This window comes from Lathyrus oleraceus, chromosome 3 (assembly GCF_024323335.1).
Source record: "Lathyrus oleraceus cultivar Zhongwan6 chromosome 3, CAAS_Psat_ZW6_1.0, whole genome shotgun sequence".
NCBI lineage: Eukaryota > Viridiplantae > Streptophyta > Magnoliopsida > Fabales > Fabaceae > Lathyrus > Lathyrus oleraceus.
The window spans coordinates 208,866,732-208,938,820 of NC_066581.1; the positions used below are offsets into that span (position 1 = coordinate 208,866,732).

Sequence of the window (72,089 nt, forward strand, 5' to 3'; positions counted from 1 at the left end):
TAAGGTACATGGTTACCTCCGGCTAGAATTTTAGAATGCATTAGGAACTTTACTCTTTTTGGTAAATTGAATATTGTCTTTTTGCAACATAATTGAATGAATGTTTCATCTAGAACTTAAAACCACAAATTGTGAGGAAACCTCCATTGTACACTTAAATGCTGGATTCTAATAAGTTTTGTTGATTCATGTGATTCATGCTTTGTCTTTTATTATTGTGAAATTGTGGAAGCAATTAGAAATGATCAAGGCACTTGTTTTCTTTTGAGCACAACTACATCCAAAAACAACTTACCTGTGAGCAGAGAGAGTATTTGTTAACCCCTTTGAGCTTAAACAGTTGAATCTCGGCTTGAAATAAAGCGAGATCTCAAAAATATTTTTTTTCTACAACCCGGAAAATCTTGATTATTGTTCTTTGGCCGTAAAAAGTTAAGAGCATTCACTTAGGGTGAGGAAGAAATAAGTTGGGGAGAACGAAAAAGAATCGGTAAGTACCACAACTCTTGAAAAAGAAAAGAAAAACCGAGCAAGCATAAAAAAAATATATGTATAGAAAATATAGAAAAGAAACATCTGTTTTGTATATTTGATGTGAAAGAAAAGAACAAAATAGAAAGAATGAAAATGAATGCTTGCTTGGAAGAAAAATAGTGAAAAATAAAAATTGAGTTGTGGAATATGTGTTGTGAAGGTTTCAAATAAGAAACAAATGAAACAAAGTCGAGATGTGTGAATAATACTGTGAATGTCTCTTTTGCATCGGCACTTTTGTTTCAATGGCCTTAGAAATGACCCTTGTTTGTTAACCTAACCAAGCTTCAACCGAAAAGCCCTTAGTGATCTTTATGCTTCCACAGTACCATTTATAATTGTTAGACATTGTATGAATCTATTTGATTTCTTCATTGTTTGTTAGAGAGTGAGATTATTCCCGCGGTTGCAAACGCGTAAAATCTTCATTCCTTATTCGAAGAGGAGAGATAGGATGATTCATTCAGAATAGTATTGTTGTAGATAGATAAATATTTTGCATTGCTATTTAAGTTTTAGTTCTTGTGTATTATTTTATTCGAACCGTTCACTACATTCTTCAAATTTAGCTTTAAGACAGCCTTTAATGTTTTTAATTTTTTGTTTTAATTTCTGATAAGAGCTAAGAGTTTCTGACAAGCATGATTCTAAATCAGATCGAGAAAGTTCAGAGAATACCTCTTCATATTCTTCATCTGAGCTACTGGATGTGGTAGCCATAAGTGCCACGTTGGCCTGTTCATCAGAGTCAGATTCTGATGATCCAGATTCACTATCATCCCAGGTAGCCATCAGTCCTTTCTTTATCTTGAAGGTATTTTTCTTGAAGCTTTCTTTTCTAGAGTTGTCTTTCTTTAGCTTGGGGCATTCATTTCTGTAATGACCTGTTTCTTTACATTCATAACAGGTAATATCTTTGTTAGCTTTACCATTTGAAATTGACTCTGATCGATCCCCTCTGGGTCTTGGTCTTCTGAAGTTGTTGTTCCTCTTTTTCCAGAGTTGCTTAACTCTTCTGGTTAGTAGGGACAACTCTTCTTCATCATCAGAGTCTTCTGGTTCAGAATCGTCAGTATCTTCAGTTTCTGCCTGGAGAGCTTTGGTTCTGTCAGGTTTCCGTCTTTCAGATCTGGATTTTAGCGCTACGGACTTGTTCCTTTTCTGAGGCTCATCCTCCTCTAGTTCTATCTCATGGCTTCTGAGAGAACTGACAAGTTCTTCAAGGCTGATATTGTTCAGATCCTTTGACAGCTTCAGAGCAGTAACCATAGGTCTCCATTTCTTTGGCAGACTTCTGACTATCTTCTTAACATGATCTGCAGTTGTGTATCCTTTGTCTAGCACCTTGAGACCTGCAATAAGAGTTTGGAATCTAGAAAACATAGCCTCTATAGCTTCGTCATCTTCCATTTTGAAGGCTTCATATTTCTGGATAAGCGCCAGAGCCTTAGTCTCTTTGACTTGGGAGTTTCCTTCATGAGTCATCTTCAGAGAGTCAAGTATATCTTTGGCTGTCTCTCTGTTGGTGATCTTTTCATACTCGTTGTAAGATATAGCATTTAGGAGTATGGTTCTGGCCTTGTGATGATTCTTGAAAACTCGTTTCCGATCATCTGACATTTTACTTCTGGGAACTTCAGCTCCATCTTCTAAGACTGGAGGTGTGTATCCATCTGTGACAATGTCCCAGAGGTCAGCATCATAACCCAGAAAGAAACTTTCGATCCTATCTTTCCAGTAGTCAAACTTCTCTCCATCAAAAACAGGAGGCTTAGCGTTGTAACTATCCTTTTCATTTGTGTGAGCCATTGTTTTTCTCACACTGGATCTCTCTACACTGTTAAGTGTTTGATTAGAAAATCAATAACAGAGCCGGAGCTCTGATACCAATTGAAGGTGAGAAAAACAAGAAAGGGGGGTTTGAATTGTTTGGAAAAATAAGCGCCTTTTCAAAATGAAAACCACACAATGATTTTATACTGGTTCGCTTATAACACAAAGCTACTCCATTCCACCCGGCCAAGGTGATTTCGCCTTCAACAAGGACTTAATCCACTAATCTTGAAAGATTACAAACAACGTCTAAGAGAAAAATCTCTTAGTCCTCTCAAGTATACAGACTACACAGAGTCACTTGAGGAAATCAACAAACAATAGATGAAAGATTTATGTAATCTAGAGTGCCTCTAAGAAAGCAAATATTACAGTATTAAGAACAAGAGTTTTTCACGTTATAAGCAAAAGCTTCGTGAAGATCTTAGAGAGCAAGAATGGTTTCTTGTGTGTTGATGTTTCAGTATAATTTCTGCTTGTATGTGTTGTTAAAACTTCAATGTAGATTGCAGCCCATTTTATAGATCAGTTGAAGTAGTAGTTGAAACTGGTGGATATTCAAATGAATTTACGCCATCACTTAAATAGCTTCTGCAGGATAACTTTCTCTCCTTGAAATGACTACTTACCACAAGTAGTATCTTCTTTATTGAAATTGGAGGTTAACGTCTCTTTCTCAATTAGGAAAACCATTTGCAAATCTTTACTTGACTTTAACGTTACTCTTTCATGATTAGCAACTCCATGATCAGAGTATTTGTGTTTCAGGAGAATCTTGGAATCTTGCTTCTGATGTTGATCTCTTTGAGTTCAGATGGATTCTTCAGATAGCGTTGTTCAGAGTTAGAGGTTCTAGGGTTTACTTCTTGTTTCAGATGCTTCTGATACTTTGCTGTTTTGCTCAGAGTTAGACTTTCTTGAAACGTGTCTCCACTTCAGATGCTTCTTATCTTCTGATAATTTGTATCTGATCTGGTTCTGTATCTGATGACATCATCAGATTTCTTCCTTCTTTCTTTAGAATCCTGCACACTTAGAAACTTTTCGTTAGGGTGCCATTTTTGGTTTCATCCTTTGTTATCATCAAAATCAAGGAATCTGTTGTAGAACAATTTTTGTTCTTACAATCTCCCCCTTTTTGATGATGACAAAACAAACTTAATTAGCAGATGAAACATGAATAATATCAGATCAGATAGATAAGAGCTCCCCCTGAGATAGTGCTAGGGAGTTCAGAAGTTCTTACCAGAGCTTCTAAGTAAAGAGGTTTCTTGATACCTTCTGCAATTTCTTAAGTCCAGGTTAGATAAAATTATTTTTAAGAAAAATATGTTGCAGAATGCTTAAGGTATTAGACAATATTTTCATCAGAGCTATTAATGACTTCTCCCCCTTTTTGTCAGAATCAAAAAGACATAGGAAAAATAAATAAATTAAGAGAAAAACAATGTATTCAGATAAAAGCACAACGGCACCAAGAACATGAAAACATCAGAAAGCAAAAGCAAAAAACAACAGGTAAACAAAATATCCTAAGTGTCTAGGGGTTCGGAGGCGGAGGCATTCTCTGAAGCAACATAGCAAGCATGTTCTGGATGTTGTCGTTGACAGTATCTTGCTTGTCCATTCTGGCCCAGAGTTCATTCTGATCTTGCTTAAGTTCTTTCAGCGTTTGGAGAACCATAGGGATAACAGAAGAGGACTCCCCCAGAGTCAGAGCCTGTTGTGCTTCAGCAGCGGCCTGTGCTTCAGCTTCAGCAGCAGCTTGTGCTTCAGCATCCGCCAGAGCCTTAGCTTCAGCTTCCTTTAACCTTAGGATTTCAGCTTCCCTTGCTCTTTCTTCTTCCAATCTTTTAGCCTCTTCCTCAGCTTCTCTTGCTAACCTCTCTTCTTCCAGCCTTCTGGCTTCAGCTTCTCTAGCAAGTCTTTCCTGAAGTCTTGCCTCAGCATCTCTGATGTAGCCATTTCTGACTTGTTCAGAGATGTGCTTCAGTCTAAAAGCCTCAGAGGTCATCCAGCCAATGACTCTGTTCCAGTGTGTCCTTACAGAGTCAGGATCATCACTGACTTCAGAGTTAGTGGTCAGAGACTTGACCTTTTGTACTGAAGCCCCTGCTACCAACATGATGGCTTCCTCAAGAGTAGGTACAGAAAGGTTTGGTTCAGAGGTTTGAGGTGAAGATGTTGGAGGGCTGAGATTTAATGTGAGAGGTTCAGATTCTGCTTCAGGTTCAGGTTCAGATCTTTGGGGTGAAGCGTAAAGAGGGTTTAAGTCTAAAGGTTCAGTTTCGGTTTCTGATTCAGGTGCAGCAGAGGTGTTTGGTGGGTTGATATCAGAGGTGGGAAGGTCAGAGGGTTGGTCTTCAGAAGGTTGTGCTTCAGAAGGGATGGTGGTTGTTTGTTGTGGTGGTGAAGTTATTTCAGATTGTGTTTGTGTTTGTTGTTGTGAAGCAAGTCTTTGAGCCTGAATTTGGGCTATGGTTGGAGAGTTAGGGTCTGAGTATTCTTGGTCAGAGGAGATAGAAAGGTATGGTGGTGATTCTGGTTCTGAGGATGATGAAAAGGAAGTGTTTTGGTTTATTTATTCAGGTTCAGAAGGAGGTATGAATGTACGGGCGATATTTAGAACTGGTGAAGGTTGTGAAGTTCTGGTGGTTGAAGGTGGGATATCAGAGGTTATAAAAATGGGAGGTGTTGGGAGAGGATTAGAGGAAGGAGTAGAGGAAACCATCGGAGGTACAGAGGTAATAGGAGGAACAGACATACCAGTAGAGATTTTCAGAGGAGCTGGAGATCTGCTTCCAGAGGATTCTCCAATTCTGGTCTTCTTTGCCTGTGATGCTATCTTCTTCTCAGAGAGACCTCTCTTGTATTTGACGAAGTCTTCTTCTGAATCCAGACAGTCGTCGAGGCTGAAGTCAGATATGTCAACACCTTCATCCAGCAGACGCTGAAGATAGATAGCAACAGCATCTCTGGGTTCATTTTTGAAGAACCTTGCAAGACCATGGGGCAGCTTCCTCTGATCTTTCAAGGCATCCCAGGATGTATCCATAGTGGGTCTGACTTGAATCTTCTTGATTATTCCCATACTCTTGAGATTTCTGGCGTTCAGAGGCTTCCCAGTATCTATTGCCAGATCATCCATCAGTTTGGTCTTTTCCAGATGATCTACCAGTCCGTTCTCGATGAAAACATCAGATAGCAATCTTCCCAGAGGGATGTAGGATCTGGGCTTCATGTTATTTCTGGTTTCCTTGACAGAATCTCTGAGGTATCTGAAAAGGAGAGCAGGGAGGCAGATCTTCACACCCTTCTGAATGCAATACAGAATGCATTTCTGATCTGCATTGATGTAGTCAGAGGAGTTAGAGGCTGGACGGTGGTGAATAGTTCCCAGAATGATCTTCAGCCACACTCTGAGGTTCTGATGCAGCTCTTTGTTCTTTGAAGGATTTCCTTCAGTGTTGGGTTTGAAGATTGTTGGATTGATTACATCAGTAATGCGCTTTGACCTAGGAGGGATGTTGTAAATCCTTTTTCCTCCAGCTCTCTCCATGTTCAGTAAAGAGGCAATTGACCCTTCAGTAATTACAATCTTTACCCCCAGAACATAGGAGACGATGAAATGGTCATCTGCATCTGCAAATCTCCAGAACTCCTTGATGAGAAGTGGGTAAACAGGACCATAAAGCCTTTGGAAGTAGTTTTCCCATCCTTGTTTACGAAGTTCTTCAGTAAGATCAACGCCATTTCTCTTCAAGTTGTCGAAATCTACTAGCGTTTCACACAACACGTCCAGTCCTTCAAAAGGGGTTGATAGGTTAATATGGCGTTCACGGTCAAGAACATGGGGTTCTTTGTAAACAGGGGTGATGGTGACGCCTGTAACCGTTGGAGTTGGAATGCTTGAAGTTTGAGCAGTTGAGCTTGATTCCATTTGTTGAGAAAAGTTAAACACTTCTTGTTGTTGAGCGTCCATGGTGAAGAAGAAGATGAAGATTGAGAGTTTGCAGAGAATGCTTCAGAGAGGTTTAGGGTTTTAGAGAGGGTTTGAGAGTGAGTGAGAGTGATAAGTGTGTGAAATGTGAGAAAAGTGTTTAAATACTCTAAGTAAAAACACATGCAAAACGACACATTAAATTGCGTTAGTACACAGCTCAAGATTGCACGCTTGGGGGAAAAATGATTACAGCTAATTAATGAATGTCTAATCCCAACAGTACGCACACTGCTCAAGGAGATTTCAAATGTCTGTCCTTTGAATTTCTTTTGACAGCTGTCTAGAAGTTCTAGGGTTAGACGCTTAGTGCTCCACGTGTTGATGTATCTGATCTTCAGGAATACCAAAAGATTGATTCCTGGAGATTTCTAACTCAGATATCTTCTTAACTGGTAGAAGTATCAGAGTCAGAGGCAGAAGTACATTTGTTTATATCAGAGTCTCATTTTACATTTTCAGAGCCACACTTCATTCAGGGCAATTTTTAATGTTCAGATTTTCTAAGATGAAAAGAAATCTATCTTCAGCTAGAGGCTTAGTAAAGATATCTGCCCATTGATGTTCTGTATCAATGAACTTCAATGTTACTATCCCTTTCTGAACATAGTCTCTGATAAAATGATGTTTTATTTCAATGTGTTTGGCTCTGGAATGTAGAATGGGATTCTTACTTAAACAAATAGCAGCAGTATTATCACAAAAGATAGGAATGTTACTCTCAAAGATTTGCAGATCTTCTAACTGATGCTTCATCCAGAGCATCTGAGTTGTGCACAGTGATGCTGAGATGTATTCTGCTTCTGCAGTTGATAGAGCAATTGTTGACTGTCTTTTGCTAGCCCAGGATATCAGATTGTTTCCCAGAAGCTGGCAATTTCCAGATGTGCTTTTTCGTTCTAATCTATCTCCTGCATAATCTGCATCACAGTAACCAGAAAGTCTATACTCTGATGTTTTCTTATACATCAGGCCCAGGTTAGGAGTTCCTTTCAGATACTTAAGAATTCTCTTAACTGCTGTTAAATGAGATTCTCTAGGATCTGATTGGAATCTGGCACAAAGACAGACGCTAAAGAGAATATCAAGACGAGTAGCAGTCAGATAGAGAAGGGAGCCTATCATACCTCGATAGAGCTTCTGACAAACCTTGTTGCTTACCTCTTCCTTTTCAAGAATGCAAGTTGGATGCATGGGAGTTTTTGCAGAGTTGCATTCAGTCATGTCAAACTTCTTCAGAACGTCTTTAATGTACTTGCTTTGATGAACGTACGTGACTTCTAAGTTTGATTAATTTGAATTCCCAGAAAGAACTTTAGTTCTTGCATTAAACTCATTTCAAATTCTGCCTGCATTAACTTAGAAAATTCTTGGCAAACAGAGATATTAGCAGAACCAAAAATAATATCATCAACGTAAATCTGGCATATCATGAGATCATTATTAAGGTTTTTACAGAAGAGTGTAGAATCAACTTTCCCTCTGATAAAATTTTGTTCCAGAAGAAAATTGCTTAATCGTTCATACCAAGCTCTGGGAGCTTGTTTAAGTCCATATAAGGATTTCTTAAGTTTAAAAACATGTTCTGGAAAATTTGAATTTTCAAAACCTGGAGGTTGGTTGACATACACTTCTTCTGAAATATAACCATTAAGGAATGCACTCTTGACATCCATTTGGTATAATTTGATAGAGTGATTAATAGCAAAAGATACAAGAAGACGAATAGATTCTAACCTCGCGACTGGAGCAAAGGTTTCATTATAGTCAATACCTTCTTGTTGACTGTAACCTTGAGCTACCAGTCGAGCCTTGTTTCTGACGACTTCTCCTTTCTCGTTCAGCTTGTTTCTGAAAACCCATCTGGTTCCAATGACATGAGTGCCTCTGGGTTTAGGAACGAGATCCCAGACATCATTCTTTGAAAATTGATCTAATTCTTCTTGCATGGCTGAAACCTAGTCGTTATCCTGAAGTGCTTCATCACAAGACATAGGCTCAATCAGAGACACTAGTCCCAGAGGAGTATCTTCAGAGGTCCTGAAGGTAGATCTGGTTCTGACAGGTTCGTCCTTGTTTCCCAGAATCAAATCTTCAGATACGTTGATACGACTTTTAACTTTCTTTGGGATTTCTGGGGTTTTAGTTTCTTCAGAGTTCTGAGTGACAGTTGCTTCTGGAGCTTTATCAGAACCTGCAAGGGTGATTTCTAAATCTGCAAAATCTTCAACTAGCTTTGACTTTTCAGGGTCAAGCTTATCATCAAATCTGACATGAATTGATTCTTCCACAATTTTGGTTTCTGTGTTGTATACTCTGTAGCCTTTAGAGCATTCTGAGTATCCTAACATAATACCTTTATGTGCTTTGGAATCAAACTTGTTCAGATGTTCTTTAGTATTTAAGATAAAGCAAGAACATCCAAAAGGATGAAAATATGAAATGTTTGGTTTTCTTCCTTTACACAGTTCATAGGGAGTCTTTTCCAGAATGGGTCTTATAGAGATTCTATTCTGAATGTAACACGCTGTATTTACAGCTTCTGCCCAAAAGTGCTTTGCCACATTAGTTTCATTGATCATGGTTCTAGCCATCTCTTGGAGTGTCATATTCTTCCTCTCTACAACTCCATTTTGTTGTGGAGTTCTAGGGCAGGAGAAATCATGGGATATTCCATTAGAGTCAAATAATTCCTCAAAATCTTTGTTTTCAAATTCCCCACCATGATCACTTCTGACTCTAACAATTTTAGAGTCAAATTCTTTTTGCACTTTGGAACAGAAACTGGTGAATACAGAGTGAGACTCACTCTTGTGCTTTAGGAATTTTACCCATGTCCAGCGACTGTAATCATCAACAATGACTAGTCCATACTTCTTTCCATTAACTGATGCTGTTTTCACAGGACCAAATAAGTCAATGTGAAGAAGTTCCAGAGGCTTAGAGGTAGAAACAACATTTTTCTTTTTAAAGGATGTTTTTGAAAATTTTCCTTTCTGACATGCTTCACACAGAGCATCTGAAGAAAACTTCAGTTTAGGTAGGCCTCTGACTAACTCGAGTTTATTTAGCTGAGAAAGTTTCCTCATGCTAATGTGGCCCAAGCGTCTATGCCATATCCATTTCTCTTTGTGAACAGACATCAGACATTTAACATTTTGTTCTTTTAAATCAGAAAGATTAATTTTATAAATGTTGTTTTTCCTCTTGCCTGTGAAAAGGACATAGCCATTGTTCTGATTAATGGCTTTACATGTTTTTTGATTAAAGATTACATCATAACCGTTATCACTTAATTGACTTATGGATAACAAGTTATGCATTAATCCTTCTACATAAAGAACATCAGATATAGAGGGAAGAGTACCATTACCAATAGTTCTAGAGCCTCTGATCCTTCCTTTCTGATCTCCTCCGAAGCCTACAAATCCAGCGTCTTTAAGTTCCAGACTTTGGAACATAGACTTTCTTCCCGTCATGTGTCGCGAGCATCCAGAGTCCAGGTACCATGATTGGTGTCTGAACTTTGCTGCATAGGATATCTGCAACATACACAATCTTATCTTTTGGTACCCAGAATCTCTTGGGTCCTTTCAGATTAGTTTTCCCAGAGTTTCTTATAACTTTGGGTTTTCTAGCATTTTTAAATTTTTGTTCTTGTGTGTGTGTATAGTGATATGAAAAGGGAGACTTAAGTTGGTTACTGGTAGAAGTTTTATCTTCCTTAGGATCATACCCAATTCCCTTTTTATTGTTCTGACTAACTCCATAAATCATGGATGCCATAATACTCCTATCTATCCCATTTTTCAGAAATTCTTGAAAGGCTTCTTCGTATTTATAAATTATTTTATTTGAAGTTTGTGGTGCTTGAGACAACGCTTCTTCTAATTCTGAGCTTTTTGTTTTTGCTCCATCTCTTTCTAACGTTAAAGATCTGATTGTATCTTCTCGTGCTAGAATTGTTATCTCAAGTTCACTACATTCTTCAAATTTAGCTTTAAGACAGCCTTTAATGTTTTTAATTTTTTGTTTTAATTTCTGATAAGAGCTAAGAGTTTCTGACAAGCATGATTCTAAATCAGATCGAGAAAGTTCAGAGAATACCTCTTCATATTCTTCATATGAGCTACTGGATGTGGTAGCCATAAGTGCCACGTTGGCCTGTTCATCAGAGTCAGATTCTGATGATCCAGATTCACTATCATCCCAGGTAGCCATCAGTCCTTTCTTTATCTTGAAGGTATTTTTCTTGAAGCTTTCTTTTCTAGAGTTGTCTTTCTTTAGCTTGGGGCATTCATTTCTGTAATGACCTGTTTCTTTACATTCATAACAGGTAATATCTTTGTTAGCTTTACCTTTTGAAATTGACTCTGATCGATCCCCTCTGGGTCTTGGTCTTATGAAGTTGTTGTTCCTCTTTTTCCAGAGTTGCTTAACTCTTCTGGTTAGTAGGGACAACTCTTCTTCATCATCAGAGTCTTCTGGTTCAGAATCGTCAGTATCTTCAGTTTCTGCCTGGAGAGCTTTGGTTCTGTCAGGTTTCCGTCTTTCAGATCTGGATTTTAGCGCTACGGACTTGTTCCTTTTCTGAGGCTCATCCTCCTCTAGTTCTATCTCATGGCTTCTGAGAGAACTGACAAGTTCTTCAAGGCTGATATTGTTCAGATCCTTTGACAGCTTCAGAGCAGTAACCATAGGTCTCCATTTCTTTGGCAGACTTCTGACTATCTTCTTAACATGATCTGCAGTTGTGTATCCTTTGTCTAGCACCTTGAGACCTGCAATAAGAGTTTGAAATCTAGAAAACATAGCCTCTATAGCTTCGTCATCTTCCATTTTGAAGGCTTCATATTTCTGGATAAGCGCCAGAGCCTTAGTCTCTTTGACTTGGGAGTTTCCTTCATGAGTCATCTTCAGAGAGTCAAGTATATCTTTGGCTGTCTCTCTGTTGGTGATCTTTTCATACTCGTTGTAAGATATAGCATTTAGGAGTATGGTTCTGGCCTTGTGATGATTCTTGAAAACTCGTTTCTGATCATCTGACATTTTACTTCTGAGAACTTCAGCTTCATCTTCTAAGACTGGAGGTGTGTATCCATCTGTGACAATGTCCCAGAGGTCAGCATCATAACCCAGAAAGAAACTTTCGATCCTATCTTTCTAGTAGTCAAACTTCTCTCCATCAAAAACAGGAGGCTTAGCATTGTAACTATCCTTTTCATTTGTGTGAGCCATAGTTTTTCTCGCACTGGATCTCTCTACACTGTTAAGTGTTTGATTAGAAAATCAATAACAGAGCCGGAGCTCTGATACCAATTGAAGGTGAGAAAAACAAGAAAGGGGGGTTTGAATTGTTTGGAAAAATAAGCGCCTTTTCAAAATGAAAACCACACAATGATTTTATACTGGTTCGCTTATAACACAAAGCTACTCCATTCCACCCGGCCAAGGTGATTTCGCCTTCAACAAGGACTTAATCCACTAATCTTGAAAGATTACAAACAACGTCTAAGAGAAAAATCTCTTAGTCCTCTCAAGTATACAGACTACACAGAGTCACTTGAGGAAATCAATAAACAATAGATGAAAGATTTATGTAATCTAGAGTGCTTCTAAGAAAGCAAATATTACAGTATTAAGAACAAGAGTTTTTCACGTTATAAGCAAAAGCTTCGTGAAGATCTTAGAGAGCAAGAATGTTTTCTTGTGTGTTGATGTTTCAGTATAATTTCTGCTTGTATGTGTTGTTAAAACTTCAATGTAGATTGCAGCCCATTTTATAGATCAGTTGAAGTAGTAGTTGAAACTGGTGGATATTCAAATGAATTTACGCCATCACTTAAATAGCTTCTGCAGGATAACTTTCTCTCCTTGAAATGACTACTTACCACAAGTAGTATCTTCTTTATTGAAATTGGAGGTTAACGTCTCTTTCTCAATTAGGAAAACCATTTGCAAATCTTTACTTGACTTTAACGTTACTCTTTCATGATTAGCAACTCCATGATCAGAGTATTTGTGTTTCAGGAGAATCTTGGAATCTTGCTTCTGATGTTGATCTCTTTGAGTTCAGATGGATTCTTCAGATAGCGTTGTTCAGAGTTAGAGGTTCTAGGGTTTACTTCTTGTTCAGATGCTTCTGATACTTTGTTGTTTTGCTCAGAGTTAGACTTTCTTGAAACGTGTCTCCACTTCAGATGCTTCTTATCTTCTGATAATTTGTATCTGATCTGGTTCTGTATCTGATGACATCATCAGATTTCTTCCTTCTTTCTTTAGAATCCTGCACACTTAGAAATTTTTCGTTAGGGTGCCATTTTTGGTTTCATCCTTTGTTATCATCAAAATCAAGGAATCTGTTGTAGAACAATTTTTGTTCTTACAAATTAGACCCTCGCTAGGCGAGCCTTTATGCTCGCCTAGCGAGCATGACAGCCCAGTACTACTCTATAAGTAGCAGGTGCCACTTTTGAGTGCCATACCTAGTTTTTACCTCATTTTTCCACTTTTGTACTTTTGTTAGATATTTTTACAGCATTGTTCTTGGGAGCTTTTATGCCCTAGTTTTCATTTCTCTTCATCTTGAACCATCTTCTACAAAAAGAAGGTGGATTCCCATCCAGTCTCGATTATCCGACTTGGATGTTGATCAACCTTCTTCCGAAACTTGCCGACCAAGCTACCATGAAAATGAGTAGCTAAGTCATCTATTTGTCAAGGTTAGATGTAGGTGATTACTAGCTTTGTGTGTAAATGTAAGGATCATCATGTGTAAACTCTTTAATGGTAAATATATGATGAAAACTTTGTTTCTATTTAAAACTCTTTGTGTTGGTTTATGATCGAGAGATGTTTACCAACTCTTGACCTAGGTTTTCATCCAATCTTGTTTGTTAGCTAGAGATAGTAATGAATGATTTTGTTCACCATAAGGTTGAACCAAAAAGTTGTCATTTTGATAGATTCTGTTCGAGAGAAACAATGGATCAAAATGGGAAAACTCACAATGTGTGTTCGAGAGAAACATATTGGGAGGACTTTGTGAAATGATTTATCATCTAAAAGAGTTTATAAGATTGTTGACCGAACAAATACATGCAAAGTGATCATCGAACCCTAACTTTGGCAATATTTCTCATTTATTCAAACCATAACTTTTACCGCAATTTATTACCTTTTTATGCAAGATAACGTGACAACCAACCAAAACCTTATTGTTACATTGAGTTAGAATTAACACAACCATCGAACGGCGGTGATATCTTACAATCCCTGTGGATACGATAACAAAAACCCGACACGTAAATTAACAATCAACAATTTCCAAATTGGATTTCCTAGGGGCGTTATTGTTAGGTGTAGATGGGATCGGCTTTTGATATCCTAGAGGTATAGCTGGGGTTTGATTTGGAGATTGTCCAGGTGCGTATAAAGCATTATTACTCTTATATGAAAAATTGGGATGATTCTTCCAATTTGAGTTATAGGTATGCAAGTATGGGGCTTCCTTGAGCATAGTTCACTTGCTCCGCTTGGATTCCTGTTAGGAGTTGACAATCCGCAGGAGTGTGACCTTGGATTCCACAGACTTCGCAATTCTGAGTTATGGCAACCACGATGGTTGGAGGTGATACATTTAAACTTTCAATTTTCTGGACCAGAGCATCCACTTTTGCATTAACATGATCAAGGTTACTTATCTCGTACATGCCAGTTTTCGTTTGAGGTTTTTCTACCATTGTTCGTTCGCTTCCCCACTGATAGTGGTTTTGAGCCATGCTTTCGATAAGTTGGTAAGCATCAGCATAAGGTTTGTTCATTAGTGCCCCACCTGCGGCGGCGTCTATTGTTAACCTCGTGTTGTATAGGAGACCATTATAGAAGGTATGAATTACTAACCAGTCTTCTAAACCATGGTGTGGACAAAGTCTCATCATGTCTTTGTATCTTTCCCATGCTTCGAAGAGAGACTCGTTATCTTTCTGTTTAAATCCATTTATCTGGGCTCTTAACATAGTTGTTTTGCTCGGCGGAAAATATCGGGCAAGAAAAACTTTCTTCAACTCGTTCCATGTGGTGACTGAGTTGGAAAGAAGAGATTGAAGCCATCTTCTAGCGCTATCTCTTAACGAGAAAGGAAAAAGACGAAGTCGAATTGCCTCTGAAGTGACACCATTAGCTTTAACAGTATCAGCGTATTGGACAAATACGGATAAATGAAGGTTTGGATCCTCGGTAGGATTTCTAGAGAATTGGTTCTGTTGCACAGCCTGCAACAGTGAAGGTTTAAGTTCAAAGTTGTTTGCTTCGATTGCGGGTGGAGCAATACTCGAATGCGGCTCATCTTGCGATGGAGCGGCGTAATCTCGAAGAGCACGAGCTGGTTCTGCCATCTCGGGTATCGGCGAAGGAAGAAGATCTTTGAGATCAGGAAGTTCGACAGGAGGGAGATTGTTTGCAGCACGATATTCCCGAATTCGTCGTAAGACTCAGAGATATAGTTCGATATCGTTGATTCGTAAGTAGAACGGCTCGCCTTGTGAGTGAGTGTGTGGCATACAAATCAACGAAAGAAAGAAAAGAAAAGAAAAGCCTTAGTCTCTACAGCGTAACAAAAGAGTTACGATATCGACTAAATAAAAGTCCCCGGCAACGGCGCCAAAAACTTGATCGCGACTTTATGAGTCGAATTTGGGGTACAAACTGCAAGTGCACAGTTCTATCGCGTAGTTTTAAAAGATATCGATCCCACAGGGACTTATGAATCGATGTACCGTTTTCTAAGGTTACTTCGTAAAGCTAAGGCGGGTAATACTTTGATTGTTTGGGGAAAAGTTAAAACTAAAAATAGGATCTAAATTAAATATCAACTAAACGGATATCGGTATGTAGTTCGGCGTAATTAGGGAATCAATTCTTCGTTGGTTTCTTGGTTTTAAAATAAATCTTTTCAGTTGACACTATTGATTAAAAGTCTTATCTCAAACTCTCGCTCTATTGAATAAACTATGATTTTATATTAACGTAGTTATCACTTATTAGTTAAGTCAAAAACCACTTTTTGAAAACAATAGAGTCCGTAGAAACTCTTTTTAAGAAAACACTAATCGTTTAAACACCCTTATCTCAAACTCTCGCTCTGTTGACTTAGGTTATATAATTAAATTCAAATGCTTAACTCTCGTCCTCACATTCAACCTTTAAAAATACTTTTTGAAAAAGATTAGAATTTAATTAACTCTAAAAATTGCTCTCGCCCTGATCTAGAATTAATGTCCAATTTACACTGTTCAGTCAAAAACTCAAACTCTCGTTCTATTGATTTTAACTTCTTTATGTCTTTTACTTTCGTACAAAAACCTTGTTATTAAACCTGTAAATTGAGACCGTGAAAAGAGTGATTTTAATTTTAAACTTAATTAAACCAACTTAGTTTTGAGTCCTTCATTCCGCTTACTCTACATACCGATACCTAATTAAATTAGCCAGGCATACTAAACAGATCTAAATAATTATCATGCATAAACAAATTCATCTCAGGCAAATAATATAATTCAACAATAAAACAGGGCATATATAAATTCAAACAATAATTAAAGAACCTTAGTAATTAACAACAGTCTTGAACATCCACCACAGACCGGTTGGATTTGTTCTTGAATTCTTCAATCAGACAGAAAAATAAAAGCGAAGGAATAAAAAAAACTAGATTCTAACGTAAGGTTAGATCCGGTGAAAGGTACACAATAGTTTCCGGTGTAGAAACTATTGTGCGAAAAATTAATTAATTGCTAGAAGCTTAACTGGAAAAGAAAATAAAAATAAAAACTGCAATTAAAAACAAAAACAGTAAAGGAAATAATGGTATGCTTGCACGGCTGGAAGAAGAAAATTGAACGAAGTCGGAGAGCTCTTGCAGGGTTTGCAAAGCTGATATTTATACTGGTCACTTTGTTGTAACGGTTTCCAAGATTCTTCCGTTCACGTTCCAATGGTCAAGCGTAACAATGAGCCTCAACGTCTTTGTTGCGCTTCTGAAGCCAAAAATATAGGAGAATGGTGTGACGTTCGTCACACCATGTGTTACGCTCGTAACACAAGTGGGTAAAGCGTGACGCTTGTCACAGCCTGTGTGACGCTCGTCACAGGCACAACGCCTGTGCTTTTGGGCTAGGCTTTGGCTTTTGATATTTGCTTCTTTTCATCCCTATTTGCACCTCCTTTTCTTCCTTTTTTTACTTGTGCTTCAAATAAACTACCTGAGATAAATAGAAAGAAGATACCGAGTAATATCGCGTAAAATGAAATAAATTGAAGTAAATAATAATATAATTTAATTAAATTGAGTCCTAGAATGTGATATTATTTCATGTTATCAATAGGCGGTTGAATACCGCAACTCGAAAAGATCATTTTCCACTCCCGTTCATGGATCAAATGCTCGAAAGACTCTCGGGGCAACAATACTATTGTTTCTTGGATGGCTATTCCGGGTATAACCAAATTGCGCTTGACCCGGCCGATCATGAAAAGACGGCTTTCACATGTCCGTTTGGAGTTTGCGCATACCGAAAAATTCCCTTTGGGTTGTGCAATGCACCGGCGACTTTCCAACGATGTGTGCAAGCCATTTTTGCCGACCTTATTGAGAAAACAATGGAAGTCTTCATGGATGACTTCTCGGTATTTGGTGGTTCCTTTAGTCTATGCTTGGCAAACTTGAAAACGGTGCTTGAAAGATGTGTGAAGACCAATCTTGTGCTTAATTGGGAGAAGTGTCACTTCATGGTGACCGAGGGGATAGTGCTTGGCCATAAAGTCTCTTCAAGAGGGCTTGAAGTTGATCGAGCTAAGGTTGAAGTGATTGAAAAGTTACCTCCTCCGGTGAATGTGAAGGGAATCCGAAGCTTTTTGGGGCACGCCGGGTTCTATCGGCGCTTTATCAAAGACTTCTCAAAGGTAGCTAAGCCTTTGAGTAATTTGCTAGCTAAGGACCAGGTATTTCTCTTAACTGATGAATGTTTGCAAGCTTTTGAAACTTTGAAAGAAAAATTGGTTACCGCTCCAATTATAGTCGCTCCAAATTAGAATTTAAATTTTGAGTTAATGTGCGATGCAAGCGACTATGCAATCGGAGCGGTATTAGGCCAAAGAAAAAAAAAATCATGCGATACATTACGCAAGTAAAGTTCTTAATGAGGCTCAAATTAACTATGCCACCACTGAAAAAGAATTACTTGCGATAGTGTATGCGGTTGAAAAGTTTAGGTCTTATCTTATAGGGTCTAAAGTCGTAGTGTATACCGACCACTCGGCGATTAAATATTTGCTCACCAAATCGGATTCGAAGCAAAGGCTCATCCGTTGGATCCTCTTGTTGCAAGAATTTGATGTTGAAATCAAAGACAATAAAGGATCGGAAAATTTGGTGGCGGATCATTTATCCCGCTTAGTTAATGTGGAGGTTACCGCGTCAGAGAAGGAAATCCGGGAAGAATTTCCTGATGAAAAACTGTTCAAAGTTCAAGTTAGGCCGTGGTTTGCAGACTTTGCGAACCACAAGGCTAGTGGTTTTGTGCCTCCCGACCTAACTTCGAACCAAAAAAGGAAGTTTCTTTCGGATGCCAAGTATTACGTATGGGATGACCCGTACTTGTTTAAGTTGGGTAGTGATAACCTTTTAAGGAGATGCGTTACTGGCGATGAAGCGCAGAGCATCCTTTGGCATTGTCACAACTCGCCTTACGGCGGACACTATAATGGGGTGAGAACGGCCACTAAAATCCTTCAGTCAGGATTTTATTGGCCCACTATTTTCAAAGACGCCCATACCCATGCGCAAAGTTGTGATAGTTGCCAGAGAAGCGGTGGGATTGGTAAGAGAGACGAGATGCCTCTCCAAAACATCCAAGAGGTCGAAGTATTTGATTGTTGGGGCATTGATTTTGTAGGACCATTCCCACCCTCTTATGGTAACGAGTATATACTTGTCGCAGTTGATTACGTTTCTAAGTGGGTTGAGGCGATTGCCTTACCTCGGGCGGATGCGAAAACGGTAATAAATTTTTTGAAGAAAAACATATTTTCCCGTTTCGGAACCCCCCGAGTGTTGATAAGTGACGGAGGGTCACACTTTTATAATGCACCGTTGGAAAGCATTTTAAAACATTACGGTGTATCACACAGAGTGGCAACTCCGTATCACCCACAGGCTAATGGGCAAGCCGAGGTCTCTAATCGTGAGATTAAGAGAATCCTCGAAAAAACTGTGTCAAATTCGAAAAAAGAGTGGTCACAAAAATTGGATGAAGCGTTATGGGCATATCGTACCGCCTTTAAAGCTCCAATTGGCCTAACTCCTTTTCAATTGGTGTTTGGTAAAACTTGCCATTTGCCAGTCGAATTGGAGCACAAAGCCTTGTGGGCTCTGAAATTTTTAAATTTTGAAAAGGATTTGGCCGGTGAGAAAAGGAAGGTGCAACTGCTTGAGTTGGAAGAGATGCGCAATGCCGCATATCACTCAAGTTGGTTGTACAAAGAAAAGGTAAAAAAATATCATGACAAAAAGCTTCGAAAGAAAGAATTTGTGCCCGGACAGTTGGCCCTACTGTTCAATTCCAGGTTGAAGTTATTCCCCGGAAAGTTGAAATCAAAATGGTCCGGGCCATTTCGGGTCAAAGAAGTTAAGGAATACAGAGCTATTGTCATTGAGGACATGGAAAAGAAGGACAGTTGGACCGTTAATGGCCAACGTTTGAAGGTTTATCTTGGCGGTCATGTGGATCGCGAGAGCTGTGCTATTCCTTTGGATGCTCCTCTGTGAGCATCGCACCGTCGAGCTTATCCGACGTTAAACAAGCGCTGGTTGGGAGGCACCCCAACATTGTAAGTATTTACAGTTTTTCTGTTGTGTCGTATTGGGATTCCAATTGTTAAAACTTGCTGAATGTACCAGGAATGCTATTTTTGAAAAAAAAAGCAAATGTTGTCATGCTCGCTAGATCCTCGCTAGGCGAGGCAGTAGCGAGCAGATTCGCTAGCTGCTCGCTAGGCGAAGCAGCAGCGAGCGCTGCGTGGCAGCACTAATTTAATTCTCAGCAGGCCACTCATTTTGGGCCCAAAAGCAATTTTCCTTTTCATAACTCTGAACCGAACACTCACAAGCACTCTCTCACTTTTCATCTCTCTCACAAACACTCAAACCCTAAACTAAAGCATTGCAAACTTCACTGCACTTCAAATTCAATCAATCTATTTTACTAAGGTTTGCCCTAATTCCATTTCTTTATGTTTGAACTCTGTAAATTTCTGATTTGCATGTCATTTAGGGTGAATTTGGGGGAATAGGTATTTTAGGTTTTGCATGTGGGTTTAGAATTACATGTATCTTAGAACGATTCTTTTCTTGATAGATCATTTTGTTCTGAAATAGATACCATGAGAACTTGGGTATTGCCAAAATTTCACTGTAAACATTGCAGAACCCAAAAGCCCGTAAAGTTCGCTAGCAACTCGCTAGGCGAACCAGTGGCGAGCATTCGCTGCCACTTCGCTAGGCGAAGCAGCAGCGAGCATGACAGTAGTTGGAATTCTGGTTTTGCTTGCTAATCTGTTTTGTGTTTGTGTTGCCTCCTCTCTATGTTTTGCAGATGGAATCCAGATCCGGAGCTTCGAAAAAGAGAAAGGGCGGGAACACTTCCCGTCCCGTACCAATACAATTCGACACCGACAAATTTGTCGGGCCAAAGCAAGCCGCAAGATATATTGCTTTGGAAAAATGAAAGATTTTACCGGAAAAGAGATTCTTAATCAACCCTGAAGGCACGAACCGAACATTCGCCGGGTTGATCAACAGCAAAAAATGGGATCGGTTAATATCCCCCCTGGAGCATTACGATATCGCAACAGTGCGTGAGTTCTATGCGAACGCACTGCCGGATGATGACGAGCCATTCACATGGACATCTAGAGTGTCCGGCCGTCCTGTTGCGTTCGATCGTGATGCAATTAACCGTGTCCTGGGTGAACCGCTCCAACTGGGAGCCGAGGAGAGAGACACCTACCACCAAGAATTAAGGCTTCACCGGGATACTGATGCAATTTCTGCTGCCCTGCTTTTGAGAGGGAAATCAGTTGAGTTGAACCCATCTGGGGTTCCCATGAGATACCATAGGGAGGACATGACTCCCTTGGCTCAACTGATCCTTTTGTTGGTTCTTACAAACATCGCACCCAAGTCTCATACTTCTATAGTGCCGATCCCAGTGGCATACTTGGTACACAGCATCCTCACTAACGTCCATATTGATGTGGCGAGGATTATTGCTTATGAGCTGAAGTCCGTGATTGAAAGCGGGCTAAAGTCGGGGGCACGAGTGAATTGTCCCCTGGCTTTCCCTTGCCTAATCATGAGTTTGTGCCTGCAAGCGAGGGTGAGGCTACCCTCTAGGGGTCAAGTAAGGATCCCGCCACCCATTGATGACCGATACATGGCCAAGTATTGCAAACCGAAGAATGTACGAGGTAGTTCAGCTGCTGAGGTTACCGGGGCTTCTGATGGTCCTGGTACTTCTACTCTAGGATCCGATCCTTTCCAGCAGGCTGTCTGCAACTACAACTGGGATTGGATGGCGGAAACTCAGCGCGCCATGCTCGATATGCACGATTCTATGCAGCTGTTACAGCTGCAGGCACGTGACCCCTCCGGTGATCACTCATTGATGACGCGTGAACAGTTTCTGCAAAACGCTAGCTGGCCTGTGGACAGGCCTGTGTTTGGAGAGGGGGCGAGTGCTGGTGCTTCTTCTGGTGCTGCTGATGGAGATAATGATGATGATGATGAGGCTACCGGTTCTGAAGCCGGTAGTGATGAGGGTTCTGAGTCCTTGGAGGGCTAAGTTATTTTATTTTTCATATTATGTTTTATTTCTATTGTATTTTCAGATTTGTATATTTTGATTTTGGCTATGTACTTTTGGGTGTTTTGTCCCCCATGAACAAATTTAAATTTTGAAGTAATGTTATTATTTATGTTTTAAAATTCTTCTGTTTTAATAAATTTTTGGTTGGTTGAGTGTTAAACCTTCTAGATTGGTTGCTCCTCAAAGAAGTATCCAATGAAGGTGCATCCGAGCGTGGATGGCAATGATAAAAATAAACAAGTGAACAATGCTAAGGTACATGGTTACCTCCGGCTAGAATTTTAGAATGCACTAAGAACTTTACTCTTTTTTGTAATTGAGTATTGTCTTTTTGCAACATAATTGAATGAATGTTTCATCTAGGACTTAAAACCACAAATTGTGAGGAAACCTCAATTTTACACTTAAATGTTGGATTCTAATAAGCTTTGTTGATTCATTTGATTCATGCATTGTCTTTTATTATTGTGAATATGTGGAAGCAATTAGAAATGATCAAGGCACTTGTTTTCTATCGAGCACAACCAGTTCCAAATACAACTTACCTGTGAGCAGAGAGAGTATTCGTTAACCCCTTCGAGCTTAAACAGTTGAATCTCAGCTTGAAATAAAGCGAGATTTCAAAAATCTTTTTCTTGAAACCCGGAAAATTTTGATAATTGTTCTTTTGCCGTAAAAAGTCAAGAGCATTCACTTAGGGTGAGTAAGAAATAAGTTGGGGAGAACGAAAATGAGAATCGGTAAGTGCCACAACTCTTGAAAAACCGAGCAAGCATAAAAAAAAAGATATATATATATATATAACATAGAAAAGAGAAACATCTGTTTTGTAAATATGATGTGAAAGAAAAGAAAAAAATAGAGAAAATAAAAATGAATGCTTGCTTGGAAGAAAAATAGTGAAAAACAAAAATTGAGTTGTGAAATAAGAGTTGTGAAGGTTTCAAATGAGAAATAAATGGAACGAAGTTGAGATGTGTGAATAATGTACAGTGAATGTCTCTTTTGCATCGGCAATTTCGTTTTCAATGGCCTTAGAAATGACCCTTGTTTGTTAACCTAACCAAGCTTCAACCGAAAAGCCCTTAGTGATCTTCGTGCTTCCACATTACCATTTATAATTGTTAGACATTGTATGAATTGAATTGATTTCTTCATTGTTTGTTAGAGAGTGAGATTATTCCCGCGGTTGCAAACGTGTAATTTCTTCAATCCTTATTCGAAGAGGAGAGATAGGGTGATTCATTCAAGATAATATTGTTGTAGATAGATACATATTTCGCATTGCTACTAAGTCTTAGTTCTTGTGTATTATTTTATTCTAACCGTTGGAAATTTGTATCTGCTGATTCGCTTGTGTTTGAGCTGTTTTATCCGATTTCGGAGAAACCTTTTTCTTAATGCAAATCCTCTTGTCCTTCAAGAGGCACACTTTGCTTGAGGACAAGCAAGAATCTAGTTGGGGAGAGTTGTTAGATACCAAAAAGTGCTTATTTGAGCTATCAAATATGGACATCTTTCACTCCGTTTCCTTGCTAAAGTGTTCGAAACCACCTTTGTTTTTGATGAATTGCAATACAATGATAAACGATCTTGGTACCTTTGATTTGTGTGTTATTATGCAGGAATTAGGCATGAAATAATAGAAAATAAAGCCACAAGAAAGTTGGCAAAGGGACCAAAGAAAAGATGCATTCATCAGCTTGCTCGCTAGGCGAGGGCTGTGGCGAAGGGCTCGCTAGGCGAGCGCCCAGCGAGAGCCCAGCGAAAAGCTCCAGTATTTTACAGTGGTAAACTTCAACAAACTCGCTAGGCGAGCTGCCAGCGAGGTGTGTAGCGAACACGTCCAGACTTGGTGAAAAGCGCAGCCAGCACTCACTCGCTAGGCGAGCCATTAGCGAGCTCCCAGCGAGCATTCCAGTAGCAAAACCTCTCAAGCTCGCTGGAGCGAAGGTTGAAGCGTGGGCTTCGCCTAGCGAAGGTTTTGTTCGCCCAACGAACATGCCAGTCTGGCAAAGGTTATTTCTCTGGGCGCAGGTGCCTCAGGTGCCTCATTTAGGGGCTCGCTAGGCGAGCCATTCTGCTCGCCTAGCGAGCATGACAGCTCAGTAGCAGCTCTATAAGTAGCAAGGGCTACTTTTTGGAGCCATACTTTTACACCTCCATACTTTTGTACTTTTTAGATATTTTCCAGCATTGCTCTAAGATCTTTTGTGACCTAGAAATCATTTCTCTTCATCTCTTAACAATCTTTCACAAAAAGAAGGTGGATTCCCATCCAATCTCGATTATTCGACTCGGATGTTGATCAACCTTCTTCCGAAACTTGTTGACCAAGCTACCATGAAAATGAGTAGCTAAGTCCTTCATTTTGTCAAGGTTAGATGTAGATGATCATTAGCTTTGTGTGTAAATGGGATGATCTTCATTTGTAAACTCTTTAATGGTGAATATATGGTGAAAACTTTGTTCTTATTCAAAACTCTTTGTGTTGGTTTATGATCGAGAGATGTTTACCAACTCTTAACCTAGGTTTTCATCCAATCTTGTTTGTTAGCTAGAGATAATAATGAATGATTTTGTTCACCATAAGGTTGAACCAAAAAGTTGTCATTTTGATAGATTGTGTTAGAGATAAACAATGGATCAAAATGGGAAAACTCACAATGTGTGTTAGAGATAAACACATTGGGAGGACTTTGTGAAATAGTTTATCATCTAAAGGAGTTTATAAGTTTTGTTGATCGAACATATACATGCAAAGTGATCGTCGAACCCTAACTTTGGCAATATTTCTCAAATATTAAAACCAAAACTTTTACCGCATTTTATTACACTTTTATGCAAGATACCGTGACAAATAGCAAAACCCCATTGTACCTTAAGCTAAGAATTAAAACAACTGTCGAAAGGCGGTGATATCTCACAATCCCTGTGGAGACGATAACAAAAACCCGACACTTAAAATTACATTCAACACAATGTCACCTTCAATGAGAGACGGTCCTATAACAAACAATTTTAAAAAAATTAGCAGTTAGCTTTCATGGCACAATAATAAATCAAATAAAGTTAAACATAATATATATATATATATATATACTTCTCCTTGCCATAGCTTACTCGATCAACACTGACCGATCAATGGATCCTTCCGGAAATCTTTCATCAGTGTGCATAGACGGCTCGGTCGAAGGAGTAATTTAGGCAAATTTTGCATACTCGATTTCAAAATTTCATCGGTGGAGGGATATGTTAAATGCTCCTAGGTGGCCTATCCCTTGGGCCGGGCCTGGAACCAACACTGACTTTCATTATATAAACAAACGAGTAGGGATAAGAAGAAGACACTGCCACCACAACCACAAACTTTGATACAAACAGAACTTCTGCTCTTTCCTCATTAACATGGCTGAATCATTTGTTTTCAATATTGCTGACTCACTCCTAGGGAAGCTTGCTTCTTATGCTTATCAAGAAGTTTCACGAGCATATGGTGTGTATGATGATCTACAACAATTCAAAGAAACTTTGTCAATCGTCACAGGTGTTCTGTTGGATGCTGAGTATAAGAAGGGCCAAAAGCATGGGGTGCGTGAATGGCTGAGACAGATTCAAAACATATGCTACGATGCTGAAGATGTACTTGATGGATTTGAGTTCCAACACAAGAGGAAGCAAGCTGTTCAAACTTCTAACAACACTCGGACGAAGGTAGGCCACTTCTTTTCCTCCTCTAATCCAATTGTTGTACGTCCTATGACGGCACACCAAATCAAAGAGATTAGAGAAAGATTAGATAAGGTAGCAGCTGATGGGATCAAGTTTGGTCTAACAAATATTGATGTTGGTCCTGAACTTGTTTTGCAAAGGAGTGAGTTGACTCACTCCCATGTTAATGCTTCAGATGTAATTGGTAGGAAGAACGATAAGGAAGATATTATCAAGCTTTTGATGCAACCACATTCTCATGGTGATGGTGATCAAAGTTTGTGTGTTATTCCAATTGTGGGAATTGGAGGATTGGGGAAGACTACACTTGCAAAGTTGGTGTATAATGATAAGAGGATGGATGAACTTTTCCAATTGAAGATGTGGGTTTCTATCTCCAACAACTCTGATACCTGGCACATAATTATTAAAATCATCAACTCTCTCTCTGCTTTTGGTCCACCAAGTGTTGCTTACCAAGAAAATGTCAACAACTTAGATACTGAACTGCTTCTAAGTCGTCTTAGACATAAGCTTTCTGGTCAGAAGTTTTTGCTTGTGCTAGATGACATATGGAATGCTGATCGTGCAAAGTGGATTGAGTTGATAGATTTGATAAACATTGGTGCAACTGGAAGTTGAATCATTGTGACCACACGTAGCAAATCAATTGCTAACATGACAGGTACTCTTCCCCCGTTTGTTTTAAGCGGTCTTTCTCAAGATGATTGTTTATCTTTGTTTGTCAAATGGGCATTTAAGAAAGGTGAAGAAATTAAATATCCATATCTTGTAGAGATTGGAAAAGATATTGTGAAAAAATGTGCAGGGGTTCCACTTGCTGTCAGAACATTAGGAAGCTCATTGTTCGCAAAATATGATTCAAAAAAGTGGATATCTCTAAGAGATTGTGAGATATGGAACTTTGAACAAAAGAAAGGAGATATTTTGCCTGCACTCAAGTTGAGCTATGATCAAATGCCAGCCTATTTGAGGCAATGTTTTGCTTACTTTTCCCTTTACCCCAAAGATCATGCCATCTCTATTGGTGATATTACCCGTCTTTGGATAGCTCATGGATTAGTAAAATCTAAAAATAGAAGTGAACAACTAATGGATATTGCTAGAGAATATATAGAAGAGTTATATTCTAGATCATTTCTTCAAGATTTCGAAAACTTTGGCTTTGTTGTAACATTCAAAGTACATGATTTAATTCATGATCTCGCTATTTATGTTGCAAAAGAAGAGTGTGTAGCAGTTGACTCCTATACTAGAAATATACCTGAACATGTAAGACACGTATCAGTCGTTGAAAATAATTCTACAGATAAAGCTTTGTTATCCAACTCAAGAGGTTTGAGAACTATATTATTTCCGGTCAAATGGGTGAGCTTTGTCAGCGAAACTTTGTTGGATACATGGATATCAAAATACGAATACTTACGGTATTTAGACTTAAATTGTTTTTCCTTTGAGACGCTGCCTTGTTCAATTGCTAAATTGGAGCACTTGCGAGTTCTTGACCTTTCTTATAATGCATATATCAAAAGACTTCCAAATTCTATTTGCAAACTCCATAATTTGCAAGTCTTGAGGCTCATTGGATGCACAAAGCTTGAAACATTGCCTCAAGGGTTAGGGTGGTTGATTAGCCTTCGAGAATTGTATATAACCACAAAGCAATCAGTTATGTCACTCACAGAACTTGAAAACTTGAACCTTCTTCAAGTTTTGGTCTTCTATAAGTGTGACAGTATGAAGTTTCTATTCAATGAGGTGCAACAACTCACTTCTATTGAAATATTGAATGTTGAATCATGTGGTAGCCTAGAGTCCTTGCCTCTCTTCATTTTTCCTAAATTACAAGATCTTGCAATTTCAGACTGCCAGATGCTAAACTTGTCTTTGTACAACGAAAGCTCAATCCCAAAATTGATGATGAAACGTTTATATCTTGGAATACTTACAGGATTTCTGACAATTCCTACTTGGATTGAAGGTGTTGTAGAGACTTTAGAGACTTTAGAAATTGTTGGACTTCCCGATCTTACGACACTTCCTGAGTGTCTAACAACAATGACTCGTCTCAAGCGCCTTTGGATTTTGTACTGCTCTCAACTGTTGAGTCTTCCACGTGACTTCCATCACCTCATTTCCCTTGAAGATTTAGTCATATATGGTTGTCCTAAGTTATTCCAAAAATATCAGCCTGAGTCTGGTGAGTATCGGCCCATGATTGATGGCATGAAAATCACTTCAACTGTAATTCTACAAGGAGTGGTTGAGGAATGAAGCTGTTTACTCTTGAAGGTAAATATAAGATTTTGTCACTTCCATGATCTCTTTTTAAGTTTGGGCTAAATATCATTCCTTATAATTTGATATCTCATTCTCTCCCCCAAAACCTAATGTTCAAATGTTTTTTATGTTGTGCATAAGGATTGTTCCCATTTTATTTTATATTATTTTGTATCAGATAAGTGTTGGTTTCACTTTCTAAACTTTTTTCTTGTTTATAGACACAAAGTTAAACTGCAATTGAAAACCTATTTACAATGTATTCTAATTTGTATGATTTTAAGAACACTGAATGGAGGTAATAAGCAACCATGATGATGCCTTATAATGGCATCACTTTATTTAGTGCGTTGCTCATGGTTTGTTGTGTAGTTAGTTACGATTAATGTTTGTTATTTCCATGAGCTGTTTGAGAGTAAAGTTTCCTTTATTTACAGGGTAAGAAGTCAAGTTGCATTGCATTGGAGAAAATGAACCTCGGCGAGAGGCTTCAGATTCTCAAAATGTTTTCAGCTTTATGTTTGTTGCCAAAGAATTGAAAGTGATTATTTTATATTTCAAGTACTTAATGATTTATGTTTGAAATAGCATTTGTGTTGAACTAAAGTACTTGTTTCATAATGTATGTTGTTGAATTTGTGGTGAAATAATCAAACCAGGATCTTAGACAACAAGTTCGTGGAACATGTACTCACTATAATCTAACTTGGGCGTCAAAGAGCTTATAGTTACTCACACGTTTATTCTAACTCAAAAACCGCACACTTAATGCCGATAATAAGACCTAGATGATGAATCTCACACAATTATACATGTTTGCGACATACCAATTTTCAAGCCAAATTAAGTTGTCCCAATATACATGTGCAGCAGATGCTACAATTTCAATACATGTTTAATAAATCTGAGCAGTTTATAAGTTGCTGCTAATTTGATGTTCAAATATACACTATCATTGGTTCTGCACTTTCCAAAAGCTAAAATGTTATTACACATTCATTGTGCACACATGGATTAAATGGTTGAAAATATGACGACAAATATTTCCCTATCAAAGCATTTGTTGGTATAAGAAGCATGAACAACTAACATGAAGAGTATAAAATAAGTATAAAAAAAGGATTAAATTGATTTAACTCTATATAACAACATGTATAACAGTAAGTATAACATCATTATTTTTATTACACTTTTTAATCCAAAAATCGATTTAACACTATAATGTACATTCAACCGTAAATGGAACATTAAGTATATAAATATATAAATTTTCCTAAAAAAAGAGTAAATGGAACATTAACTACATTTAACAGTTTTGACGTAGGATACAAGTGGCAAAATTCGATTTCGATGCATTAACAAAAAAAAAAACAAGTTCAAACAAGTTTTCATTTAATATCAATTAGATTAGGACCCGCGCATCGATCGTGCGGATAATAAATAGAATTCGTTGAAATAAAATAAAATTTTATTTATGATAGATATTATTTATTATAAAAAATTTAATATAGATAATAAGATTAACATAAGAAAAGAAAATAGTCTAATTTTAATTGAAAAGTAATACATTTATAAATATGAAAGTGCAAGGCGAGACATCAAAATAAATGTTAAAACATGAAAGAAGACTTCAAAATAAGAATTAAATTTTATGGGTTTTGGTTATTTTTTTTCTTAAATGAGTCTTTGTTGTTCCTTTGTTTTGTTTTGTTTTAATGGATTTTTTAGTCTTTAATTTATATAAGAGAAGTGACTCATCGTCCGAGAATAATATCTGAAGTTCATCGTTGCTACTATTATTTTTTGAATTCCCTTTGATATGTGTTTCATCATATGATGATGTTATGATTAGTCTTCGTTTAGCACTGCGAGTTTTTGTTTTTCTATTCTTGTATGATTTACCGTTGATGTTGTCACCATCATTTCCTCTTCCATGTTCTTCTAGGTGATCTTGTTTATTTTGAATCATTTATGGTGATATGGACTCCTATATGTAATAGGCATATTGTTAGTATTAATAAAATTAATAATATATTCGTATGATTATAGTACAAATTTAGTTACCTATTTAATAGGTGTTTTTAGAATTGGTTCATGTAGAATAGCAGTTGGTATAAAAGTTTGTGATATTGTGTAGATTTATGACCATTCTTTTAAGTTTTTTGCAGACAACTTTATTTTAAAAATAAGAGTATGATGACAGAAATTTTGTAGTATTGATGGTGCAGACGTGTTGGCTTGTTGTTGCAAGAGCATTTAAGTCGTTGTTTTGAGTAGCTTTTGTGCCTCTTGATCAAACCATGTTAAAGTCGCTTTAGGGCTTTCATCAGACACTTTTAACATTATCTTGAACCTGTGATTACATGTTTTTTATATTATATTACTAATAATAGTTTTGATAAGATGGGTTATGATTGAAAATGTCTAACCTTGGTTTTGGATACTTTGAAGGTGTTTCACACGAAGGACATTTCAATTCATGGCCTTCTTGTTTAAGTTTTTTTCATACATTTTTTACGTTCAATGTACTGACATCCAAATGTATCATCAATTTCATTTATAGCTGCTGAAACTGTGAAGAAAACCTCCTGTATTTAAAAGTTTAGAAAAATTGGTAAGTAAAATAACTTTAGAATTTTATTTTTCCATGTCATTGCCATTATATTTTACAGTGTATTTATATTTTGGGTCATCCTCAATTGAGGTGACATATTTGAAAACTTAGTTATTGGAATCTCCCTTATTTCTAATTGATCATTTGATAGAATGTATAATTTACACAAAATAAAAAGAGATAATTGGAATCTCCCTTATTATATTTTACAGTGTATTTATATTTTGGGTCAAGAATGAAGTCACCCTCTTTGAAGGTAAACATAATATTTTGTTGTAATAAATAAGTGTTGGTTGCACCTCCTAAACTACTTTCCTTTGAAAACTTAAGGTTGGAGCTGAAATTTCATGAGTGGTTGATAACATTTGAGAACATGAATGTCAAATCAGTGAGAATGGAAGATGGCTGTTTTTAGTAGTGTTTCATTTGATAGCCTATAAGAAAGAATTCTCAAACCACGTCTAATAATTGTTTGTGTTCTTCTGTTCCTTCAAGATCAACATATTTAACTGAATTTCTGATAATCTTCAAACACCAAACAACATTGTGCCGTGCAATTGTGTACCCAAGAGATTTGAGGTGCCTGTAAGCTTCAAAAATGTCCCAACAATATCCACTCTTACCACCAGCAACCTTTTCATATATTTCTATAAAAGATATACTTTTAGCACCATTATCTGTACCTGTTTCAAATTAAAATTTACATAAGCACAAATTTTCAAAACACTTTATCTTCGCAAAAATATATCATCACAGATTTTTTTTCCTGGATAATTTCATAACTCCATGGAGCACCGCCACCAGAAGATGATAGAGCACCTTCGGTTTTCACAAGTGGTTGAAGATCACCGCAACAATCAGTTGGATTCCTTATCTGCACGGTTGACTAGCTTGCAGTTTCTGATGGATGATGGACATGGGCGTGGTGGGTATGGTCGGGGTAGGCAGGATGGACGAGGTGGTTGGAACCAATGCCAAGGTCGGGGTTGTGGCTGGCACTGATATCTTCGTAGAACTCATCCAATTTCTTTCTTTCTTTTCTCACTTTTATCAAAATATTGAGGATAATGTTTGGTTCAAGTGTGGGAGAAGAATTTTACTGCTTTTTTTAGTACCTTTTAGTTAGATTTATTGTTTTTCTAGTTGATTTTACGTTTATTAGGATTTTATGCAATTTTTAGTTTAATGGTTATTAGTCAAGTCAATGCATGTGTTGTCGAGTCTTTATGCGTGGTTTTTTGACGTTTGTTGATTCTCCCAGTTTCTTGAGCCATAACAAAAATTTCTTTTATAAGACTTGGAAATTTATTGCATGATTTGAAAGTATCTAGGCTACATATGAAATTGAGATTAGATTGTGGAGACTTGGGAAATCTGTACAAGATCGGTATCGTTTTAAAACCATAAATCTCACGAATATGGAAATAGATTTGAGTACTTATTATGTTCATAGCCTTGAATTCTCATTCTTTAATAGTTTTAAGTAGTTTATCTAACAATCAACACCATTCTAAGCACACATTACGTAGGAAGTCGATGCAGATAAGTGAATAATCATATGCTTAAAAAAAGAAAAAAAATGAATAAAGGGAAGATTCTTTCTAAGTTAGGTGACTCTTACCCAATTACTTAGTCCAACATATCTAATCTTTTCGGTTGTTAGCAATTTGAGTCAAAGTGCACAAAAAAGAAAAAAAAATATAATAGTAAGATAATAGTCACTAACAAATTTCCCTATTATGAATGTGAAAGGATAACAAGCTTAATATGATTGCACTAGAATAAAAAAAGACAAAAAAGAGAATGAGTAAGTTAGGCTTTAGCATGATAACATGATTCTGATTTGCATAGGAGGGACGCTTATGACCGCACAATTGTGAAGTTGTGTTCTTACGATATCCTTAGTATGCAAGTTAGTACCTGCCAATACAATCTTAACCGAAGTAGAGTTTGTGGTCCAATATGAGTATTTGAATGCCATTGTTTTTCATGAGTCTTGACATTATATGCTGCATTTTTCAAAGCTTTTTCATATGTGTAGCAGCTTGCTTAAGCACAAGCAATGGTTTAAGTATGGGGGAGTTTGATAACCATGAAACGCATTACATTTCCGACTCGATATACATGCATTTTTATCCATTTCATGTCTTTATGTAGTGTTGTGTTGGTATTTTTGACTTGTTGCAGATATTTTCCAAGTAGGAGTTGACATATGAGAAAACAGAGCAAAGAATAGCCAAAAACGAAGAAAAATGACAAATCAGCATGAAAAAAGTCAAAGGATGGCGTTTTGATCTTATGTGGTTCGCCATAGGGGCATGGCATTTTCCATGACCCCTTCACTTACCACGTCCCCCACGTTGCACTCATGGCGTCTGTCATGGGCTTCGTGTCCAGAATTTCAACAACAGAATTACTGAGTCTTCTCCCACTCCCACATATTTTTCTCAACCGACCTCTACACAACTTTAGCCTATATTCAGAAATTGAAACACTATATATAGGCTTAGTTTTTAGATTTACCCTCCAAATTTCTTAGTATGAAGTAGAGAGATAAATCACTTATTGTAAAAGTGCTTAATTGCTCACATTAAGTAATAAGCACACCATAGTTTTAAGCTTATGTAAGATTCATATTTGTACTTGGATCATCCATCAATTAAGTTTGCCGTCAATTTAATTTCGGAAGTTTTCATTCAAATTTTTCGATTTTTAATTCCGGCATTGCGTTTATTTTTCGTAAGTATTTTCTGCATCTTATTATTTTTCTGTTTTGATATTGAAATTGTTATTTTTAATTGTTCTATCAGTATTGAATTTACAATGCTTATACTGTTAAAGTAGCTTATTAGGACTTATTCACATACACATTTAATATACTGTTGTTGTTTGCATGCTACTTGCTACTACTTCTTATTATCATTATTATATTATTATGTTTAGAAATTTATTTGGTATGCACGCTAAATTAAACATGAATATAATGTCAAATATGTCTGACTAGACCCTTTAGAGTCTGGAATGTGAGGATCGTCGTTTTGACGGTACTCGCATTTGTGTTGGAAAATATAAATTAAATTGGACTTTGTTTTTTGAACTGATTTTCATACTGTTTTAAATTAGAATTATTTATCGCAAAAGCATTAAATTTAGAGATATTAGTTCCGCTTCAAAAGAGAGGAACTTATGTCTAAGATAAAAAATATAAAAACCAAAATTTTTTTACATTAAAATATGTAACACTATAAAAAATCATTTTTAAAAAAAATCAAAAACAAACGAGTCTTTAATAGATAAGAGCATTTGAATTACTAAAATCCCTTTTAACAAGACTGATCATTAGTTTTCCAAACCCTCGCAACTGCTTTAACGTACAAGCGTCGCAATGACCACTAACCTCATCAGCGTTAAAAACGTCATAGGAGCTTTTGACCGAGAACAATCCATCCCCGATAGTTGTTTATGAGCGTTTTATAAATTCACTCAATAATGTAGTAGGTAGTACACGATAAAAAATGAAGCGTGTAAGACATGAAAAAGAATAAAGAACACTTTGTCTATCACTACAAGCACAAACTTTTTATAGTTAAATGAAGAATTAAAATAAGACTCGTTTAAATGGAAGTTATAAAAGTATTTATTGTTGAAAACAATGAATCAACATTGACTTTCATTATATAAACAAACGAATATTGCTATGAAGAAGGCACAGTCATCACAATTCACAACCACAAACTTTGATACAAAAGCAAGTTCTGCTAGCTCTTTCCTCATTACCATGGCAGAATCATTTCTGGCTGATATTGCTAATTCACTGCTTGGGAAGGTTGCTTCTTATGCTTGTCAAGAAGCTTATCTAGCCTATGGTGTGAAAGACGATCTACAACGTTTCAGAGACTCTTTGACAATTGTCAGAGGTTATCTACTTGATGCTGAGTCCAGGAAGGATCAAAGTCATGCTTTGCGCGAATGGCTGAAGCAGATTCAAAACATTTGCTTCGATGCTGAAGACATATTTGATACATTTGAGTTCCAACACAAGAGGAAACAAATTGTCAAATCCTCTGGAAGCATCAGAAAGAAGGTAGGCCAGGTGTTTTCTAAATATAATCCAATTGTTTTCCTTCCTAGGATGGGACATCTAATCAAAGAAATTAGTGACAAATTGGATAAGAAAGCAGCCGAGGGGATAACGTATGGGCTTACAACTATTCCCGAACTTGTTGTGCACGAAAGAGAATTGACTTATCCTGATGTTAATGTTTCAAGGGTAATAGGAAGGGATATTGAGAAAGATGAAATTATGAAGCTTTTGATGCAACCACATCCTGAGGATGGAAATGATGGTGATAAAAGCATGTGTGTCATTCCCATTGTGGGAATGGGAGGATTAGGGAAGACCACACTTGCAAAGTTGGTGTTCAATGATGACACAATAGATCAACTTTTCCAATTGAAGATGTGGGTGTGTGTCTCTCTTAATTTTGACATTAAGCAGATAATCCTTAAAATCATCAACGCTGCCAGTACTGCAGATTCTAAAGCAGCTTCAGCTCCAACGACCGATCCCGATCCCCAAGAAAACATCAACAACTTAGATATTGTGCAACTAGTAAGTCGTCTGAAACAAAAACTTTCTAGTCAAAAGTTTTTACTTGTGTTAGATGACATATGGAATGAAGATCGTGAAAAGTGGATTGAGTTGGAAGATTTGATAAAAGTTGGCGCACCAGGAAGCAAAATTATGGTGACAACTCGTAGTATATCAGTTGCTTGGATGATGGGTAATGTTCCCTCATATGAATTAAAAGGTCTTTCTTCAGAGGATTGTTTATCTCTATTTGTCAAATGTGCATTCAAGGACGGTGAAGAAAAAAGTTATCTAAATCTAGTGGAGATCGGAAAAGAAATTGTCAAAAAATGTCACGGGGTTCCACTAGCCGTGAAAACATTAGGAAGTTCACTCTTCTCAAACTTTGATATAAATAAGTGGGAATTTGTGAGGGACTCTGAGATGTGGAATTTAGAACAGCAAAAAAATGGTATCCTACCTGCCCTAAAAGTAAGTTATGATCAAATGCCATTCTATCTAAGAGAATGTTTTGCTTATTTTTCCCTTTATCCCAAAGATCATATCCTTGATACTCATGGAATGTGTGGTCTTTGGGCAGCCCTTGGATTAGTTCAATCCCATAATGGAAGTGAAAAGCTAGAGTATGTTGCAAGAAAGTATATTGATGAGTTACATTCAAGATCATTTCTTCATGAACTCAATGACTATGGCGCCGGTTGCTATTTCAAAGTACATCATTTGATACACGATCTAGCATTGTATGTTGCAGGAGAGAACTTTGTAGTGCTAAACTCACAAACTCGAAATATACCTCAACAAGCAAGGCATTTATCATGTCTTGAAGATGTCTCATTTGACCTTGCTTTGTTCCCAAAATCTAGAAGTGTGAGAAGCATACAGTTTCCCATCTTGGGAATGTCTCTTGAGAATGAAAGTGTTCGGAATACATGGGTGTTAAGGTACAAATACTTGCGTTATTTAGACTTAAGTGACTCTTGTTTTAAAAATATACCCAATTCAATTGCAAAATTAGAGCACCTGCGTTTTCTCAATCTTTCTCGTAATGACAAAATCAGAACACTGCCAAATTCCATTTGCGAACTCCTAAATTTGCAAGTTTTGTTGCTTAGGGGATGCACAGAGCTTGAAAAGTTGCCCAAAGGATTAGGAAAGTTGACTAGCCTTCGACGTCTGAGTGTCACTACAAAACAATCTACTCTACCATATTATGAATTCGCTAGTCTGAACAATCTTCAAACATTGTGTTTTTATGATTGTGTCAATCTGAAGTTTTTGTTCAAACAAACAGTACTCCCTTCTGTTGAAGAACTGTATTGTGCATCATGTGAGAGCCTGGAGTGCTTACCTCTTTATACTTTTCCTAACTTGCAGACATTGTTTATTGGTGATTGTCGGATGTTAAACTTGTCATTGGACAACGAAAATTCAACTCAAAAGCTGAGGATGAAACATGTGTACCTCTTTGATTTTACAAAGCATCTAACACTCCCTAGATGGATTGAATGTGCGGTGGACACTTTAGAGACCTTTCAAATTGGCAATTTTCCTAATCTTCAAATGCTTCCTGAGTATCTTACTACAATGACTCATCTTAAGAGGCTCTTTATTACTAGGTGTTCTCAACTGTTGAGTCTTCCAAGTGATTTGCCTCGCCTCACTGCACTTGAAGATTTACGCATAGTTGATTGTTCTGGATTGTACCGAAAATGTCAGCCTCATTTTCGTGAGTACTGGCCCATAATTAGTCATATTAAAAACATTTACATTCAAGAAGAGGAAGAGAAGGAGGAGGAGGAGGAGGAGGAGAAATGAAACCATCATCAACCTTGGAAGGTAAACATTATATTGTATTATGAAATAAGTGTTGGTTGCATTTCCTAAACTATTATCCTGTTGAAAAAAAATAAGGTTAGAGCTGAAATTTCCTAAACTGAGTTTCATATAAAATATGTACTGAACAATGTGAATAAAACAAGATTTCCTCGTGTAGTGGCAAGATAGATGATGAGGTTGGATTGGAAAAGGGATATGCAGCTTGAAGAGACACAAAAGAGAGCAGATCAGTGGTTGACGGCATTTGAGATCATGAATATCTGATAAGCATAATAATGAGATATGTGTTGCTTAATGCACAAGTTAAGATACCATGAGACTTACTTGTGCACATTAGACAAAGTCGGTATTATAATATTTGATGTTAAACTTGCCATTGACCAATGAAAGCCCAATACAAAAATTGAGGATGAAATATTTGATGCTTGTGAATTTTCCAGGGCTTCTGGCATTACCCGAGTGTACCGTAGGTACTACAACACATTAGACACCTTGCTAATTTCTGATAACATTTGAGAGCATGAATGTCAAATCAGTGAGAATGGAAAATCCTCGTTTTTATTAGTGTTTGATCTGATATAATGATGTATCCAAAATTTCAAAATGACTATTCTCTTTCATGTTATATTCTCAGTTTTCAAAAAAACATCTACGAAAACTCAACATTTGATGTGGCTTAACTGACTTTGGCTTTATTCTATCCAATCAATTCTTTTACTTAAAGAATCATACTTTAAGAACTAAAAATTGTTAGAAGTTGTAATCCGAAGTTTTGATTGAGAGCTAGCATTTGACTAGGTCGAAGCAGCTAGTCCAACAATTCTACCGATTTTCAAAGCTATCCAATGCTGAATCTAATTCCCTCAACAAAGTAGTACTCGTAAATGAACCGAACAAGACATGAAAAAGAGTAAATAAATATATATCCCCACAACCACAAACACAAACACAAACAAAAACTTAGATACAAAAACAAAGTTCTGCTATTTCCTCATTACCATGGCAGAATCAATTCTCATTGATATGTCTAATTCATTGCTTGGGAAGGTTGCTTCTTATGCTTGTCAAGAAGCTTATCTAGCCTATGGTTTGAAAGACAATCTACAAAGTTTCAAAGACTCTTTGATAATTGTCAGAGGTTATCTACTGGATGCTGAGTCCAAGAAGGACCAAAGTCATGCTTTGCGTGAATGGTTCAAGCAGATTCAAAACATTTGCTTTGATGCTGAAGACATATTTGATACATTTGAGTTGCAAGACAAGAGGAAGAAAATTGTCAAATCCTCCGGAAGCATCAGAAAGAAGGTAAGCCACTTTTTTTCTAAATATAATCCAATTGTTTTCCTTCCTACAATGGGACATCAAATAAAAGATATTAGGGAAAGATTGGATAAGAAAGCAGCCGAGGGGATAACGTATGGGCTTACAAGTATTCCCGAACCTGTCGTGCAGGAAAGAGAAACGACTTATCCTGATGTTAATGTTACAAGTGTAATAGGAAGGGATGATGATAAAGATGAAATTATCAAGCTTTTGGTGCAACCTTTTCCTCAGGGTGGAAATGGTGGTGATAAAAGCATGTGTGTTATTCCCATTGTGGGAATAGGAGGATTAGGAAAGACCACACTTGCAAAGTTGGTGTATAATGATGACACAATGGATCAACTTTTCCAATTGAAGATGTGGGTGTGTGTCGCTCTTAATTTTGACATCAAGCAGATAATCATTAATATCATCAACGCCGCGAGTACTTCAGATTCTAAAGCAGCTTCAGCACCACCGACGAGTCTCACTCCCCAAGAAAACATCAACAACTTAGATATTGTGCAACTAGTAAGTCGTCTGAAACAAAAACTTTCTGGTCAAAAGTTTTTACTTGTGTTAGATGACATATGGAATGAAGATCGTGAAAAGTGGATTGAGTTGGAAGATTTGATAAAAGTTGGCGCACCAGGAAGCAAAATTTTGGTGACAACACGTAGTAAATCAGTAGCTTGGATGATGGGCAATGTTCCCTCCTATGAATTAAAAGGTCTTTCTCCAAAGGAATGTCTATCTCTATTTGTCAAATGTGCATTCAAGGAAGGTGAAGAAAAAAGATATCCAAATCTAAAGAAGATCGGAGAAGAGATTGTGGAAAAATGTCACGGGGTTCCACTGGCCGTGAAAACATTAGGAAAATCTCTCTTCTCAGACTTTAATATAAACAAGTGGGAATTTGTTAGGGATTCTGAGATGTGGAATTTAGAAAAAAAGAAAGATGGTATTTTACCTGCTTTAAAAGTAAGTTATGATCAAATGCCATCCATCCTAAGACAATGTTTCGCTTATTTTTCCCTTTATCCCAAAGATCATATCTTTGATAGTTATGTAATGTGTAGTCTTTGGGTAGCCCTTGGATTAGTACAATTCCGAAATGGAAGTGAAAAGCTAGAGGGTGCTGCAAGAAAATATATCGACGAGTTACATTCAAGATCATTTCTTCAGGATTTCGATGACAGTGGCCCCTTTTGCCTGTTCAAAGTACATCATTTGATACACGATCTTGCATTGTATGTTGCAGGAGAGGACTTTGTAGCGGTAAACTCCCAAACTCGAAGTATTCCTCAGCAAGCAAGACATTTATCATTTGTTGAAGATGAGTCATTTGGCCATGCTTTGCTCCCAGAGTCTAGAAGTGTGAGAAGCATACAATTTCCCATCTTAACAATGGGTCTTGAGAGTGAAAATGGTCTGAATACATGGTTGTCAAGGTACACATTCTTGCGTTATTTAGACTTAAGTGACTCTTGTTTTGAAACTGTGCCCAACTCAATTGCAAAATTAGAGCACCTCCGTTTCCTCGATCTTTCTCGTAATGACAAAATCAGAATACTACCAAATTCTATTTCCAAACTTCTAAATTTGCAAGTTTTGTTGCTCAGTGGATGCACAGAGCTCAAAAGTTTGCCTAAAGGATTAGGGAAGTTGATTAACCTTCGACGTCTGATTGTCACTACAAAACAATCTATGCTACCACAGGATGAATTCGCTAGCTTGAACAATCTTCAAACTTTGAGTTTTCATGATTGTCACAATTTGAAGCTTTTGTTCAAACAATCACTCCCTTCCGTTGAAGAACTGTATTTTGAATCATGTCGGAGCCTGGAGTGCTTACCTCTTTCTATTTTTCCTAAATTGCAGACATTGTTTATTCGTGATTGTCGGATGTTAAACTTGTCATTGGACAATGAAAACTCAATCCAAAAGTTGAGGATGAAACATCTGTATCTCTATGATTTTCCAAAGCTTCTAACACTCCCTCAATGGATCGCATGTGCGGTGGACACTTTAGAGACCTTTGTAATTGTCAATTTTCCTAAACTTCAAATGCTTCCTGAGTATCTTTCTACAATGGCTCTTCTAAAGAGGATCTGTATTGCTCGCTGTTCTCAACTCTCGACTCTTCCAAGTGATTTGCATCGCCTCACTGCACTTGAATATTTACAAATACTTGATTGCCCTGAATTGTTCCGAAAATGTCAGCCTCAATTTGGCGAGTACTGGCCCATGATTCGTGATATTAAAAACATTTGGATTGAACAAGATGAGGAGGAGGACGACGAGGAGGAGGACGACTGACGAGCCCTCAACCTTGGAAGGTAAAGATTATTTCGTGTTATCAAATAAGTGTTGCTTGCACCTCCCATACTATTTTCCTGTTTAAAAAAATATAAAGTGATATACTGAACAATGTGAGAAAAACAAGATTCACTGTTTTGAAAGTAAGGTTTTCTTTGTGTAGTGTCAGGATAGATGATAAGATTGAAGCAGGTTGAGGAGACACAAAAGAGAGCAGATCTGTTGTTGATGGCATTTGAGAACATGAATGTCTGATAAGGAGAATAAGAAAATGGTTGTTTTATTATAGGCTACTTCTATGGTTCACAAATGAGATATGTCTTGCATAATACACAAGTTAATTTCTAACATTTGATCAAATAAGATACCAAAAGATAAACATGTGTTATGGTATAAGACTGTCTTACTTGTGCACATTAGACTAAGTCTTTATTATAAGTATCTTAAGATTTCAAAATATTCATTTTCTTTCATGTTTGATGTAGTTTAAGATTTCAAAATGTTTATTTCTTTTATGTTATATTGACAGTTCTCAAAAACATATATAGGACTAATATACTTAAATGTTTACATGTTATATTAAGTAGTTTTTGCTACATCAAAATAAATATATATTAAATGTTTACATGTTGTAGTATTAAAATTAACATTCGTAGTTTTAGATTTTTTTTTCTAAATAATCACATTTTTTAATTTAAATTCTAAAATAATATATTTTTTAAAATAATTACGGAAATAATCAGTTTTCATGACTTATGCGTCAGTTGAACTGGCGCATCTATTATTCAATCAACATGAGGCATTGAGACCATTGACGCATGATGTGTCATGCATGTGAAGGCACCACATACAATATCGCATGCATGTGAAGACGCCACATACATTGGCGCATACATGTAATCATGTGTGTGTGTGTGCGTCTAAAGTAATGGCGCATGCATGTGTACTCATCTATAAATACACGGCATTTCTCTCATTATTCTCCACACAATTTCTTATCCTCCTTCCATTTTTCTTTTATTTTTCTTCAATCTCCTTCAATTTTTAAGAGCCACCAAGTATTTTGGAAGTTGTTTGTATGACTCCTCCAAATTGTCAAACACTTTTTCAACTGCCTTAGTCCTAACTATCCATGCCTTCCTGTATGATAGAGTATAGTTGTATTGTGTTACAATATGCGAGATTATAATACTCACCTTTAACGACGGATTGTCGCTAATGAAAGACAAAATTTCATCGCGTATTAACTGAGAGTTGAGTTTGTGATGGTCTTGCATTGGGTTTGGGATTAAGCATGTGTTAACTGGACCCATTGGACCTATCTCCCAAGAATCACTCCTCTTCCGGTAGGATGCTAACAACCGGAACAGGCAAAGCCCATTTCGATAATAAATCTTATACCTCGTTGCATTAGTTCGATCAACCCTATAATCAGCTGATAATTCCATGTGATATTTTTTAATGGCTCTGACACAGTCTTCTTTTGTGCAAAATTTGTCTCCTTCTTTCAATGATCCTTGAATTTGCACATAAAGATTGTAAAATATATCTAACGAAGGTTCATCTGTACCCAAATTCAAGCTTGTCATGTGTTGAGGTGGAAAATATACATGACTAGCTGGTAATGGCTCTTCTTCTTCTTCATCATTCACCATTTCATCAACCAATAACTCGGCTTCTTCTTCTTCATCGTCAACAGCATGGACTTCAGCCTGTTCGTCGTCATCAGTTTCACAAAACACTTGTGACGGATTAACAAACTGAGACACTTGATTTTGTTGTGTTAATATATATAATTCTATATCATTCTACCCAAATTGTTCATGATTGTGAAACATATGGTGAACATTGTCATCATCTCGAACCTTCAACTGATAAAACTTTACTTGGTTGTTTGTAAAAAACACTGAATTTTTATAGATGATTTGTCCCACCTGACTACACTGCAATTTCTTTTCTATTCTTTGTTTCAAATGTGAAAAACTTGATCGTGTATTTATTGTAAATCGAGTTACTTTTGTGTTGCGAAAACAAAAGCCGAATAAGTGACACTCAAATATTTCACACGATTCAGCGCCATGCCATCGTAGGTCACCAATGAACACTTAAATATCTCATCGCCACAACACCCAACCATTATTTGACTTTAGTACACCACAAGAACCATTGTTTCGTTTCCAAAACGATTCAATGTCCCAATTCGGACAACCATACCGTCTACAATTCATCTAACTACAACAATCCAACTACGATAATATGGACACCGAACTCAATCACGGAAGCGCTGTTGGCAACAACTCCCCAAGCTATTGGAGAAAAATGATGACAAATCTATCAAATACCGTTGGACCTTCCACCGGACCTTCATACCAGCCACCATTGCATCATGTCAGCACTCAAAGATCTAAAACACCTCAAGGAAATTATGGGAGTCCTCGATGACAAGTTAAGCACCAGGATGTGGAATAGGGGGACGTTTCAATCGGACGCGTCATTGATTTTTTTGTCAATTATTATGTATTTTAACTTTATATTATAATATTATTTTTCATTTAAGTCTTTAATTTAATTACTTATAAATATAAAATATAAATAAATAAATAAAAAAAAAAACAGGTAGTGCATGCGCCACATGCAATGGCGCATATATTGATGTAGTATATGCATCTGTCAACGCATGTAGCTTCAAGGCATGCATGCGCCTAACCAAATGGTGCCTATGGTCATTTGAAAATTTACAATGCATGCATGCGCCCTACCAAGTAGAGTCTGTGTTCATTGGAAATTAGATGTGTCTATTCAACTGACACATACTTAATGAAATGTGATTATTTTGGTAATTATTTTGAAAAATAAGTTATTTTAAAATTTAAATTAAAAAATATGATTATTTAAAAAAAATCATAGTTTTGAGAAACTAAATTATAATTTCCTAAATTTAGAGAAATCATTTGATTCAAACTATTATTTTATATCTCAATGATACATATAATTGTTAATATTTTTTCCTTTTCATTTTTATTATAGAGAGGGGAAAGCATAAGAGAAACGAAAACTACCATAAATCAAACAAGCAACATATATCTTCTTATTATCGTCAACTAATAAATTACTAAATTGAATAATACAAAAATTATAATAACAAATAACAGTATTCAAGAACAACTAAGTTAGCTAACTTGTAGTATAGTTATGGTGGCATCAAGTGTTCTGCTAGAGCACACCAAAGAAACCAACAGAACGAACAAGGAAGAAGACGATATCAAGTAGAGGAATACAAAAAAGATGAAAGAGGTTGAGAGGATCCTGGCAAGTGACCATGATAATACAAACGGACAAAAGTCTAGGGGTGAGGTGCGTCTGGGGGACTTAGCATCATAGATTTGATAAACATTAGCTGCTGGCTACTAGCCGGAGATTTCAACGATATAGTGTATGCTCATGAGAAGAAAGGAGGGGCTCCACTATCAAACAACAAGTGCAACTCCACTATAAATAATTGATTTAATTTAATTATTTATATTTTTATTTAATTATTTAGTGTTTTAATTAAAATAAATTTGGTGGTTATATATGTTGTTGGGGTTGCAACGGGATTGGTAGGTTGTGGTGAGAAATAGGTGTTTGGTAGAATAATTAAAAATTAGAATAATTAGTATTTTTAATTAATTTTAGAAATAAAAAGTGAAAATAGTAATATATGAGAAATTGGGTCAAATGTATAATTTGAGGGAAGTATGAGTTAAGAGGAGAAAAGTTGAAAGTTAGATGGGCAATAATAATAATTATGCAAAATTAATTAGAATATTATATATTCTAAAAGTTAGAAAAAATTAGGTTTAGTGGAGAACTTTTTGTCAGGACGTGAAAACAATGAGGCTTAGAGAAACAAGAACATTGGAAGGGAGAGTTGGGTTTGGAAGGGAGAGTTGGGTTTGAAAGGGAGAATTCATAGGAGTTGCGTTACTGGAAAATCTAAGGTAATGGGGGAGAAAGGGCTTTCACTATGGGTGTATTGCATGAAAGGATAGAGAAAAGAGGTCTTTGCTCTCGTTAAGGTTCCACGATTTTGTTTTGATGAATTATTGTAGTGTTAGAAATCTGGAAATTGATGATTGTTTGTGTTTATACATGTGTTTTGGTGACTGAAATTATGTTTGAATCATCATAACCATACGTATATGAATTTCTGCCATTGATGAATGTTTGAGTGTTTGGATTGTGAAAATGATTTGGTGGAATTGTTGATGTAATTGTTGATGAATTACCATGGATCATGATGAATATGTGTCTTGTAATATGTTGTTGGTTGTGATAAAAAGTTTCACTTTTAAATTCGTATTCTAGGTTATTTGATTTTGGGAAAATTGGTTTGAATCATGTATTGAGGTTTATGTAAGAAGGAGGTGAATAACTTATGTGAAAACTGGGTTTTTTTAGAAAATTCATCAGTGACAATCGATTGTCACTCTATGACAATCGATTGCACTAGTGCAATTTTTTAAAAATAAAACAATGACAATCAATTGCACCCTTGAATTAATCAACTGTTTTGCTTCCAAATGAATATTTTTTGAAAATTCAGAATCAAAAGGGACTTGACGATAATTGATTTTCATCCCTTGACAATTGATTGTTGTAGGCCAATTTGTGAAGAAAAAAAATTATTTTGATTTTTGTTGCATTGTCCGACGATTTTGGCCGTAACTTTAGTTTCGTAGGTCTAAATAAGGTGTCGTTTAAAGTGTTGGAGAGCTAACACACTGAGCTACTTAATAGTAGTGATTGGTGAAATAATTTATTTGTAGTCGTGTGTTCATTGTAAGAATGCATTTGATGACATGTATGATCGATTAGCGAATCAATGTGTTTACCTAATGATGAGTTGATGTTGTAATGAATTAGCATGATTGAATGTTGAATGAATTAGCATTTGATGAGGTGTTGTTGTTTGATGTTGTTTGTTAATTGTCATAACATTTATTAATTGTTGCTTGTTGAGAATGATGTTGTGTATAATGGTGATAAATGCATGGTGATTATTTTGGTGAGCATTTTGGTGATTATTTTAGTGATAATGCAAGTTCTTGATAGTCATGCATCATGGTGTAGGGGCTTAGGTCCAGTTTTGGTGTGCTCTGATCCGATGGTATGGATTCAAGAGCAAGTAGCTGGTTCCGTATGGAAATCGGTGAAGCGTTACTTATGGTGATAGTAACGATTTGATGTGCTCTGGTCCAATGGTGTGGATTCAGGAGCGAGTAGGTAATTCCAATAAGGAATTAGTGAAACGTTACTTATGGTGATATTAACGATTTGATGTGCTCTGGTCCTATGATGGGGATTCAGGAGTGAGATGGGTTTGTGTTGTCCATGAATGGTATTGCGTGCATAATGAGTTTGTTGTGGAGTACATTGCATACATGTTTGCATATGTAACTAATTGTTCATGATGTTGTTGATTAATTGAGAATACCTTACATGGTAAATAAATTGTTGTGAATAATGTGTATACCTGATGTATATGCATGTTGATATGAATGGGTGTGAGACTATGGTATTGTTAATTGTGTATTGAGTGTGTATTATGTTGCATGTTTTCTACCTTAGCATTCTTTATACTGTTTATTTTGAATGTTGTTTCTCACCCCTTTTGCTTCATGTTGTCCTCCATGGACATCTTGCAGATACTCAGAAGTGATCTTTGTAGCTACATATAGAAGGTGGCTTGTTGGAGCTATTTTTCGATTTTATTTATCATTTTATCATACATTAGTGGTTTATTTAATGCTCTGATTACGTAACATCAGGGACGGGATTTGTTATGTTTTATGTTGATGTTGATTTTGTTGTTTTGGAGTTTAATACTTTATTTATGAAGTTGTTATGAAATGTTTTTCTGTTGTGTAATATTCAAATGTTTTGATGAGTTTTAATGGGTTATCGTTAGTGGCACCTTAAATTTTTGAGTAATGCTTTTTATATAAGTTGCAGGGTTTAAGGTGTTACATAGTGGTATCAGAGTAAGTTGGTCTATCTGGCCAGGTTTTTTACATGTTGTTTGTTCTCTGGTACGCGACATTGTCATACGGTGAACTGACTTTGTGTGTTTTTGCTTTGGAAAGCAAATGTCGCGGATAGCAAGAGTCGCCACCGACTTTTCTTTTATCCCATAAGGAAAGGTGGAAAAGAACAGGAAAGACCTTAATTAGATTTTGGGTTCGGGAGGTACATTATACAAAGGGAAGGTGTTAGCACCCTTTGTATCCATGGTTATCCATGGGCTCTTAATTGCTTGATCACTTATGTTTGTCTGAAAAAAGTGTTTGTGAATGGCTTAAAAAATGTTTTGAAAAGAGAGTTTAACTTTGTAATGATTCTTGTACGAATGTATACAAAGTATTTATCTCGTTTAATTTTGAAAGCGGTTTAGAAAAATATAACTTGGCAATGATTCTAGTACGAATGTATACCAAGTGGTGATTTTCTAGTATTTGCAAAGTGTGAGGTATGAAAAATGTTTTAGGTTGTGAGCCAGCAAGTAAGAGTCATACCTATCCAAGGTCTTTATGGGCATTTCCTATCCTTATGAGGGTAAAATTGTCCTTACTATTGAGAAGTAAGTAGTTTTATCCTTTGGATGTAAAAGGGTCATCGTAGGGTCATCGTTTGGTCATTGAAGGCAACATTTGTAAGGATACCTTAGCATTCGAAGGGACGATCATCATTAACCGTAGGCTACAATGACAGGTCATCGAGGGACAAAATCATATATTCGAAGGCAACATCCGAGGGACTATGATTTATCTTATAGGGACATGATGATTTAATCGAAGGGTCTTTGCTAAGTGTATCCCCACATTCGCGGGACATGACCATAATACCGTAATATCGTGAGGCAACAAAGAGAGGTCCAAGATCACATATTCAAAGGCAATATTTTGTAATCAATTAGGTAGTTGTAATTGTAGCGGTGTATTCGTCGCTATATGATCTATCGATTAAATCATAAGCTAAGAGATACATTGAAATTTCGAGTCGCCACCGCACTTTTATTTATCCAAAGGACTGGCTAAAAAGCGAACAAAAGCCTAAGAAGTTTTACACGTAGAAAACTAATAAAAAGATCAGAGAGTCTGGGTAAGGGGTAAATTACGCAATGGGAAGGTGTTAGGCACCCACTACGTCCTAGGTACTCCTAGGGAGCCCTTTTCACACTTGTTGTACTAAATTGTTATTTGTTATGACATAAACATTGTGCAAACATGATTGGGATGATGAGAAAAGAATATACAGTTTTATTATTTTTGTGTTTTTGTGTTATTGGTTTTGTGTTCGAACGGATGAACCCGCTGCCTACGTACCTTTCATCAAAGGTAAGGATCAAAACGCCGTAGTTCGGCTAAAAGATTTCCAAAAGTTGGTGGATTCAGTTTTAAACACAAGCACTAAGGCTTTTCATTATCAATGGGAGAACACTCGACCAAAAACAACATCCACCATGTGAGGATAGCTTCGACGCACTAGAGGGGTTAACCCTGTTTTCAGTACGGAAGTCTTACTGTCGACTCACTAAGGATAAGGTGAGGTTTACATCAACCACAATGATAATTGAAACCTATGGCTAATGCATGAAAAGATTAACAATGGACAAAGCCAAAACAAGTGAATGAGTGAAGTTAATGGATTGTGATTATGAAAATGGAGTCAAAGTATAATTAAGATTGATTCAAAAGAAGTGTTATGAAATGGAGTTTGAAAAAAAGTCAAGGACTTGGGTCCAGGTTTTTAGTTAGAAAACATGAAGATGTTTGCACAACACTTATGTCAAGTTTGAAAGATAAAGTGTGAAAAGGTTTAGGACATAATGAATGATGAATGGATGAGGATGGGGAGTAAAACTTCTCAGGAGGTTCACTTCTTGAAATCATATAGCAGATGATTCAAGTGTGTCCTTTGGAATAGCAATGGATAATAATAAACAAACAAAGCAAAGAAAGAAAAGCGGATATCGGATGCCAATCACTGGTCTTGTACCAATCTCCTAAAACAAAATGGGATATCAGAGGCCACTCTATGGACTTACACTAATCTCCACAGGCAAAGAAATAAAAAGCGGATACCGAATACCAATAGATGGGTTTACACCAGTCTCCTAAAACAGAATAGGATATCAGAAGCCACTCAATGGACTTACACCAATCTCCTCAAAAGAAAAACAAAGATGAAACATGGAAATTAACTGCCAATCTGTCTGGACTTAGGTTAACTCGACAGATGCTCATAGGAAAACCAATGCCACATTACAGGGACTTACAATGGATCCTCACATACAAGAACAAAAGCAACAATATGATCACAGGAATGCAAATGCCAACTTACAGGGACTTATAATTGCAACCTCTCATACAAACAGATAAAACAAACTATGATCACAGGAAAGCAGATGCCAACTTACAGGGACTTATAACTGCAACCTCACATACAAACAGATAAAACAAACTATGATCACAGGAAAGCAGATGCCAACTTACAGGGACTTATAACTGCAACCTCACATACAAACAGATAAACCAGAAGATATGAGTGACCAATGAGGTCTTACACTCTATCCTTCTGTCGCATCCTGCGAAAAATCAACCGGCGAGACTCAAAATAAAATACCACAGAGCCGCCACTAAACGTTATTTATCCCAAGATAGGGAAAGGAAACGCTCAGAGAAACCTGGAAAGACATGGTCTCGCGACCAAAGAGAAAGGGTAAGGGAGTCGGTTACGCGAGGGGAAGGTATTAGCACCCCTCACGTCCGTCGTACTCGACGGGATCCACGTCCTAGAATAAAGAAAAGGTTGCTAAACATCACACATACACACGGGGAACACAAGTGGGGTTAGGAGAAGGGAGCTCGATAAGGTATCGCACCTTATGCCTACATATCTTGTCTAGAACAAGAATCAGAGCCTCTGTAGTTCGGCTTACGCACGCCAAACAACACAAAACATACAAACACACAAGGGTGGCAAACATGGAGCCCGACAACCACTGGATGGAATTACGTCAGCATCCGAACCAAAACACTCAAAACGGCAAACGTGGAGCCCGACTGCCAATCATTAGGCTTATGTCGGCATCCGAACCAAAACACAAGAAGATAACAAACAAACACACGCAAAAAGAAAAAGGTTGCCCGGAGTGGTCTCGCATGACCACCTGCCTACATACCTCGTCTGGCACGAGGATCAGGGCGATGTAGTTCCCCTGAAAGGGACTGAATTGCTAACCAGAAATCGGGGAAAGACACACAACTAGGGAGCTGAGACTCGAGCCTAATGTTGTCATGCATCGTTCACCTAAGTTCGGTTTTCTATCCTACTTGCATAAGCAAACTAACCTAACCAGGAAAGAAGCTAGCACACAAGCATACAATCATATCATACATCAAATGAGAACAGGCATCTCAAACAAGCATGTCAATCAGATATTCACAGAGCACGCGCTATAACCAAACAAGAGGCTCAATCAATGGGGTTTGACCGCCGAAGCGAGTCGTCTGTACAGGCTGGTTTTGCTCTTAACCTTGCCATTACGAGGCTAAGGTGAAGCAGATGAAAGGATGAAGTGAGGATCAGACCTCACAGCTCTTATCCCTAACCAGGGAGAGCGTCTGACAAATGAGTATGGGTCCAGAATGGGGGAACCCTTCTATACTCGAAGACTCTGACACAACAGATCTTGGGCTTTTGATCTCAATGCTACAACCATGTAATGGGAGCAAGGAGAAGACTCAACTGAATAGTGGGGGACAGGTTGCTTGTCCCTACCTTCCACCAATTGCCTTACTTGAAGGACTTTTCCTGCTTGGGCTTAAAAATAAACAACCACAATCATTGCCTCTTAAGGAGGACTTCAGACATTTATTTGCCCGGCCCGGTAACAGCCGGGTCTCCAGACTACATGAAGTCAAGAAGACCTACCTCAATGCAAGTTGCTTAAGCAACGCAAAGCAAAAGTTCGCAAGGAACTGAGCAACTAAAGTACCTGGAAATAGTCAAACACAGTTAGTACTCAGACAGACAAAACCAAACAGCAAGTTCAATCAGACAAACTATACAAGCTATGCACAAACAAAGCAAGCCAAGGCTCAAGCCTATGCTTCACAACCTACAAAACACAATTATGTTAGTGTACAAACATCAACAACATCAATTAAAGTTAATTTGAATCATTCTCCATGTGCATTGCCTTTTTGATCCTGAAAAATCAAGCAAATATTAGCAACTAGACCACTAGGCCAAGCCTAGGGTCCAAAAGCAAGAAAAAAGTTAAAACAGCAAGGTATTCATTAACCAACATCAAATTAACATCAAACACAAGCAAACATCATTGGTCTCATGTTTATATCATCCACCAAGCTCATGTTATGCACAAAACAATCCATATTGGTTCAAATGAAGCACCAAACATACAAACAGAATTATTGCATTCAAATCCATACCAAAACACATCCAAAAATTCTCAAATTAAATACACCTAAACAGGGATCAATCAAGGTCTACCATGTCAAATTTGAGCTCAATTGGGCAAATAGAACCATGTCAATGAAAATCATCAAAAACAGACACAATTACATGCTTCAATTCACACCATCAATGCATACATCCACTTCAAAAATTAATATCTTATTGAAAACTAAAAAGAAATGGATGAGACCAAAACAGGGAGGTCACACAATGTGTCTAGTTCATGCATATCAAATTTCATGGCCATACAATACAATATGAGGATTTCCCAATCAATCTACCAACATGTATCACATGAGCTTGCAATTTCAACAACCAGAAATGAAAAATCATGATCAAATTGAAAATACAGTGAAAAATTCTACAAAACTTCATACAACATCCTAACATATCAACAATTCACCATGCAAAATTTCAGCCAATTCCAACATGCATAGGTCATCCAATTAAATTCAACAAGTTGACATCAAGAGGTGTGACACAAATTGTCACACCTAAGTTCCAGAATTTGCTGCTCTCTAACCAGGTATCAAAAATTCATGAAATTTACATATAAATAATCCTCAATGAGTCAAGAACCACCACAAAAATTTTCAGCCATTTATTTTATGATATGAGTATTTCATGATCAAATTACAAACATGTATCAAAATGTGACATACATTAGAAAAGCCTATGCCAAATAAAATATTTGCCAAGCACAACTTTGACCAATAGGTCAAAAAATCCTACACAAGTCAACAAAGTCAAGGAAAAAAACTCCATATTTTTCTGAATTTTTACTATTTTTTATGAATTTTTTAAGGTGTTAGCAATTTTTTAAGATTTTTTTAATGAATTAACTAAATTAAATAAATTAAGTCCAGTGGCAGAAACGTAATTAATTTGGCGCGGGAGGGAAACACGGAATTTGAACTTTCAAATGGAAATTTTGGATTGAACAGTGAAAAACAACAGAAAATGTCGTCTTCCTCGCGCGATACATACTCCACCATCTCAAAACCGGTTTCGACTCAAACCTCAACCAAAATCAACAAATGGATATGCGTTGGAATCGTCTCACCGCGTGGAGTATGAATATGAACTTGATTTCAATTAATTCTTCCTAAATATTCCGGATCGAGCGTTTTAAGTTTTGCATTCAAAGCTTCGAGTTAACATAACTTTCTCTACACTAATCCGTTTCACAAACCAGAAGCATCGTTGAAATCTACACGAAACAAGCTACAAAAAGCATACAACAATTTGGAAAACCGTGACATTCGAGTTTTCGGAATACCTGAAGTGCAGCGCTGTTCTTGGTGATCTTTGCGCTCTATTTAATGAAACAGATGAAGCATAGGCTTGTGGAAGTAGGATGCAAAGCTTAGATTCGATGGAAATCGCTTCTACCGCGCCAAATCACAATTCACCATTGATGATGCTTTACTTGGACAGTCGTGTTCATGGCTTTTTATGCTCCAATAACCAAAAACAGTTGGTGAAGAGGATGAAACAAGATCAATCCAAAAAGAAATTCGAAAATTGGTTGAGATTCGATGAAGTTTGATGAAGTTTTGAGGGTTTGGTGTTCTTGAGATTTTGAGAGAAAACTTGAGAATTTGGAAAGTTTGAGATCCAATCTTGGTAAAAGTGATTTTCTGTTATGATTAGGAGATGATTTAGATTATATATGGTAGCTTAATCATGCCTTAATCCACTTAATTAGCAAAATGGAATGTTAAGTGAAATTGTCATTTTGTAAACAAGGGCAAAATGGTAAATACATCATGCCAGCTAGTGCCAGCTGTTTTGACAGCACATACACCTTCTAAATGACACATGTGATGTGTAGAAACTTGTTTCATGTCCATTGGTGGAGTATTTCTCAAATTCACCATGTATTTGCAAAATGTCCATTTTTAGCACTTCATTTTTCAAACCACATTCCAAATTATAAGCCTTAGCCATGAAATGAATATTCAAACACACTCTAAATGCCATTCCTGAGGTGTTGGAAAAAGTCCCATTCAAAAATTCCAATTATTTTGACATTTGGACGATTTTGCCCCTGGTCCAATTCAGCTGTCCAGTTGAAAAGTGACTTTTTGCCTTGGCCACTTTTGGGAAAATCCAATGATGCACCCTCAAAGTACATGTCAAATGGAGTTTGTGCATATAAAGAACTTGCAATTTGGACGAACCATGTGGAAGTTATGGCCTCCTGATTACGGTCTTTTCTGAAATTCACTGAGCCATATCTTGCAAACCACACATTGGATTTTCAAGTTCTTGGACTTTTTGGAAAGGTGAGAACAAGATCTACATCTGTCATGTTGAACAATTTTTCATTTGAAGCTTCCTTGGACTTCTGTTTTTGAGGTCAAAAACTTTCCATTTTGGGAAACTTCAGTTACAAGTCACCTGCTATTTTTGGCAGTTTTTGTCCTGACTTGATTTTCTTCATTCTTAAGCTTTGAGATGTCATTCAACACTTGTTCCAACATGAATGAAGTGTGTCTAACTTGTTTCCACCTCCCAATCCATCAGATCATGTACAGTTGACCACAGTTGACTTTTCATCTGACAGATGAATTTGGCAATGCATAGATCAAATTGAACCCCAATCTTCAACTGAAATGGCTCAAGGGTGAAACCCTAGCCTCAATAATCACCATATAACCATCAAATGATCCTCATCTCCTTCATAAACCCCATCTCCTGATCCAGCCCTGATTGGCCCAATACCACTGATTAGGGTTGACCAGTGGTCAAAACCCTAATCTCAAGGAATCTTCTCCAATCTCCTGATGACATCCAACCATGATGATGATGATGTATCAATTCAAACAAGATGAAGACCAATATCCTTGGAAATCATGAAACCCTAATTCACAGTCCAATCCTCAGATGGCCCATGATCAGTCATTAAACCCTAGCTTGCACCTTTGAACTTCCTCATCTCCTGATTAAGACTTGGGAAGATGGCTTGCACTATGCAACCACATGATATGCAATATGAAATGCCTAATGTCCTAAAATGATATGCAAATATGTTAATGCTAGTCCCAAGAGAGGAGGGCAAATTTTGAGGTGTTACAGCTGCCCCTATTCAATCCACTGTGAACCTGTCGATACGAAATAGCCTCGGCTTTCGGATGATCAGGATGAAGAGTGATTGAATACCAAGAACAGACGAACAATTTGCACTCTGATGGGATAATAATTAACAGCGCCTGTCAGCAGCGGCGAAGAAACATACTCTGAAAAACGTCGACCTGGATACCAAAATAAATGGTAACGCAGGGATAACCATGGTCTGAACACCACACATCCACTCGGGATCATTATTCTCTTCTTTTTCGTTTTTCTTTTCTTGAACCCCGCAATTTTTCTCTGCGCAAACGATCCTCAGATCTCTGCATTTGAACCCCGGAAAATATCTGATAATTCTGCTGGCAATGTCGGAAATAATACCAATCACCACTCTGAGGGCAACACGTCAGAGGGTACACCTTCAACCAGACACTGACTGATGACTGGGAAGAAATTCGACGTTTACTGAACATCGGACGATGATGTTTACTGACACCAAAAAAAAGCTCGACCAGACATTAACCAATGACCGGGAGGAAACTCGATGTTTACAGGCACCGAACAATGATGTTGACATGACATCAAACAATGATGCGGACAGACATCAAACAATGATGCGGACAGACATCAAACAATGATGCGGACAGACATCAAACAACGATGCGGACAGACATCAAACAATGATGCGGACAGACATCAAACAATGATGCGGACAGACATCAAACAATGATGCGGACAGACATCAAACAATGATGCGGACAGACATCAAACAATGATGCGGACAGACATCAAACAATGATGCGGACAGACATCAATCAATGATGCGGACAGACATCAAACAATGATGCGGACAGACATCAAACAATGATGCGGACAGACATCAAACAATGATGCGGACAGACATCAAACAATGATGCGGACAGACATCAAACAATGATGCTGACAGGACATCAAACAATGATGTTTACAGGCATCACACAAGGATGTTGACAGGACATCGAACAATGATGTTGACAGGACATCAAACAAGGATGTTGACAGGACATCAAACAATGATGCGGACAGACATCAAACAATGATCGACCAAACACTTACTGATGTCTGGGAAGAAACGGTGGTTCCAAACTCACAATGCTGAACTCCTCGGAGCATCGTCTTCGCTGTCAGACAAAACCAAACCTCAAGCGGTAATCACGGCTTGAATCGCGCCGATCGCGTAACGTCTTCTGACTGTATCCCCATCTCTGTCCGACGGGAACATTTCCTCCAATATCGCACTACTGGGGAACATTGCTGATCTGACGTTGTGATGCTAATCTCCTCAGAGTAACATCTTCACCTTTGGTGAACCCCAAATCTTCAAGCGGTAACCACAGTTTGGGTTCCGTTGAATACATCCCTTTTCCATCTCCGTCCGACGAAAGGAGTCTTCTCCAGTGTCGTACCACTGGGACAATACCTGTGATCCAATCATGAGGCTATACTACTCGGAGTAACACTTTCATTTTCTGGCAAAATACCTCTCAAACAGTAACCACGGCTTGAGACTAGCTGACGTTTGCAATGATGCATGCTTGATTTCTTCTGCGTAATGCTCCATAATTATGGAAATGCTACGCGATTATTTATTTTTCTATGCAATATGCTATGCTCTATTCTACATGATGAATGCATGAAAAACATCCCCCTTAAGGGACTCCTCTGGGGAATACGAGACGCTCTGCTGAGGAACTCGCCACTGCTCCGATTTCCACCCTGCCGGGGATAGCACTGCTGCTAGGAAATAGACAACCCTTGCTGGGGATACAGATCCTTTGCACCCAACCCTCTCGAGGACATGCTGGGGATACAGATCCTTCACTGCACTCTGTGGGAATACCACAGTCTTTGACTTGCCGGGGATATAGATCCCAACTCTGCTTTGGGAACCCTCACAGATACTCCCGCTGGGGAACGAGCAATCTACAACCTGCTGGTGGAATACCATCCAGACCCTGCTAGGGGAACGAAAACTACTCCGCTGGGGATAACCCATTCAATCCACATGTAGGATACCCTCGGCTAGGGATGCAAATATCCGTCCGCTACGGAAACCTGTCCAATCCACTGGTAGGATGGACACTGTTGGAGAGATATGTCATTGAAAAAAACCCGCTCCACTCGGGGAACTGCAACCTTCTGGCCTGGCTGCTGAGGAAACAACGTTGTAACCTGTCCGGGATAACCATCCCGACTCGGCTGGAGAAAGTCCACAGACCTTGGATCTGCAGGGGAGCTAGTCCTACAACTCTGCTTGGAGACTTAGCTGGAAAAATGAGAAAAGTTGGTACATAACACCCGTCGACTCATTCGAACCATGGTATCCACCTCCCAATCTCATATCAGCTTTCCACTTTTGAGAATTCCCAGACTCGTCTGGACCTTTTCTGCTCCATCATCTTGTATTCCAAATCGCCCCGCGCTCGACGAGAGAGCGTACTCCTGGGACGTATACAGAAATTTCAATTTTCCGACTTTGAAGAGTCTTCTTGATTAATTTCAAGGGTCGTCGACCGTCTCAACGTCGTCTCTCCGTTCCTTCTTCACACACTCGTCCCCGATCGGACTCTGCGGGGAATTACAATACTTTCAAGCCTTCCGACTTTGAAGAGTCTTCTTGATTATTATCAAGGATCGTCGTACGTCTCAACGTTTTCGCCATCCCTTCATATTCATTCGTTCCTGAGCGAACTCTCTGGGGATCTATTACAAAGCTTCCGCCTCACAACCTGCAAGTGAGTGAAAAATATCTAACAGTTCCTGCAAAACAGATCGTTAGATAAAACCGTGCCCCAGGCGTGTCAAGATTTCAACACTTGGGTCACTCGACCTTCCAAATAAGATTTCAAGCTTTCAATCTTATAAACATGCATTGGAAGGAACCTGTATGTCTTAAAATGCAAAGATTCTTTATCAAAATAATCGGATGTTTTTGCAATCAAAGCGGCAATGAAAACAAAAACAAAATTATTTGACTGAATATGCATTTTATTGATTTGAAAAGTGTGGCTCAAATTGAGCAATACAAAAGGAAGCAATTCCTGAAAAGAGGTAATTGCGCACAAAAGGAAAAATCTATCCTAATGACCATGTGAAACCCACGATCTCATCGAGTTCCAACTCGGTTACACCCCATATGTCCTCAGACTCTCCATGCTTTCTGCCTTCTGAATAAGACGCTTCTGATCGATCCCCACCGGGTATTATCCATGATGCTTTAACCAAAGCACAAACGATCATGCGGGACGCAGTTGTTCGTTTCAATCCCTCTTTTGCCTGGACCGCCCTTTCGGGTTTTCAGTCCACCGGGATACCCTTTTTTGCCCAAGTCGCCTTTTCAGGTTTTCGACTTGCCGGGTGTACATTTTTCATTTTATCCCTAATTTTTGCCCGAACCCTTTTCTGTTTTTGGTTCGCCGGGACGCCCATTTTTGCCTGGACTATTTTATTCTTTTCGTCCAGCGGGTCTATTACACGAAGTATTTTTTAACTGCGTCCGCATTCACAGGGGATGGAAAATCTTCGCCATCCATGGTTGTTAACAACAAGGCTCCGCCAGAGAAAACCTTCTTGACCACGAACGGACCTTCATAATTCGGCGTCCATTTGCCCCTTCGATCGTTTTGAGGAGGAAGGATCCTTTTCAACACCATATCACCTACGTGATATACCCGAGGTCGTACCTTTCTTGTCAAAAGCACGCTTCATCCGTTGCTGATACAACTGCCCATGACAGATGGCTGCTAGCCTCTTTTCTTCAATCAGGCTCAATTCCTCGTACCGGGTTCTTACCCATTCCGCCTCTTGCAACTTTACGTCCATCAGGACTCTCAAAGAGGGAATCTGAACCTCAATCGGTAATACCGCCTCCATCCCATATACTAATGAGAAAGGCGTTGCCCCAGTAGATGTACGCACCGAAGATCAATGCCCAGGATACCAGTTTCCTACTCAATCACACCGTCGTTGGTGTATTCAAACGTTATCCGGGCAACAATATCTTATTCACCTTAACCTCCCCATCAGACATCATAATCCGTTCGGATTCAGGGTCAGGCCCCTCCTCCGGGATCGGCTACTCTCAATCTTTCGATTGGAGCACCTCTAGATGTCCTCATCAGGGAACTCAAACTTCATCGGTTGATAATCCTTAATGGGTTGCGGAGCGATGTAATCAGACAATACACTCCTCCCTTGATTGCTTTCTGAGAGTATACTGATCAGTCAATATTCTTTTGCCTTTTCACAACCCGTCCGGTCGATGCTGGATTCTCAAACCCATACTTGATCAGATCCATCTCGGAAATCCACAAAGTAGTATGAACCAGCATAAACTGTCTCAGTCGGCGAGCAGCCTATGCCAAAGTACATCAAGTTTTCTCGAACAGTGAATGTATTGTTTCACAGTCGGTAAACTTTTTGCTAAGGTAAATTGCATGCTCTTTTCGACAAGACTTGTCATGCTGACCCAATACACCTTGTGGATCCCTCGAAGGCCGTCAAGTACAGAACTGACAATTGCTCCTCCCACAGGAGATATCAGAATCAGAGGTTCCTGCAACTTATTCCTTTATTTCTTTCAATGCCCCTTGGCAATCATTATTTCGCCTGACCGTTCGATTTTTTTTTTCAACAGTCTTGAATATGGGTTCATACGTGGCTATTAGATAAGATGTGAACCATGACAGGTAGTTCAATCTTTCTAAGAAACCACGAACCTCTCTTTTTCTTTCTCGATTCAGGCGTTTCTCATATTATTTTTTTTTTTATTATTTTTTTTTTTTGCAGGATGAACCTCGATTCCTCCCTTGTAATGAATCCCCGACAGCTTACCGGCCTGCACTCTGATAGTGCGCTTAACTGAATTCAACCTCAGTTTGAATTGTCTCCACCAGATGCCCCACTCCTGTTTGGGACTTTGCTATCATGTCATAGCATAGCATTCCATTTCATGATAAATCATATCATGAAACAAAGTCACCATGGCTCTCTGATACATGGCACTGGCGTTCTGTTTCTCTGGAGGACGGTCTCCTTTCCATGGTAGCTTGTGTACAACGACACCGGTATCCGACCCTGGCATATCCTGACATGACCAGGTGAAGGCATCCACATGCTCTTTCAACAAAGCTACCATTCTGCTCTCGATTCGCCTCTGAAGCGGCCTCATTTTCCTATTTCCTTCCTGACCTCGGCGGTGCTTGGAATAACAATCTCAATCCTCTTCGCCTGCGGCTGAATCACCTTCTCCTCTTGTTTCAACAACCTGGCTAATCCCAGCAGATCACAATCTTCTTCGTCTTTTTCTTCAGCAAGATAGATTGGTTTGTCGAAGTCATAGCAGGGGTAACCGAATCGTTATCAACGAGATCCGAAGAATTATTTTTGAAGTTGGGACGAGACAAATCAAAAAGAAAATGAAAACAAACATTGCCATTTTTATTTGTTTTTAAACTGCAAAAATAAATGAAAAACAGGGAACGCCGCTTTTTGACTGAAAAACATCCATTTATTAATGATGCAGAAAATGCAAATTTAAACATGAGGTGGCCCTTACAATGGACCATTACGTGTCGGGCAACACATATGGCTTCCATGCATATAAACTGAAAACAAGAAATTATTACTCTTCAGGATGAGTGTCAGTGATGATCTTGTTTAAGCCTTCCAGCTTCCTGGTACGCACGGCTTTATCCAACCATCAAACCTGCAGTCACTGTTGTTCTCTCCACCTATTGCACAGGCGTGATCCGAATCTTCAGCAATTGCACTCACCATCGCCTGACCATGTGCCGGCATGGGATTAGCATTAACATTCGGTGATGGTGCAAAATTGATAGCCTTAGAGTCTACCAGATCCTGAACAACATTCTTGAATGCTCTACAGCCCTCAATGTTATGCCCCGGTGTTCCAGAATGAAATTCACACTGGGCGTTCTCATCATAGTTAGGTGGCCTCTGATCCGTTCTCATCGGAACCATCGCCCTCGGCTGAACCAACCCAAGATCCATCAGCTTTTTGAACAGAACAGCATATGTCACGGGTGGCTTGTCAAAATGGCGATCAACCCCTTTACCTCTCACCTGGTACCCGGCTCTCTGTTGAGGCGGCTGACGTTGCTGTCGTGCTGACTGATTACCAGCAGGGATGGTTACTGCAGCAGTGTGCTGGTAGTAACGACCCCTACCGTGTCCTCTCTGGGCGTATACAGCACTCGATCCACCCTCATCCTTGCGCTGGTCGTTACCAAAGGATTTCTTCGGTCCAGATGACGAAGCGTTTCCTTGCATGTTCCCCATCTTCAGCCAGTCTTCAATCCTCCCCACCTTTTCGGCAATTACTTTCTGCCCCAAGGCGAACTCTTGCATGACACTGATCAGCTCTCCCATCCTCTCTTTCAGCTCGAGAATGTCGGCGTTGGGAGGATCCATCAGTCTGGGAGTATTGCGTCTAGTGTAATATCTGTGAGGTCGGGTTGAGTGCAAAGGGATGACTCTACGAGCGCGAGCAATGATTCCTGCAAAACAGCAAACAGGTTAATATGCATGAATGCAACGTCTATCCATATGAGGAAGATTCTGTCTTTCGATTCTGGTTTCATCGAGACAGATAACGTTTTGACATCCACATTCTGAAATTCAAGATGTCTCTCAACCAGATTCTCAATCAATAATACTCCCCATATGGCTAGACGTAGTTTGGGTGCAGATGAATGCGAAATGAGAATGATGCATGAATGCAATGCACTGTGCCATCCTCCAAGTCATTTGATCATTTGTTGCTCTGAAGCCTGGTCTCTGAACTGATCATAACCATCTGAGGTACTGAGCAATCATAAGTCCGACTTAAGGGTTCCGAAACAAACGGAAGACAGATACATCATCATCATCACTGGTCTCTGAGCAGACACACCACCATCATCTGAATCGGCCCGGGGAATCCTGAAATAAACGGATCCCCACTGATAAATATCTCGGCCCAGGGAATCCGAAATAAACGGATCCCCACTAATAAATCACGGACAGTACTCCGGCGTCTCGGCAATAAATGACCATAAATCCGACTTATAAATATGACTCTGATCCACGGAACCAAAAGTCACCATCTGAGTCACCAACAGAACATGCATCTGTAAGAATCACCCTCCCCTCACAGGTAAATTCTAAACAGGTTATCCTAAGGCGGATAATAGTCTCGACAATCGGGCAGAGATACTCAATGGGTTTGCCCTTTCGGGTGTGCCATTGTAGCTCTCTTAAAATCGTCTAAACCAAAGATCCGGGAATGATCGGTCACCAGAGTCAACAACTCAGATGGAGTAACTCAAACAAAGCGGAATATCCACAGAGATGAGCACTACCAAATGAGCCTCGTCCGGCTTGTGGTACATCACGCCGCCAGGCACATGTTGACTTAACATGAAAGAGGCGACATGAGACCACACTAGTCCTAGGTGTATACTCGGGCCTGGGTTTTAGCCCCACTCAGAACACCCACCCCAAACAACAGAACCACCTGCAGAGGACGGCAACAACATGATAGTATGATGCATGCAAACATTAATGCAAATATATACACACTGGTTAGAATAATAAATGCAATAAATCACACAACAAGCAACCTAAACTAATCCTAGAACGCTAGGAAGGACTCGCTTAGGGACGATGGACCAGCATAGGTCTACATCGCATGTCCCCAGCAGAGTCGCCAGCTGTCGCATCCTGCGAAAAATCAACCGGCGAGACTCAAAATAAAATACCACAGAGCCGCCACTAAACGTTATTTATCCCAAGATAGGGAAAGGAAACGCTCAGAGAAACCTGGAAAGACATGGTCTCGCGACCAAAGAGAAAGGGTAAGGGAGTCGGTTACGCGAGGGGAAGGTATTAGCACCCCTCACGTCCGTCGTACTCGACGGGATCCACGTCCTAGAATAAAGAAAAGGTTGCTAAACATCACACATACACACGGGGAACACAAGTGGGGTTAGGAGAAGGGAGCTCGATAAGGTATCGCACCTTATGCCTACATATCTTGTCTAGAACAAGAATCAGAGCCTCTGTAGTTCGGCTTACGCACGCCAAACAACACAAAACATACAAACACACAAGGGTGGCAAACATGGAGCCCGACAACCACTGGATGGAATTACGTCAGCATCCGAACCAAAACACTCAAAACGGCAAACGTGGAGCCCGACTGCCAATCATTAGGCTTATGTCGGCATCCGAACCAAAACACAAGAAGATAACAAACAAACACACGCAAAAAGAAAAAGGTTGCCCGGAGTGGTCTCGCATGACCACCTGCCTACATACCTCGTCTGGCACGAGGATCAGGGCGATGTAGTTCCCCTGAAAGGGACTGAATTGCTAACCAGAAACCGGGGAAAGACACACAACTAGGGAGCTGAGACTCGAGCCTAATGTTGTCATGCATCGTTCACCTAAGTTCGGTTTTCTATCCTACTTGCATAAGCAAACTAACCTAACCAGGAAAGAAGCTAGCACACAAGCATACAATCATATCATACATCAAATGAGAACAGGCATCTCAAACAAGCATGTCAATCAGATATTCACAGAGCACGCGCTATAACCAAACAAGAGGCTCAATCAATGGGGTTTGACCGCCGAAGCGAGTCGTCTGTACAGGCTGGTTTTGCTCTTAACCTTGCCATTACGAGGCTAAGGTGAAGCAGATGAAAGGATGAAGTGAGGATCAGACCTCACAGCTCTTATCCCTAACCAGGGAGAGCGTCTGACAAATGAGTATGGGTCCAGAATGGGGGAACCCTTCTATACTCGAAGACTCTGACACAACAGATCTTGGGCTTTTGATCTCAATGCTACAACCATGTAATGGGAGCAAGGAGAAGACTCAACTGAATAGTGGGGGACAGGTTGCTTGTCCCTACCTTCCACCAATTGCCTTACTTGAAGGACTTTTCCTGCTTGGGCTTAAAAATAAACAACCACAATCATTGCCTCTTAAGGAGGACTTCAGACATTTATTTGCCCGGCCCGGTAACAGCCGGGTCTCCAGACTACATGAAGTCAAGAAGACCTACCTCAATGCAAGTTGCTTAAGCAACGCAAAGCAAAAGTTCGCAAGGAACTGAGCAACTAAAGTACCTGGAAATAGTCAAACACAGTTAGTACTCAGACAGACAAAACCAAACAGCAAGTTCAATCAGACAAACTATACAAGCTATGCACAAACAAAGCAAGCCAAGGCTCAAGCCTATGCTTCACAACCTACAAAACACAATTATGTTAGTGTACAAACATCAACAACATCAATTAAAGTTAATTTGAATCATTCTCCATGTGCATTGCCTTTTTGATCCTGAAAAATCAAGCAAATATTAGCAACTAGACCACTAGGCCAAGCCTAGGGTCCAAAAGCAAGAAAAAAGTTAAAACAGCAAGGTATTCATTAACCAACATCAAATTAACATCAAACACAAGCAAACATCATTGGTCTCATGTTTATATCATCCACCAAGCTCATGTTATGCACAAAACAATCCATATTGGTTCAAATGAAGCACCAAACATACAAACAGAATTATTGCATTCAAATCCATACCAAAACACATCCAAAAATTCTCAAATTAAATACACCTAAACAGGGATCAATCAAGGTCTACCATGTCAAATTTGAGCTCAATTGGGCAAATAGAACCATGTCAATGAAAATCATCAAAAACAGACACAATTACATGCTTCAATTCACACCATCAATGCATACATCCACTTCAAAAATTAATATCTTATTGAAAACTAAAAAGAAATGGATGAGACCAAAACAGGGAGGTCACACAATGTGTCTAGTTCATGCATATCAAATTTCATGGCCATACAATACAATATGAGGATTTCCCAATCAATCTACCAACATGTATCACATGAGCTTGCAATTTCAACAACCAGAAATGAAAAATCATGATCAAATTGAAAATACAGTGAAAAATTCTACAAAACTTCATACAACATCCTAACATATCAACAATTCACCATGCAAAATTTCAGCCAATTCCAACATGCATAGGTCATCCAATTAAATTCAACAAGTTGACATCAAGAGGTGTGACACAAATTGTCACACCTAAGTTCCAGAATTTGCTGCTCTCTAACCAGGTATCAAAAATTCATGAAATTTACATATAAATAATCCTCAATGAGTCAAGAACCACCACAAAAATTTTCAGCCATTTATTTTATGATATGAGTATTTCATGATCAAATTACAAACATGTATCAAAATGTGACATACATTAGAAAAGCCTATGCCAAATAAAATATTTGCCAAGCACAACTTTGACCAATAGGTCAAAAAAATCCTACACAAGTCAACAAAGTCAAGGAAAAAAACTCCATATTTTTCTGAATTTTTTACTATTTTTTATGAATTTTTTAAGGTGTTAGCAATTTTTTAAGATTTTTTTAATGAATTAACTAAATTAAATAAATTAAGTCCAGTGGCAGAAACGTAATTAATTTGGCGCGGGAGGGAAACACGGAATTTGAACTTTCAAATGGAAATTTTGGATTGAACAGTGAAAAACAACAGAAAATGTCGTCTTCCTCGCGCGATACATACTCCACCATCTCAAAACCGGTTTCGACTCAAACCTCAACCAAAATCAACAAATGGATATGCGTTGGAATCGTCTCACCGCGTGGAGTATGAATATGAACTTGATTTCAATTAATTCTTCCTAAATATTCCGGATCGAGCGTTTTAAGTTTTGCATTCAAAGCTTCGAGTTAACATAACTTTCTCTACACTAATCCGTTTCACAAACCAGAAGCATCGTTGAAATCTACACGAAACAAGCTACAAAAAGCATACAACAATTTGGAAAACCGTGACATTCGAGTTTTCGGAATACCTGAAGTGCAGCGCTGTTCTTGGTGATCTTTGCGCTCTATTTAATGAAACAGATGAAGCATAGGCTTGTGGAAGTAGGATGCAAAGCTTAGATTCGATGGAAATCGCTTCTACCGCGCCAAATCACAATTCACCATTGATGATGCTTTACTTGGACAGTCGTGTTCATGGCTTTTTATGCTCCAATAACCAAAAACAGTTGGTGAAGAGGATGAAACAAGATCAATCCAAAAAGAAATTCGAAATTGGTTGAGATTCGATGAAGTTTGATGAAGTTTTGAGGGTTTGGTGTTCTTGAGATTTTGAGAGAAAACTTGAGAATTTGGAAAGTTTGAGATCCAATCTTGGTAAAAGTGATTTTCTGTTATGATTAGGAGATGATTTAGATTATATATGGTAGCTTAATCATGCCTTAATCCACTTAATTAGCAAAATGGAATGTTAAGTGAAATTGTCATTTTGTAAACAAGGGCAAAATGGTAAATACATCATGCCAGCTAGTGCCAGCTGTTTTGACAGCACATACACCTTCTAAATGACACATGTGATGTGTAGAAACTTGTTTCATGTCCATTGGTGGAGTATTTCTCAAATTCACCATGTATTTGCAAAATGTCCATTTTTAGCACTTCATTTTTCAAACCACATTCCAAATTATAAGCCTTAGCCATGAAATGAATATTCAAACACACTCTAAATGCCATTCCTGAGGTGTTGGAAAAAGTCCCATTCAAAAATTCCAATTATTTTGACATTTGGACGATTTTGCCCCTGGTCCAATTCAGCTGTCCAGTTGAAAAGTGACTTTTTGCCTTGGCCACTTTTGGGAAAATCCAATGATGCACCCTCAAAGTACATGTCAAATGGAGTTTGTGCATATAAAGAACTTGCAATTTGGACGAACCATGTGGAAGTTATGGCCTCCTGATTACGGTCTTTTCTGAAATTCACTGAGCCATATCTTGCAAACCACACATTGGATTTTCAAGTTCTTGGACTTTTTGGAAAGGTGAGAACAAGATCTACATCTGTCATGTTGAACAATTTTTCATTTGAAGCTTCCTTGGACTTCTGTTTTTGAGGTCAAAAACTTTCCATTTTGGGAAACTTCAGTTACAAGTCACCTGCTATTTTTGGCAGTTTTTGTCCTGACTTGATTTTCTTCATTCTTAAGCTTTGAGATGTCATTCAACACTTGTTCCAACATGAATGAAGTGTGTCTAACTTGTTTCCACCTCCCAATCCATCAGATCATGTACAGTTGACCACAGTTGACTTTTCATCTGACAGATGAATTTGGCAATGCATAGATCAAATTGAACCCCAATCTTCAACTGAAATGGCTCAAGGGTGAAACCCTAGCCTCAATAATCACCATATAACCATCAAATGATCCTCATCTCCTTCATAAACCCCATCTCCTGATCCAGCCCTGATTGGCCCAATACCACTGATTAGGGTTGACCAGTGGTCAAAACCCTAATCTCAAGGAATCTTCTCCAATCTCCTGATGACATCCAACCATGATGATGATGATGTATCAATTCAAACAAGATGAAGACCAATATCCTTGGAAATCATGAAACCCTAATTCACAGTCCAATCCTCAGATGGCCCATGATCAGTCATTAAACCCTAGCTTGCACCTTTGAACTTCCTCATCTCCTGATTAAGACTTGGGAAGATGGCTTGCACTATGCAACCACATGATATGCAATATGAAATGCCTAATGTCCTAAAATGATATGCAAATATGTTAATGCTAGTCCCAAGAGAGGAGGGCAAATTTTGAGGTGTTACACCTTCCATATCATAGGAGCAAATGCCAAAGCAATGGACTTACAATTGTCCTCAATGGGCAAACAACAAATGACAATATCACAAAGACAAATGAGATGATTGTGCATTAATGGCAATTGATGATGATAAATGCATAACATACAAGCAAGCAAGTGCATATGAAGCAATCAGTCAATCAATGAATATCAAAACAGCACACTCTATAGCCAAACAATGGGGGCTCACACAAGAGGGTTTGACTATGAAAGTCCACTGTAATGGGTAAGAGTCGCTCTTAACCTTGCCATTGAGAGGCTAAGGTGAAGCAGATGAAAAGGAGATGAGGGGTGTGCCTCATTGCTTCTATCCCTAATCAGGGAGAGCATCAAATAATAGAAAATGGGGGAGTTCAGAAAGATGGAACTCTTTCCCCATTATTGACTCGATTAGATCTTGGGTTTTTATCTCAATGCTTCAACCATGTAATGGGAGCAAAGAGAGGACACACTGAATAGTGGGGGATAGATTACTTATCCCTACCTTCCACCAATTGCCTTACTTGAAGGACTTTTCCTGCTTGGGACAATTTTAAACACACACAAGCATTGCCTCTTAAGGAGGACTTCAGACAGTTTGCCCGGTCAAATAACAGACCGGGTCTCCAGACTACATGAAGAAGAAGTAATTATACCTCAAAGCAAATTGCTAAATAGCAAAGCAAAGCAAGTTCAAAGAACTTAAGCAACTAAAGTACCTGAAAAAGTCAAACCAATTAGTAAACAGCTCAACAGTTTAAAACAAAAGGAAAGGATAAACAACAGTCAACCACAGAGGGACCAATGTGCAAAGCACAAGACTCAACTGTATGAGCCACACCTACAAAACAAAGGTTAGCACATGATATATATAATCCAACTCAATCAAATTTGAATGATCTTTGAGGCATTGGTGCTTAACCTGAAACATATGAACTCAACATAAGTCCAAAAGACCACTAGGGCAAGCCTAGGGTCAAAAACAAATAAGAAATCCAAAACAGCAAACCATATTCAATCAAAATCAAAATCAATCATTTGAGAAGCAAGCACAATTGGATTCAAACTCATATCATGCATCATTGTCATTTCATACACAAAAGAATGCAAAGCATGGCGAAGGAAAGCATATAGAAGTCAACAGCAAGACTTCATTCAAAAGTCAACCCAAACAATCCCAAAAATTATCAAATAAATCAAATTCAATCCTAACATCTAGCATGGCAAGCATGTCAAATTTCATTGCATTTGGATGAGAGGAAGGCAGTCAATTAAAATCAAGAAGTCAAACCAAATTCAAGCATGCACAATGAAGGTCAACAAACATGGGTCAACTTCAAAAAATCATATCAAATTGAAAACAGATGAGAAATGAATGAGGTCAACACCAATGCAAAGCTCAAGATGTCTAGTTATCATATATGAAATTTCATGATCATTCAATATGGTATGAGGATTTCCCAAATGAAATGGCAATGTGTAGCACAAAAAGTCAACATTTGACTAGGCAGGGAAGAAAATTCACAATCAAATGGAAAACAGCATGTTTAATTCCAAGAAAATTCATACACAAACTAGACATGTGATAGATGATTCATGCAAAATTTGGGGTCATTTGGATGCCAGGAGACATGTGAACAAAAATCAAGAAAATGCACATCATTGGTGTGACACAAATTGTCACACCCTAGTTCAAAAAATCATAACTAGCAAACCACAAATGATAAATGCACAATCTTTATACCAAAATGAAGATGAATGAGTCTAGTTTCACCACAAAAAATTTCAGGGCCAAAGGATGCATCATCATTATTTCACAAAAGAAATGGCAAAGGGTGTCAAATGTGCATACTTGTTAGGAAACCAATTACCAATTAAAATCCAGCCAATGAAAAATTAATTAAAAATCATAATCAAATACTAGACATCTTCATGGACATGATGCAAAAATTGGCATGATTTTTGGAGTCAAAATGAATTAGAAATGATTTGTTGAAGTTGAGTGAATAATTGAAGCAAGCATGAGCAAATAACATGGAGGAACAAGTCAAACAATGGTCAACAGTGGCAGTTTTGTAAATATCCCTCTCATTTAATAAAACGCACAGCATAAAGGGGACACACGAAATGTTCTCATTGGTTAAAACCAATGGAACAGTGCTTATGCAGAACAACAGCAACAACAGCCAAACGTATGCATAAATTCTGGGTTCACACGCAGTTTAGGGTTTGGCCAACAATGCAACATCAGCTTCATCATCATGCAATCATTATAAACAACATCAAGCAAACAGCATGGCATTGGCAAACAGCATCATGCAACTTTAAGCAACACAAACCAAACACGATGGAAAAAATCTGGAAGGCAGCTAGGGTTTCAACAGGATATTCATCATCTTCATCAAAATCATTAAGAACAATCATGCCCAGGAAATGAAAACAAGCATATCAAATGATTCAGCAAACCACATACATTAATAATCCCAGCATCATTTTCCTTAAAACACACTAACCATCATGCACCGAAGACAAATACACCCACGCATCAGATTTCAAATCCAAACATCTTACAGCATACTCAACCATTTCAAACCATTTAAAGTTCATTAAAATCAGCACAACACAAGCTACCTAAAACATGGCATGGCATAGAGAATGAAGATAGTCGAAAACTTACTTGTTTTTGAAGCAAGTTGTAAAACAGTGGTTCTTTGAGTGATTCAAGCTCAGACAGGTGGAGATTATGCTTTGTAATGAAGGACACTTGAGGTTGTTTGGCTCAATGGTGCTTGGAACTCTTCAAATCTCCTTTCACCATTGTTGGAGCTTGAGGAAAACAGAACCCAATATGATCTCCCAGCTGGCGTTTAGGGCTTGTAAATAACTCATAAAGGTGGTCAGGTTATGGAACGATGAGGGCAGCTCGAGTTCTTTGAAGCTTTGGAGCAGAAAATTCTCAAATGCCAAAATGCAAGAGTGAGAGGAAAAAGTATTTTCTGTCGTGTGGCTGCTGCTTCTTAGTCTCTAGGGTTGTGAAAATGAGCAGAAAAGTGTTTAAATATGTCTGTTTATGGTTGGTTTAGGAAATGCTTATCTTGCTTAGCTCAAAATGACCAATTGCACATTTTGCTAATTCTTGCACAAGTGAAAAAGGAGGTGCATGTACTGGTCGAATGGGCTTGGAAACAGGCTGTACATGACCAAAGTTTGTGCTGTTTTTGGTTTGCTTATGAGTGGTTAACTTGTTTATGCTAAATGAAAATGATTTGCAAAAGTTGCTAAATTTGACATAAGGCATATGGAGGGTGCAAGCTGCACGAATGGGCCTTGAAACCAGCTGCCAACAGACCAAAATTCTGCTGTTTTTATGTTGCTCATGAATTGCTGTCCTTGTTTTGCTCAAATGCTTCCATTTGCAAAAAATACCAAATTTGTATCTTTGGCCAAAATGAGGTATGGTAATGGTATGTGCATGATTTTAAGCTTGGAGCATGTCTCAAATAACATATGAAGCAAATCCCAATTGGCCAAATGGAGAAAAAAACCAATAATTCAAAAAGTCAATGGTTGGTCAAACTTGAAATTAAAAAAGTCAAGGCCAAAAATGCCATTTTGAATGGTAGGGTTTTGGTGAATGAAATTTATATTTTTGGAAAGAGGAGGAAAATGTGGTTTGTAGAAAAAAACCCCACCAAATTTGGCCTTATGGTTCATGAGATATGGCTTGTTGAAGTTCACAAATTTTGAAATTGAATTGATCATATCTTGACAACCACACATGGGATTTGAGAGTTCTTGGACTTTTTGAAAATGGGAAGGCAAGATCTTCAACTTTCATGTTGGGCAAAAATTCATTTGAAGCTTGTATCATGATGTAAGTTTAAGATCAAGAAGTTTCCATTTTTGGCAATTGAAATTACAGGTCCACTTTCTATTTTGGGAATTTTCTGTTTTGACTTGATTTTCTTCCATGATGAGGTTTGACATGATAGATGAGGCTTGTATAAGCATGAATGAGCTCCTTCAAATCAATTCTATCCATCAAATCACTGATTAAATCCACAGTTGACCAAGTTTGACTTTTCTAGGGTTTTGGATGATTGGAGCTCTTCTGATGAATTCCAAACCCTAATTCCTTGAGAACTTGACTTCAAATGATGTCCCAAGATGTATGAACTTTTGATTATTGATCATGGTGCCCAAATTCTGCAAGAATGGCCACCATCCATTGCTTTGACTGACTGTTGACTATCTTTGACCTAATTGCTGATGATTGCTTCAACTGCAAGCAACAAGGTTAGACTGACAATATTTTTGTACTTTTTGAATGATAAACATATGAAAAGCAAAGATATACAAATGCAAAGTATGCTTGGTGATCAAGAAACAACCCACAAGGCAACCTACCCACTAGGAGGGAAGCTAGGGCATGCAATGATCCTTGAGGCCATGATATGATATGATATGGGCCATGAGGGATCTTAGGGCCAAAATTGGGGTCTTACAGATGCCCCTATTTAAGGTCATTCTAGCCGGAGAAGTGAAGTTTAGAAATCTTCATCTCGACGCGGTAGAATGGGCTTAAATAACAGTAATGAGACAAATTTTGGTCCCTAAGAGACCTCATGATGCAAATGTATGCATGCAAAAGACAAAATTCCGTGGGGAATATGATTCACACAGAAGAAAAGACGATCCATCGGAGTAGTACACTCACCAGGAACAGAGACTCTGACAAGACTCTAATTGGGGATAAACAGAACTGACACAACGTGAACAAGACACGACTCTGATTAAGGGAAAACAGACATAAAGGCCTCACTGGGGAGTGAAGGACTCATACTGGGGGAAAGATTTCCAAATGGAAAATAAATCCATTGGAGAGACACAAGCTGACTCCTGGGGGGAGAAGTAAAAGGAAAACTTCACTGAGGAAGCACCAAAGAAAATAAGATGTGTTACCGGGTATAAGGGTAACAAAAAACAGGAAGGAACACCAAGGATACCGGTTACTGGGTATATAATAGGCGACCGACCAAAGACGTGAATTGGTATGTGTTCCAAAACACTCATCATCCTGAAGAGAGCGAAAGCAAACTTGTTTATAGGATGGATATTTGATTCTGTAAAGAATGCAAATCTTACTCAGTTGGGGAAACAAACAAAATGTTCGACAAAAGAGTGCATGAGATATATTATTCATAGCCGTCAAAACGTGAATAATGTACTCGCATGGAAAGTTATCCTGAACCGGGTTGTGGGTTGTTTATAGGATAAGATCCGGAATCGTGAATTGGTTTGTGTTCCAAAAACACTCATCACCCTGAAGAAAGCTAGAACAGCAGACTTGTTTATAGGATGGACATTCGATTCCATAAGGAATGCGAATCTTACTCGACTGGGGAAGATCAACAAAGGATTCCAACCAAAGAGCGCATGAGACATATTATTCATAGCCGTCAAAACGTGAATAATATACTCGAAAGGAAAATTATCCTGAACCGGTTACTGGGTTGTTTATAGGATAAGATCCGAAGACGTGAATTGGTTTTCACTTCCAAAACACTCATCATCCGAAAGGAGGGCTTGAAAAAGCAAATCGACTTACAGGATGGACATTCGCATCCACAACGGGAAAACGAATCTTACTCAAATGGGGACACAAACCCAAAGAGTGCATGAGATATAATATCCATTACCGGCAGACCGTGGATAAGATACTCGCATGAGATATATTATATATTACCGTCAGAACGTAGATAATAAACTCGCATGGTA

At 38.2% G+C, this 72,089-nt stretch overlaps 3 protein-coding genes, 1 non-coding gene and 1 pseudogene across 5 annotated transcripts; 4 read left to right on the forward strand and 1 right to left on the reverse strand.

The window, feature by feature from the left end:
- The first annotated feature begins 14,278 nt into the window (after positions 1-14,278).
- Positions 14,279-14,385, forward strand: LOC127133276 (small nucleolar RNA R71). Its single transcript, XR_007807263.1, has one exon. It is a non-coding gene; the product is annotated as a small nucleolar RNA R71 (small nucleolar RNA).
- A 10,041-nt stretch (positions 14,386-24,426) lies between these two features.
- LOC127126357 (putative disease resistance protein RGA1) lies at positions 24,427-27,909 on the forward strand (annotated as a pseudogene).
- Positions 27,910-33,609: 5,700 nt separating this feature from the next.
- Positions 33,610-37,292, forward strand: LOC127126355 (disease resistance protein RGA2). Its single transcript, XM_051055268.1, has 2 exons — positions 33,610-36,344; positions 36,502-37,292. Exon 1 carries the CDS (start codon positions 33,615-33,617, stop codon positions 36,321-36,323), a length of 2,709 nt encoding a protein of 902 aa, XP_050911225.1. The 5' UTR covers positions 33,610-33,614; the 3' UTR covers positions 36,324-36,344; positions 36,502-37,292.
- Positions 37,290-40,441, forward strand: LOC127126356 (disease resistance protein RGA2). 2 transcript variants are annotated; one of them, XM_051055269.1, is made up of 2 exons: positions 37,290-39,985; positions 40,129-40,441. In XM_051055269.1, exon 1 carries the CDS (start codon positions 37,344-37,346, stop codon positions 39,963-39,965), a length of 2,622 nt encoding a protein of 873 aa, XP_050911226.1. In that variant the 5' UTR covers positions 37,290-37,343; the 3' UTR covers positions 39,966-39,985; positions 40,129-40,441. The 2 variants fall into 2 exon arrangements, with proteins under 2 accessions (XP_050911226.1, XP_050911227.1); XM_051055270.1 differs by lacking the exon at positions 40,129-40,441 and having other exon boundaries at positions 37,290-39,097; positions 39,528-39,709.
- An 18,754-nt stretch (positions 40,442-59,195) lies between these two features.
- On the reverse strand, positions 59,196-62,738 carry LOC127129076 (uncharacterized). The gene is made up of 2 exons (XM_051058389.1): positions 62,672-62,738; positions 59,196-60,118 (listed from the first exon to the last, which is right to left on the reverse strand). The coding sequence occupies exon 2, from the start codon at positions 60,030-60,032 to the stop codon at positions 59,259-59,261; it is 774 nt and encodes a 257-aa protein (XP_050914346.1). The 5' UTR covers positions 60,033-60,118; positions 62,672-62,738; the 3' UTR covers positions 59,196-59,258.
- Positions 62,739-72,089: the final 9,351 nt, after the last annotated feature.

Bases quoted from the DNA above. Each gene is read 5' to 3' on its own strand.
- LOC127126355 (XM_051055268.1), top strand. From the start codon at position 33,615: ATGAAGAAGGCACAGTCATCACAATTCACAACCACAAACTTTGATACA.
- LOC127126356 (XM_051055269.1), top strand. From the start codon at position 37,344: ATGGCAGAATCAATTCTCATTGATATGTCTAATTCATTGCTTGGGAAG.
- LOC127129076 (XM_051058389.1), bottom strand. From the start codon at position 60,032: ATGGATCCTCCCAACGCCGACATTCTCGAGCTGAAAGAGAGGATGGGA.